General features: G+C 35.7%; 2 protein-coding genes and 2 pseudogenes across 2 annotated transcripts; 3 read left to right on the top strand and 1 right to left on the bottom strand.

The window, feature by feature from the left end:
• Window positions 1-24,974: 24,974 nt before the first annotated feature.
• Window positions 24,975-26,134, bottom strand: LOC133188727 (uncharacterized; annotated as a pseudogene).
• A 9,038-nt stretch (window positions 26,135-35,172) lies between these two features.
• Window positions 35,173-38,775, top strand: LOC133188726 (uncharacterized). The gene has a single exon (XM_061324221.1). The coding sequence runs from the start codon at window positions 35,173-35,175 to the stop codon at window positions 38,773-38,775; it is 3,603 nt and encodes a 1,200-aa protein (XP_061180205.1).
• A 14,005-nt stretch (window positions 38,776-52,780) lies between these two features.
• On the top strand, window positions 52,781-56,418 carry LOC133188337 (uncharacterized; annotated as a pseudogene).
• Window positions 56,419-62,003: 5,585 nt separating this feature from the next.
• LOC133188806 (uncharacterized) lies at window positions 62,004-63,071 on the top strand. Its single transcript, XM_061324290.1, has 2 exons — window positions 62,004-62,535; window positions 62,882-63,071. Exons 1-2 carry the CDS (start codon window positions 62,153-62,155, stop codon window positions 63,069-63,071), a joined length of 573 nt encoding a protein of 190 aa, XP_061180274.1. The 5' UTR covers window positions 62,004-62,152.
• The last annotated feature ends 9,018 nt before the right edge of the window (window positions 63,072-72,089 follow it).

Here is a 72,089-nt window from a genome sequence, read left to right as displayed (position 1 = left end):
TATAATGAAAAATGGGGTGAAATTTCTATGAAAGATAGGACTTAATAGCACTAGGCAATCCCTGATATCCCTATACAGGCAGATCAACATTTTCGATTCCAACAGAACTTGGATCCAAAATAAAGTATAATGTCGAACACACAGCCTCAAAAAGTTCGAAAAGGGTATCAAAGCAAAGGTATCGCTCGACCCATCGTCTTTTACACAACCTTTTCGGTTTCTTCACGTTTGATGACGGTGCGCTATGCTCAATTAATGTTTTTAATACTCTCTGTCTTTTGGGTGAATTGCCGAAAAACAAACTTATTTCTTATGCATGGCAATTTACAAGATAAGGCTAGTGTACTTAAGTTCAGCACATGACTATTGCAGTGTGTATATAGTGCTATAGCGCTGTGCTCCTTAATTCGACTCTAAACTCCTACTTTTTCCGAGGACATAGCTGTTGCACCATCATAACATTTACTAGTGGGATTTCGGTAATGGCACCTATGCGAGTAGGTCACGCTTAGTGACAAAGAGGTAGAGTGGTCCTTATTGGATAAAGTGTATGATAGTCAAGGGCGTCCAGAGATTCAGGACTGTAATTTTTGGAGACCTAATGTGTAAAACGACGTTTTTGTATGCGACTTCAATCCAAAATTTGACGTGAGTAGTCATTGCTAAGTCACTGGTGACTTTAATCTGGTCCAGGACACAAAATTGGACTACTATAATTATACTAATATAAATAACAAAAAAGAAACAGATATCGTCATAAATATGAAAGATATTCATGGTCTGACTGATCCTTGGAGAGAAAAACATGAACAGAGAAAAAGGTACACATGGTTTAAGATTAGCCCTACAAAAAAAAAGAAAGACTTGATTTTTTTTTCTTACTTTCCAATGAATTGATGGCATTGGTAGATAATTTGGATTTGATTGATTGTTTGTTGTTTAACAACTCATTTGGAGACGTCACCACTTGCCGGTGGAGGGCTACAAATTCTGACCCATACTCGGCACTTACGGCCATTGAGCAGTGAGGGATCTTTTTCGTACCAGCACATACTGCGACACGGGACCTCGGTTTATACGGTCTCATCCGAAGGACCGGTCTCCACGTCCCATAGTGGGATTCGAACCCGCGACGTAAGGATCAACTCCTTACTTTGTGACTCTAGAGCAGACGCTCTAACCACTGCGCCACGCGGGCGACTAGATAAGGTGGATGTAAAGCCAGGGTACAGGTCTGACCACTCCTTGATTAAACTCTAGAGACATAATTAATTCTCACGAATTTTGCTTTTTGTTCTAAATTTAATTTAGTGATGTAAATATACGCGAGAGTAAAATTTTCGCCAGTACGCGGTCGAGCGTGAATAAAGTTCTTGGGAATAAAAAAGTGATTTTCACCATCATAACATTACCCCCTACATTTTGTTATATCAATTCGATGTTTCCTTAAAGTTTCTAGTAATGCCTTTGCAATTGAAGTCCCAGTAATTCCATCTAACTAAACATATACAGTAAAATTTCGAAGATTTGGATAGTTGGTGACATAGACACGTGTCTAAGACAGAGTGAAAGAACTTTATTTGAAATATCTTTAACTTCGTCTGCAATCAAACTAAACACAGAGTCATTTCTCGTTTACTTTGACCATTCATGGTAGGTCAGTCGGTAGAGCGCTCGCTCCGTGACCAGGAGGTCGTGAGTTCGAATTTCGGCCGCGACTTACGTAAGTCGATAAAAAATGTGTAGCAACTGTTCCTTCGCCATGCGCTCGACACTTTGAAGTGAAAGTTGCGGGTTCTTCGGATGAGACCTGAAAAACCTAGGCCCCGTGTCACGTCTGGCGTTGGCACGATAAAGATCCCTCACTGCTCAATGGCCCTGAGTACCGAGTAAAGTTCAAAATTTGAAGCCCTTCACCGGTATATGGTGACGGCTCTATATGAGTGAAAAATTCTTGAATGGGACGTTAAACAACGTACAATCAATCCCGTATGCTTTGCAAAACGTTGTCACGAATGAAATTCTCTTATTAAAACATCTGAATTATCTCAATTTGAATAGTGTGGATGTGTACTTAGAGGTGTTTTCTCAGAATGTCATCATTTTCTGCGATAATTATATAAAGGAGAGCATTGTCATCAGATTGCCTTTATATTTTGATTCGCTTGTATAATCGTATCTATGCCCTCTTTGGCTAAAGACTAACCATGAATGTTTTTAAAACGAACAGGTTTGAAATTTAAGGTAGATCGCGGATTTGCTGACGTCACAATAGGATTCGACGTAGAAAACCTACCGCGTTTACCATATCAAACTACAAACAAGCAAAAAATATCTTCAGCGGTATAAATTGAAACATACAGTAAAGCATGTCTGTAAAATATTTATTCATTTATAATTAAAAATAAAGGATAGATCAATAATTAAATGGAGAGTTTTCTTTCTGTTGGTAAATGTAAGGGTTAAAACTAATTCTGTTTATCAAAGTAAAACGCATTGAATAATTCATCTTCTTTGCAATATAATTGTCATTCAATTTATTTTGGCGGAATTTAAAAATTACGTCATTTTTAAAAAGAAAATTGCATCACAATCAACAAACCATCAAAACCTTTAATGAATATAAAGGAAAGTTTGTGTAACAGAAAAGATAGCGAGCTTGAATAACTTGCTTTTTTAAAACAGAACACAACAAAAAGAAAAGACGGAAGATGCCCCAGCACTTGCAAAACACTGCACGGAAGAAAATTCATGGGAGGCAGGGAGGCGAGTAGTTGCAGAAGGATTGAAAGAGTGTGTATTTTGCAATGAATTCTAACATCTCTATTCTTGCACTAGTGAAAAAAAAATACGGCTTGTCATGCATTTTCTATATAGAATGTCAGGAGTGCGGCAATGCGAATTCCGTGCCCACAACACAAATGGCAAAGGACTGTTGCTTTGACACATCAAACTAGCAGTGGTTTCGTGAATTATATTATTTGATTTAGTTTTTTCAGTTTAATACAGATTAAAATTCCCAAAATGGAAGCCTTAACAACAAAACCCACCTCACCCCCGGAATGACGTGCCAGCGATGTTGAGGTCAAGGCAGTCTTTTACATGTAGTCTTTTTCACATGATATACGTATGTGTACCCTTCTAGGATACGGATCCAGCACTGGAGTGTCAAGAACCTGCCCTCCAATTTAATGTTTTGTGTCATGGTGCGGTACTTTTTCTTTTATGTTAGCCATACTTTAAATCAGATAGAAAACCTTTGGCTGAATTCCAACGTACTATAACTTCTAGGGGGCGGAGCTTAGCCGTACAATAACTTCCAATGTACTGTACAATAACTTCCAAAGGAACTCTATACTTTTGAAATTTTTTTTCTTCAATTTCTGTAAGCATATACAACCTATCCAGAGGAAAAATAAGAAACCTCACAAAATCCCCCCCCCTTTTCGATCTGAAAATGCATACGTGAAAACCATTTTCATGAGGATTACATGTAAACTCATTAGTTAACTAATTTAAACAAATATTTTAAAAATACACACACTTTCTTGAAATACATGTATTCAACTAAAACAGATAACTGAAATCTAACAATATTGAAAATGCGCAGTTCGATGATTCCCTTAATAGCAACTGTTTTCTGAGTTCTTTGAGTTAGATGCAAACTGATACATGTTCGTATATAATTATATCTGGACTATTTCACACTACATTCCATAATTTTGATACCTGTGGCTACAGTACTTGACTCGGATTTCCTCGGGACATGCAAGCGTATCCCTAGTAACAATGTAGCGGGTCAAAGTGCGGGCGGATCCAGGTTTCCAGTATTGTGCCTGTATTTGTTATGGTTTTTGAAATACTCATACTGCTTAAATTAATCCATCAAATACAATTTCACACTCGTTTAACATTGCTCGATTTTACAATGCAACCATCTCCTTCGTTCTTTATGCTTTGTTTGAACACCGGGCCTGTTCACTTACGATGGACCTAGGCCTATGACGTAATGTCGCGTGCAGTTTGGTGCTGAAGGAGTGACTATGCAAATGACCATGACACAAAACATTTACAGACACTCTCTTTCGTTTGTAAGGGATTTATTGTACAGAGAGGCGTGACAGTCTCGTCGCTGCGCGACTCGACTACAACGCCTCTCTGTACAATAAATCCCTTACAAACGAAAGAAAGTACTGTAAATATAACTTATTCTGTACTTTTGTAAAATTTATTTTGTTTCATTTTAGTCTACATGCTACTTTACGTGACTAAATAATAATTTGTTTTACACATAAGGTTACACATCTCTAAATCATTATTACAAAGTACATGTATTTATTATCTTGATTAAAATTGCACCCCTCGAATTTGTTTTATTTGGAAATTTGATTTTTTTTTTTTTAAGATCGACACTGTTGTCTGAACCATGTACAGGTAGGGGGAAAAATTAGTATGATCATATCTACATGTACTTCCTTCCGTTTTTTTTTTGGGGGGGGGGGGGTCAATGATGAATTGGATAATTCTCAAAAAGGAAGACGTTCATCAATATAGATCTGAGGTGATATATTTTTTTAAATTATATGTACTAATCGATTCTAAAAAAGAAATAAAAGTAGTTACTAGTTACATCATGAAATAAAATATGTGTACGTTCTAAATCGCCAACTACAACCCCACCCTTCTATCCTTTCCGTTATCCAATAGTGATTCGCCTTAGACCTGCTGATAGTGTTGTGGGGGGGGGGGGGGAGTCAAGGCAAGAGTTTCTCCCTCTCATTCTGTACTGTAATTTCCGGATCCGCCACTGTAATACTTGATTTAGTCAGAAGTCATAAGCTGAAAACAAACATGCTAAACTGATCAAAATTTGGCAAAGTTTATCCTTGGATAAGACGTCCTTTTTTGTAGAAATTTTCCGCATTGCTTGAGTTTATTGAGGAAAAAAGTCGTATGACTTCGAATTATCTCCTCTGTTTCATTGAAATAGTGCCACACTGTGGCTAAACTATGGCAACGTTTACATGGACATTATCATCAATCAATAAATAATTGAATTTACGGACTACATGTTTTATTTTGAGTGAATTGTTGATTAATTCATTTTTTGGGTCATACAGGCATACGAAAATAATGACGTCGCACTAATGTAATATAACATCGTGATGAAAATATAATGCATTTGATGGAAAATTGTAAAACTTTAAAAAAGATTCTGCGAGAAATTGAGTTAGAATACATTTTTTTTTCTTAATTGTTCGATTCTAAATCTACTTCACATTCATTGTGTTAAGTAATATAAAGTTTCATTTTAATATTATGAGCATGTTTTTGAAATGCATATAACGGCGTGAAAGGCGCATTTTACTATATATTTCATTGAAACAGCGTCACCTGTTCTCATCAACATTAGTGCATTTGAAATACAATTACGACATAAACACGGACGAATCTCAAAAAAAAAAAAAATTCAGAAAGAAAATCTTTAACGAAAGGATTTCAGACAAACAGTAAACCTGCCATCTACCTTAAGAGTGTAAGTCTGTTTCTTTTTACCCTTTGTCAGTGTTTCAGTTGATAAATGAGCGTAGTTTTGATTTGGAACAAAGTGGTCTTTTAGATGAGTAACCTTTCCTGATCAGTCGATACTCGACCTGGTGTAGAACCCCCAGCAACAAGCTCTCCGACATCAACAACAGGGTGATGTGTGAATAATGTCTGGAGAGCTCTGCTTCCTTGAGGTACTGTCCTTTTCTACAACTAATGGTCTATTTGTATGTCGATTCCGTCACTCCACTGGCACATGTAGCTGACAACTCTTTATTTCGTAAGGCCTTACATGATCCAATTTTTTTTTATATATATTTTATCAAACTCTTCAAGTAATTTCTCTTTGTCAAGTTCCATAGAAACAAATATTGGGGATTCTGAGAGCGTGTCTGCACGGTCGCTGATACGGTAAACATGCGATGAGGCTTAGAATGGCCCGATAACAACAGAGCAAAATGTTTATGCTCATAGAAAAATCCTGTCCAATTATCCAGAGTTTAATTTCTTGACCAGAATATTCCTATTCCTATCCGGGTTATTCTTAAAAACTGGTGATAGCAAAGGAATTTTTTTCTGTGAAATAGTAGGCGTATATCATGATTTACATTCGGATAGACAGAGTCGATGGAAATTTGCAGAACATTGCTCAAGGCTATAATGTGAATTATATATGACCAACGAAAGTCATTGCAGGTCAATTCTGCCTCTATAAAAAGCAGAACAACGATCTCTACATTCATCAGAATGAGCTGAAGATTCTTCGGTCAGGAAAAGTGAAAAAACATATCTTCAAGATCAGTAAACATGACACCTTCTTCAAGGGTTTCTGACAAAACTGGGTGCTGAACATACTTTTCAGCCTCTTTATGTAACTCAGCGCTGCCACGTCCTCAGGATATTGCTACAAGAAATGTCACTGAAACAAAAATAAAATATATTCATGTTAATGACAAATTTACAAGCCTTTACTGCAAAATACATTAATTTTTTAAATATCGATCCATAAAAGTAGTCAAGATCAATAGCTGTCAATATGAAACATATACCCAGTATAATGTCGCTTGATTTCGTGTTTTTCTTTCTACTGATCATAAAGTTAAGGAGAGATTCTTCTCATATTTCTTGTATTTAAAAATTAATGAAATTTTTATAGATTCAAGAAGACATTATCATTAAGTGATGGTATCAGTTAGATTAAATTTGACCGTTTTATTTTAAAAGCAAGGTCAGGTCAAGGTCATTATGTATTTCCTTGACGTTAAGAATAAAAAAAAATACTGTTGCTAATCATGCGATGCCTACTTCTATTTCAAAAGAGTAAATGTTTTTTTTTCTTTTTGCATAAAAAGATATTACATATAGGGTCTATTAGATGATACTACCAAATTGACATAAATAATTTAACTAAAATAGATATTGGCTAATCCTAATTTCCTCTATTTCCCCTAGATGTTTACGAGAAATTAGTTATTTTTATATGCTTTGTATATTTCAATTTTTCTTATTTTTTACATATGGTAAGCAGTCACATAAAGTTACAAATTGATACAAAACACAAAGTTTTGACCGTTTACTAAGAGAGAAAAAACACTTCTTACGGATTCTCTGCTCAAATCTGTACTTGGATTGGAAGCGTTTAAAAGCTAACAAAATTGTAGCTTGTTTGGAAAATCATGTTTATTTGCTCTATTTTTTAACTTCAGTCCATTATTATTGACTTTACTTACATTTTAAATTTTCTTTAAGTCTTTGATTGTTTAAAATTTTTAACTAAATTCATTGTTCCATATTAATTTGAGAAGCAGAAAAGGAGATATTTTCATACGCCGCTGTTCCGCCAAAAATATAGTCCCTGCTAGACTTCAAACTCAGTTTACCAATTCTATTTAAAGTTGTACAATTATGATGAGGAAAGAAAAATATGATCTTTTAAACCCCTGATATCTAAGTATATAAGACGTAAAAGCAAATATACTTTGAATATTTCATCTAATCAGAAACCAGACAAGAATCCCTCCTTAACAAAAAGTTTCAAAAGTATTAAAAGCAATAAACCCCTATAACATTCACTACATAATTTGAATTTCTAAATTCAAACTTGGATTAATGTTATATTGTAAAATTACCAGAAGTAGATCTGTCACTCTTGATTTTAAAACAAATCCCGTTTTAAAATACATAACAATTTCCTTTTTTCAAAATAAAACGAAACATTACAGATACAAACTATATAAAATCTAATTTAAATCAATTTATGAATACCTGGCGGAAATGTAGACGAACTATGTATAAACAATTTCGAACGCCTGTGATATAATTACTTAAAACCGGAAAAGCTTCGATCCACGGAAAAGTATGTGGTAAAACTAGACAAAACCAAAAATGTTTCCGGAAAAATTAAACAAACATTCAGTGCTATGAACGAGGGGTAATCAAGATTTGCACATGATGTATTTTTACTCTTAATGAAAAAGTTACGTCTATATAGCCAGACTAGGTGCAAGCTGACTTTTACATATGAGTAATTTACTTCTGGTGTATTTTCAGACATGTAACGCATAGCAAAATCAACACAAGACTAGAAATGTTGAAACTAGCATCATCGATTTCATTAAAAAATGCATCTTTTTCTTAACAGTGTTACATTCAAAGTTTAAATCTAAAGTTTAAACTTATCTATTAGTTACAGAAACTATCTAGATAGTAATAGATAAGCTTAAACTTTTATTGTAATAGTAGAGTTAACATTGACCTTCTGTTGTATTAAGAATAATTATTATTTTAAGTAGCATTTAATCAAGAAATGGCAAATGGGAAAAATATTGAGTCGAGGAGCAACTAGAAAACCCAAACAAGTACTAACAAAATATTTTGAAATTGACAACTTAATTCTAATTTACATACAGTTTGAGAATGCATGTAAACGCATCGCAATAATTACGTGTACACGGAGCATGTCAAAGAGCAAGGTTCACTTTATGCATAAAATGGCCCTGTCCTTATATCAATTAATTGACTATTACCCTCTGTCCCATTTCTTATATCAAAATAAAGGAGACTTAGTCCTTTCATTTCCAATAACAAAATTCCTTTTTGAGCATCTGGATATTGGAAAACAGGATTTGAGAAAATGCAATGTTCTTGAATTTTGAAGAAAACATACGTATTTGACTACCTTCAGCAAAGAATTAAAATATGAGCACAGCCCACGATCCAAAAATTAAAACATGTTTTGTGGTCTTCAGAAACAGATCTTTCATTATGCGATTACATATTTTGAAGTCGCCCGCGTAGCGCCGTGGTTATAGCGTCTGCTCTAGAGTCGCAGTCCTCGCCAAATCTTTTTTTTCAGTGCATGCCCTTCGGGCAGGTTTAACCACTTATTATGCTAGCCCGAACAAATATTTACATGCCCAGAATTTTATCAAGTAATTTTATTCTTATTTGCCTTTTCATGCCAAGGAAATGATCCGAAATCCATTTTTATCGATCTATTGTCTCGCCATTAATATTGTTTTCAACCTGTACACTTTTTGTGTCTCCTTTGCTAAAGAGTTCCTTGGAAGTCACGGATTTTTTTTCAACGTGTATACTTTTTGTGTCTCCTTTGCAAAAGAGTTCCTTGGAAATCGCGGTAGAATAAACTATCGTTAAAATTTTATTTGGTGCTCAACTTTAGATGAAAAATCAGACTTTTAAGTACATTTTATGTTATTGGTATTATTTAATTTGATAATACGGAGGCTTAGGCCTCAGAATTTACATGCCCTTCGGGCTTGTAAGTATGCAATTTCCACATGCCCCTTCCAATTTTACCAGGTCCCGGGCTTCGGACTCCCGGGATTTGTCGAAGACTGGAGTCGCGGAGTCAGGAGTTGATCCTCACGTCGTGGGTTTGAATCCCACTGTGGGACGTGGAGACCAGTCCTTCGGATGAGACCGTATACACCGAGGTCCCGTGTCGCAGTATGTGCTGGCACGAAAAAGATCCCTCACTGCTCAATGGCCGTAAGTGCCGAGTATAGGACAAATTTGCAGCTCTCCACCGGCAAATGGTGGCGTCTCCATATGACTGAAAAAATCTCGAGGGGTCGTTAAACAACATACAAACAAACAAATTTTGGATGAGAGGTTGTGCTCTATAAGAAAAATTTAAAAAATACCTCAACTTTTGGCCATTTTTAAGGGAATTTACAGGATAGGGGAAAAAATGACGCATTTTATGACGTCACAATGCATTGACTAGAGATAAAATTACGTCATGGTCAATAGATACCGGTCACCAAGGGTCCAATGAAATATATGGAGAAAACGAACAGTATTCAAGCTCAAAAGTCCGTTAAACAATACAAAATAGGAGCAGAGCAAACACGGACCTCCAAACATCAGAGGTGGGGTTAGGTGTCATGGAGGAGTGAGCATCCCCTGCCGACCGGTCACACCCGCCGTGTGCTCCTTGTCATGATCGGGAAATAACCGAAAAATCCGTCGACAATTCAGTGTGTAAATAATGGCCTAACAATTAGTTTGAAAAACGTCAGTCAGCATTTGACTCGATGATAAATTGTATTTGCTGACAAGGTCATTCTATCGACCATAGAACCTAAGAAATAATGACTTTAAACCAGACAGCTGATATTATTGTTTCATCAACTTGTTTGTCAATAATTTACCTCGTTTTAGAAATTGTGCAAACGTAAAGCATGCTCTTGCTTGTATCGAATCAACTGAGAGATATATACCCCGTATGCAGGTGATGAAGGTACATGTATATTGCTGCACAAGTAAGGGAAGTTTACGATTGAAAAGTTAGTCATCACGTTTATCATAAAGCTTGGTTGTTAGATTACCATTAACGTCTTTTTCAAGTAAAATATCCAAATATGAAACAGATGTGTCAGACTCTGTGGTATCTTTTATCTCAAGCTCACCAGGATATATCTTATCGACGTAAGAATGTAAATAGCCATTGTTAATTGACAATACGTCGTCCATGTATCTATATGTCGAGTTGAGGGCTACTGCAAGTGTTTTCTTCTTTTCACGTACAAGATTGTGGACAAATTCTGCTTCATATGAATACAAAAAAGGTCTGCTAATAACGGGGCGCAATTGGTACCAATGGGAATTCCAATAGGTTGTTGGAAGACCTGGTCTCCAAAAACCACATAGATATTGTCAAGCAGAAACTCAAGTATCTTTTTAATATCAACTTCATAGGACTTGTGTGTACAATCAGAATGTTTTTAACAAAATAATTTTACAAATGACAAGGTGAGTAAATTTACTAGTTCCATTTTTATTGAAAAAGCAGCTGTCAAAAAGTCTGGACTTTAATTGATCGTGGGGAATGGTTGTGTATAAAGTTGAAAAGTCGTAAGTTTTTAAGCTGTTGATTTTGGTAAAGTCTTGTGATTTCAAATATTCCAAAAGTTCCTTGAAATTTTTAAGTATCCACATCTGATTTACACCACTTCTCAAATATATTGTTGTCCAAGTTATAAATATTGCATTTTCAACCAAAATTGAGCAAATTCTCGGGGCCAAAAAAGGCCCCAAGTGGCTCCTGCTCTTTACACCCATAACAATAAATGAACGTATGTGAATGGGGCTTAAGTGAAGTTAATAAAACAAATAAATGAAAGTCTCAATACCTCAACAGCTTTCCACCTAGCACAGAATTCCTTCTTCGGGTACCGAGGACAGTCCTTCCCGTGGGTGGCTTTAGGGTCGATGTGTAGAGTTGTCAAAGATTCAAGTACGGTTGACTGTAAAGAAATGTTTCATAATGACTGATAATGAACTTCAAGAATTTAAACAAACATCTCATAGACGAAGGGGCATGCTTTCAGACTAGAAAATAGATTACTTACGCACTTTTTTTCCTCTCTCTCTCTCGTTTTAGCAAATCCAAATGATGGGGGGGGGGGGGTTGCAACCCATGTAACCCCCCTCCTCTAGATCCGCCATTGGCATTATTTAAAAGATATAAAATATCATTTTTTTAGAATTTTATTGGGATATGACAGGAAATTTAGGTCATATGGTCAATGTTTGATAACATACCAACTTTATATCAGATCCAAATAAAACTCTAAAAAAATGATATATTATTTCCTTTATTTTATTTTTATTGTTCAATAAATTAACAGAAAAATACTATTTAGACTTTGTTATGGAAATGCAACATAACGTACATGTACGACGTATTGTGACGTCACAGCTAGATTTTTTTTTTAGAATTTTTTTTCAAATTGCTTTCCTTGCGCATTAAAGTCTGATTGACCAACTTCATGTCATTGAAAATTAAATGTCAATTTAATTTTTATTGTCATATAAGGAAAGAATTTGGCAAATGTCAATATTTGCATATAATGTTCTAATGTTATTAATTAAATAAGTAACAACACAGAATTGCATTCACCAATACTATGGTGTCTTGGATCATTTTTCCTGGAGGTTATATGGCAAGTACTCCATGTTGAAAGTGAAGTAGATAAACAGTTAAAACTTAGTATGTACACCTGTATATGATGCTTTTTTTCGGAGACAAAAAAAATTAGAAGCGTTTAGAGTTTCATTAATATTTCAAAAACACACAAGTAAATTACGAAGAGATTTTTTAGGTCACCTGAGTTTACTCACCTATAAACTCAGGTGACCTATTGCTATCTGTTTTCGTCCGTCGTTGTGCGATGTGCGTTAACATTTTAAGCTTCTTCTCTGAAACCGCTCAACCAATTTCAATCAATTTTACAAATTAGCATCTATGGGTAAAGGGGAACAAAAATTGTGAATTTCATGGTCCCTGCCCCCCTGGGGCCTGAGGGGTGGGGCCAAAACCAATAAAATTAGTGCATTCTTTAAAAAATCTTCTTCTTTTCTACTGGACATCAAACTGTTGACATGATTGTAATGAGAATTGAGCCCTCTACCAAATTTATGAAATTCATGGCCCAAGGGTCAGGGGTTCTGGTGTTAGGGCGGGGCTCTAATGATTATATAGTGAAAATGCATTAATCTTCGAAAATCTTCTCCTCTGTTCCTAGGTATTAAACCTCCTCTGTTCCTAGGTATTAAACCTATGAACTAAGTACATAGTTATGATAATGAAGAGTGCGTCTTCCAAAATTGTGAATTTCATGACCCCTGGGTCAGGGGCTCTGGTGTTAGGACGAGACTCGAATGTTGTATAGTGAAAATGCAGTAATTCTTTGAAAATCTTCTCCTCTGCTCTTAGGTATTAAGCCCATAAACTAAGTACATAGTTATGATGTGGAGGGGGGCCTCTTCTAAAATTGTGAATTTCATGGCCCCAGGGTCTGGGATTCTACTGTTAGGGTGAAGCTCCATTGATCATATAGTGAAAATGCATTAATTCTTTAAAAAATCTTCTCCTCTCCCCCTTTATATAAAGAAAACAACTTACATGTAGGTGCATGAATGATGATCAAGGGTGCCTCCTTCAAAATTTCTGGTCCCAGAGTGAGGGGTTCTGTGGGAGGGGGCTCTATTGATTATATAGTGAAATTGCATTATTTGTGTGAAATTCTTCTCTGCTCCTTGGTATTATGAAGATAAACCAAGTATATAGTCATGATGATCAAGGGCGCTTCTTCCAAAATTGTGATGAGCTTGACCTATGGGTCAGGGGTTTTGATGTTAGGGTGTAGCTCTATTGATCATGTAGTGAAAATGCACGAATTCTTAAAAATTCTTCTTCTCTCTCACTGTATATAAAGCAGATAAACTAGAAACATTGTTATGATGATCAAGGTGCCTCTTCCCAATTTGTGGTCCCAGGGTGAGGGGGTTCTGTGGGAGGGGGGTCTATTGATTACATAGTAAAAATGCATTATTTCTTTAAAAATCTTCTTCTATCCACCATTGTATTATGAGAAAGGGCGCCTCTTCCAAAATTATGAATATCTTGGCCCCTTGGTCAAGGATTCTGGTGTTAGGGTTGGGGCTCAACTGATCATATAATGAAATGCATTACTTCTTTAAAAATCTTCTTCTATCCACCATTATATAATAAAGATAAACTAATTGCATGGTTATGATGATCATCAGTGGCGCCTCTTACAAAGATTGTGAAATCTTTTACCCCAGGGTGAGGCCACTGAGGGGTTCTCCGGGAAACAGGGGTGGGGGGATCTATTGATTTTATAGTGAAAGTACATTATTTTTGTGAAAGTCTTCATCTGTGCTCCAAGGTATTGAGCAGATAAAACAAAATATATAGTTATGATGAGCAAGGGTGCTACTTCCAAAATTGGGAAATTTGTGGCCCCAGGGTCAGGGGCTCTGGTGTTACATTGTATGGGTTATATAGCGAAAGTGCATTTATTTATTTCTTTGAAATCTACTTCTCTGTCCCTGGCCATTTAGCAGATAAACCAAAAATATAGTTATGATGAGCAATGGTAACTCTTTCAAAATTTTGATTAGCTTGGCCCCTGGGTCAGGGGCTTTGGTTTAAGGGTGGGGCTAAATTGATTATTAATTTTCCTTGAATATCTTCTCTGCTCCTGGGCATCTAGGAGGTTAAAAAGAGTACAAAAAGATGTAATAATCAGGGATGTTTCTATCAGATTTTGAAATTCTGTACCTTTTGGTCAATTAATTAATTTCTTAAAGAAACTTATTCCCATTTACTATTCACCTATTACACTTAATCACTGTAAATAATGTCACTTAAAAGGTCAATTGAATAACAGAATTGTACAAGAAATTTTCATAATATTTAATACAAAAGTACTTTCATAGTTTGTAATGGTCAGAAAAAAAGGTTTTAAATAATAGATAAATGAAAATGGTACAAAATACCATATCTTTGTATAAAACACGATCTTTAAAGAGCAAGAGAGGCCAATGTGAGGGGCAATGAAATGTGTTAACTGATAGTGTTTTATCTAGTCCGCATAAGGATAGTGACAAATGGGGGGAAATACAGGCAAATAAATAGATCAACATTTCATTAAGTTTTGTTATTCAGTACTAAATTTATAATTTGCTGATCCCTGATTATCCTATTTTTTTGCTTTTGGGCAACATAACTTTATTTATCAGCTTATTCTGTTTTAATCTATGGATTGTTACATTATGCTCAGGTGACCATTGAGGCCCTTGGGCCTCTTGTTGTTTGCTAGCTGTTTTTGTTTTCAAGTGTAAATTTTCCATCATGTCTGCATTTCGTGTGGCATCTGATTTTGCGATAAAGAGACAAAACTGTTAAGAACAATTTCTCTAGCTGCAATAATGTAGCCCTCTCCGAATTTTTAAATTTTTTCATGATTTCTTCTGCTGTTTTAAGAGAATTGAAGACTGACAGTTAGCGATGAAGATTTCATCCATAAGTGGAGGCTGCAAAAGGTGATAATTGTGCCATACTTTTTCCTTGGCTGAAGAGAAGAATTCAGTCTTGATAATGGAGTTGAATAGTTTCAAGATGAATTCGACTGGTCAGCTGTAAAAATGTGTTATGTATTATTTAAAACAGTTGTTAAGAAATTGTTTGCATTATTCTCTTTATATTAACAGTAAATAAAATACAATTTTCGAAGCTACATGTAAGATTGACATGAATACTTTATTTTTATACCCGCACTTTCTAAAGAAAGTTCGGGTATATTGTTGTTACTCATGTCTGTCCGTCTGTCACACTCTTCTTTCTCAAACTCCTCTTACATTTTACACAGTAGCCTAATCATCTTTTGGGAGATGTTTGGTGGTGCCACGTAGATGTGCAGTAAAGTTTCGGAATTTCATTTTCACCCTGGGGGTCGAAAAATGACGTTTTTTTATGCAAAAAGCCCCTGGTTCCCTGAACTCCTCTTACATTTTACACAGTAGCCTAATCATCTTTTGGGGGATGGTTAGTGGTGTCCTGCAGATGTGCAGTTAGGTTTCGGAATTTTCATTTTCACCCTGGGGGTCGAAAAATGACGTTTTTTATGCAAAAAACCCCTGGTTCCCTGAACTCCTCTTACATTTTACACAGTAGCCTAATCATCTTTTGGGAGATGGTTTGTGGTATCCTGTAGATGTGCAGTAAGGTTTCGGAATTTTCATTTTCACCCTGGGGGTCAAATGGGGGTGGAAAAATGACGTTTTTTATGCAAAAAGCCCCTGGTTCCCTGAACTCCTCTTACATTTTACACAGTAGCCTAATCATCTTTTGGGAGATGGTTTGTGGTATCCTGTAGATGTGCAGTAAAGTTTCAGAATTTTCATTTTCACCCTGGGGGTCAAAAAATGACGTTTTTTATGAAAAAAGCCCCTTGTTCCCAGAACTCCTCTTCAGTTTACACAGTAGCCTAATCATCTTTTGGGAGATGGTTGGTGGTGTCCTATAGATGTGCAGTAAGGTTTCGGAATTCTTATTTTCCCCCTGGGGGTCAAATTTTTAAAAAAAAATATTTAACGTTTAACATCCTGGTTCCCAGAACTTCCCTTATATTTTACGCACTAGCCTTAAATCATGATCATTTGGAAGATGATTGATTTTGTCCTGTGGATGTGTAAAATGGTTTTAAAATTTGCATTTCCATGTGGATAGCAAATAGGGGCAGGAAAAAAATGGCCCCTCCCTAACCCATGGGGTCATGATTTGTACAAACTTGAATCTACACTTCTTGGGAATGTTTCCATATTAATCATGCTTTTGTTGTTCTTAAAAAGAAGAATTTTGAAGATTTTTTTTCCTTTTATTCCTCTATAAAACTTTGATCCCTTATTGTGGCCTGACCCTATACTCGGAGGTCATGATTTGAAAACTAGAAATATGTCCATAGGACATATTAAATGCCTCACCGAATGTATATTATTAATGCAACATGAAAATTTGTATGAGTGTATGAAGTTTGATGAGAATATCTTGAACAGTTTCTTTAAAATTGAAACTAAAATCTAAAAAAAAAAATGGATATAGATGATAAATTCTCACAAAATTATGCATAAGTGCTTGCTTACATAAATATATCTTAGATTGTTTCTTTAAAACTAAGCAAAAAACAAATTAAAGAGAAGGGAGGTCAAGGTCACAGGAAAGTGCAAGGTGAAAAGTTTTTGATGCTCTCACTAATACATATCAGCATATTAGGTTTGATAAAAATATCTTGAATGGTTTATTTGAAACTGAGCTTAACACTTATTTGAGAAAAGAGAGGCCAAGGTCAAAGGGAAGGTTGAGGTCAACATGCTGATGCAGTTGAAAGGCTTATATCAGTATGTATTTACTTTTAGCATATGAAGTTTGATAAAAATATCATAAATGGTTTATTTAAGATGTAGATAAACACTAATTTAAAATATCATAAATGGTTTATTTAAGATGTAGATAAACACTAATTTAAAAAAGTGAGGTCAAGGTCAAAGGAAAAGTCAAGGTCAAAAAGTTGATGCAATTGATAGCTCTCAGCAGTATATATCAGCATATGAAGTTTTATTGAAGTCGGACATGACAAACACTATATGCCTCGGCCATATTCATGGCAGGGCATAAAAAACTTGAATCTACACTGTATGAGGATGTTTCCATATCAAAATGACTAACAAGCAAATTCAAAGAATTGTGGTCCCCTGCTTTCCATGTCCTAGTGGATGGGATGCCATTATTTATGACATATTGTTTCAAATATGCACGCCCTATCATATGTCATTCAAAAGTAATCACCAAAGTTAAAATTTTTAAAAATTAGGTAAAACATCAAGGTCAAGGGGTAAAAAAATCATAGCATGCTCTGAAACATATTGTTACAGGTAATGTACATGTCAAATATAAAAGTACTATCTCTTCTCAATCAAAAGTTATAAGAAAATATAACATTTTTGAAAAGTAGGTTAAACTTCAAGGTCAAAGTCACAGAGTCAAAAGTCATGATACATTTAGAAAGGTCTTGTCACAGGTAATATACATGTATAATATGAATTCAACGCCCTATCTTTTCTCTTTCAAAATGATCAATTTAAAATAATGTTAAATATTTTGAAAAGTAGGTCAAACTTCAAGGTCAAGGTCATGGGTTCAAAAATCATGGTATGTTTAGAAAGTTCTTGTAGGTAATGTACATGTGATATATGAAAGCCCTATCTCATTATTCAGAAGTTATGACCAAGGTTAAATTTATTGTGACAGACGGACAGACTGACAAACGGACAGACTGACAGACAAATGAGATTTAATGTCCCCTAGGTCCCTTTTGCCAAAACGGATGACAATAATGCCCTTGCTGTTCATGAGAAGAAGATTTATGATGGAAAAAATCCCCTGCATTTTTCTATGGAAATCATTGGATCCCCATATGTATGTGGCCCCACCCTACCCCAGTGGGTCATAATTTGAACAAATTTGAAGCTACACTAAGCCTATGTAAAGAAAGTTTCAACTCTTTGAGCCCAGTCAGTGGTTCTTGATAAGACTTTTTTAAAATGATACCACCAAATTTTCACTAATTCTTGATTATCCCCCCTTGAAAGAGGGTGTAACCCTTCACTTGAACAAACTTGAATCCCCTTTATCCGAAGATGCTTTGTGGCAGGGTTGGTTGAAATTGGCCCAGCGGTTCTAGTGAAGAAGACAAAAATGTGAAAAGTTTACAGGCGGAGAGATGGATGACAAACAAAATGTGATCAGAAAACCAGAAAAACTCAAGTGAGCTAAAAACTGATGATCACAAGTACTTGGAAAGAGTTACAGTATTTGAAAAGCAGTTTTTTTCATGCATTGTTTTCAGAAGCTGAAAAGGTATGACTTGTATCCATGTTGAAAAAACTTCACATTTCAGAAAACAGTATGATTAAAAATAGTTAATCAAGGTGCTTTGAGTAGCAAAATAAGCTAAACTGGTATAGCTAATTCAACCACAGAGGTTAGTCAATTTTCAAATGCACAACCTTAATTTTCAACTCTTAATCATTCTTAAAATATTTATATCATCATTTCTGATTCAAGGGAGAACTAGAGATATGATCAGAAGTATATCCGTTGACTAATAAACATCTACATGTATATTGTGTTTTTTAAGTCATTAATGTTTGTTTGTTGTTAAATGTCCCTCTTGGGAATTTTTCACTCATACGGAGACAACACCACTTAAAAATAATAAAGACGTACAAGTCGGATTTGAGGTTAACATTCATTTTAGGAGTTTTCAACAATTAAGACGTAAAGAGATAACTCCTTCCCCTCGCCCCTTCCCTTCCCAGACCCCTGTTTGTTCATGTATGCAAACTAGTCTAATACTTTGGTTTGCCATAAAAAAATGTGAATATATACAAATAGTTTAATGGTTCATCTCTTTGAATGATTTTCATTCCTAATTCTAGGAGGGTACATGGGTTGACCCAAATTCATGAATGAAATGTCAAGTAATCTTAGCATTGTTGCACTTTTATTTAATTTGATGTAGCCATATTATGAACATTTCCAGTTTATTATGAGAGTGGGGATGACCTCCAGGGGTTCATAACCTTAAACCATTAAATGTACATAACATAATAACACAAGAAACAAAATTATGTATAGTCAAATGGAAAAGTTTTCTACTATTTAGGAGTCACATGATCATTTGTCATTTCAGGGACAGGGAGTGGCTAGGGAGATTGGAACCCCCCCCCCCCCCTCTGGAATTTGCAGACTTATTTAAATAGGACTATATACTGATTTACAGAAGCAAATAAAAAATGACAGATGCCCTTCCCCCTTTAAAAACATGGACCCCACCATCATTGTTTTTATTTTGTTTGTTTGTTTGTTTTCTTTTTTTGCTCCTCGGGAAATTCTGGGCTGGAATTTTTTTTTACTGGGGTGTGGACCCCCCTCCCCCCCCCTTCCCCCGGAAAAAAATTCCTGGATCTGTGCCTGTAACTGAATGTAATGTCGACAACGGGAGATAACTCTTCAGAATGTGAAATTCGTCTATTGTGGCATCCGATGATCCACTCTTACATTCAGTGTCTGAGAGAGAAACGAACGACAACTCTGCATAGGAGATTGCAGATGATCTTTGATCCTTTTTAAACTTTAACCTAACCATTTGCATTTCAGTTTATTTTACCCCAATCTATACTTAAGCTTGTACTTACCGACTGTCATAGGTCCTGTCAACTTCATGAAATATAATCCAATTTAAACACAAAATGAATTAATTTCCACTGATATACATGTAACAATGCACCATGTGCAATCTAAAGATGATAATGGTAAAACTAGTACTAGTACTGGTAGGGTGACGCAAGCCCAATGTGATGTAGAAATTTTCAAAAAGGTGTTCACATACAGGTACAAATTTTAAATTATCATAATAAACGATGTTTTAATATAACTTTGCCATCTAGGCCTATTTCCAAAAACAGGCAAATTGTGTGTGTGTGTTGGGGGGGGGGGGCAAAATTGATTGGGTATGGCTTTTCAAGGAGGTTTTTGCCTAATCAAATACTAAAAAAAAGTTTGCACATTTTGATAAATTCATCAAAAACGCTTTGTACTAAAATAATATTATGTGTTGTTGAGAATATAAATTTAAAAAGTTCCACTATGGGCCAAAAATTTATATCCCCCCCCCTTTTTTATCAAAACCTAATTTACATCATTAATTAAATTCTGTTATTTCAGACTGGTAATGAGTTAAGTATATGAAATGCGTATAAGAGGTTCATGGGTCACATGGTCACCTGAGCATTTTATGCTCGATTTGACGAATACATGTACTGTGTAAATTATAGAATTATTTGGACTTTTTCCTTGGTAAGCCCAATATGAAGGAGTGCGCATTTAGAAGCAAACACCTTAGTGCGGGTATTACTGTCTCATGACAGCATCTAGTTTCTTTAGTTTTTAACATGAAAACAAAAAACACACACACACACAGATTATATATATATATATATATATATATATATATATATATATATATATATATATATATATATATATATATATATAAAGCACTAAAAATGACCAACGACACGAACAATAATAATTGTCAAATTTTCGGGACAACCTGTCCCTTCCTCAGGACAAAGAAAAAAGTTAAGAAGTCATAAAACAAAGGAAATAGAGAAGCAAAAACAACTAGCACTACTACTAAACTACCAAACACTAAATATTGACAATGTTACATGTTTAATTTTGAGTTTATAAACAGTTGTGAACAAAGAAATCCGGAGCGCTATGAATTGCGTCCGGTCTATCGGGTGTAGTCTGGTGAAGTGTGATTTACATAATTGAACGAATTAATTATCGCTAATTAATTACGGCCATCAGTAAATCGTACATTGTCTTATTCTCTCAAAATAGCGTAACTCTACATGATAAAAAGAAATTAAAGAAAGATAATATGGAAGGACAATTTAGAAATATGAATTTGGATATATTATAAATTTGGAAATCGGAAAAAAAGAAATAAACAAAAATGTGAGCTGTAAATATTTGGGTAGGTTGTTCCAGGATTACTAATACGAATTAACGGTAAAGTTTACACTATATAGAGAGAATGAACTTGTTTGTTACAATCCGGGATTGGGTCTAGTTCACGTTCATCCTGGTGAAGTCATTAAGTTTGTTAATACCATTAGGGCGGAATGACTTCAGCCTGTGCATCCAGAACTTTTCCTTGCCTTTTCTCTGCGCGTCTGTCCATCTTGGATTATGGTCAATAACCACTACTGTCATGTCCTCCCATTTGTGACCTTCAAGGTTGAAATGTTCCCCAACGGGTTCATTGAGTTTTTTGGTCCTAATGGTAGAACGGTGATTATTGACTCTCCTGCGGAGATCTCCTGTTTCACCAACATACTGTTTGGAGCCAACTTTGCAACTGATGAGATAAATGCAGTTGTCTGTTTGACAGGACAAATTCCCTAGTATTTTGTAGCTGCGGCCTGTAACGGGGCTGTTAAAACTGTCTGTGTCAGAGCTGTACTTACAGAGAAGACATCTTCTGTCAGAGCAAGTTTTAAAGCCCCCGTTAGGTAATGGATTGTCCAATCTGGTTCTTACTACCATGTCCTTCAGGTTCCTCGGGCGTCTGTATGCAGCCAATGGGGGCTCCTTAAAGACCTCTGCCATTCGTTTATTTGAGTGGAGAATTGGCAGATTCTTTTGAAGGATACCGCTGAGGTTCTTAAGGACGGGATGGTATGTGGTTACCAGAGGGACCCTGTCGCTATTGTCTTTTTCCTTGTAGCGTAATAGGTTTTGCCTGTTATGTCCCGCCATCTCATCAATAGCAGTTTGTACGGTGCGGGCATTGTAGCCTCTCTTGCATAAGTGGGACTTAAGGAGACCGCTTTGTTCTTGATATAAGGCAGGGGATGAACAGATGCGCCAAATTCTGGTGGCTAGACCCTTAGGCACCCCCTTAAATGTGTGTGGGGGATGACAGCTAGTTGGCATAAGATACAGATGGGAATCTGTGGGTTTCGTGTGGAGACTGAACTCGATTTCACCATCAAGGCTCCCGACAATTTGAGTAAGGAAGAGAGATCCGCCTTACAATCATTAAAGAATCGGGATGACATTGTAATCAAGAAAGCAGACAAAGGCTCTACAGTAGTAGTGCTTGACAAAGAGACGTACATGGCGGAGGCCCATAGACAACTCTCAGACGAACGTTTCTATAAGAAACTGGACTCTGACCCCACTAAAGAATTCTCCACCGCCATCACCAAAACTCTTGACGAAATGTTTGAGAAAAACGAGATTGGTATCAACGTCTATGAGACACTCAATCCTATTGACTGTAGACCAGGACAATTTTATCTGCTTCCTAAGATACACAAAGAAGGTATGCCAGGTCGCCCTATGGTTAGCGCTATTGGACACCCCACAGAGAAAATTTCTGAATACATCGATTTACATCTCCGTCCACACGTAGAGAATTTGCCATCCTATCTCAAGGACACCACGGACTACATTAACAAGACGCCCTCTACTGGCCTTCCAGATCATACCCTTCTCGTGACTATGGACGTCACATCTTTGTACACCAATATTCCGCACGATGAGAGTATCGAAGCCTGTAGAGAAGTCTGGGATAGTAGATCCATACAAATTCCTTCTACCGAGTCCCTTGCCAAGCTCCTTGAACATGTTCTCAAGTATAACAACTTCATGTTTAATGGAGAACATTACCTGCAGGTTAATGGCACTGCTATGGGAACGAAAATGGCACCATCTTATGCCAATATTTTCATGGGCAGACTGGAACGCAACTTGCTACTTCAAGCACCATTTAGGCCCCTTAGCTGGTTGCGTTTCATTGACGATATAGAGATGAAGTGGGTGGAATGTCGCGAGAGCCTCGAGGCATTCATTTCGTTTGCCAACACCTTTCATCAGTCTATCAAATTTACAGTAGACGTATCTAATTCGAAAAACATATTCCTAGATACTACATCTACCCTGACTGATGGTGAAATCGAGTTCAGTCTCCACACGAAACCCACAGATTCCCATCTGTATCTTATGCCAACTAGCTGTCATCCCCCACACACATTTAAGGGGGTGCCTAAGGGTGTAGCCACCAGAATTCGGCGCATCTGTTCATCCCCTGCCTTATATCAAGAACAAAGCGGTCTCCTTAAGTCCCACTTATGCAAGAGAGGCTACAATGCCCGCACCGTACAAACTGCTATTGATGAGATGGCGGGACATGACAGGCAAAACCTATTACGCTACAAGGAAAAAGACAATAGCGACAGGGTCCCTCTGGTAACCACATACCATCCCGTCCTTAAGAACCTCAGCGGTATCCTTCAAAAGAATCTGCCAATTCTCCACTCAAATAAACGAATGGCAGAGGTCTTTAAGGAGCCCCCATTGGCGGCATACAGACGCCCGAGGAACCTGAAGGACATGGTAGTAAGAACCAGATTGGACAATCCATTACCTAACGGGGGCTTTAAAACTTGCTCTGACAGAAGATGTCTTCTCTGTAAGTACAGCTCTGACACAGACAGTTTTAACAGCCCCGTTACAGGCCGCAGCTACAAAATACTAGGGAATTTGTCCTGTCAAACAGACAACTGCATTTATCTCATCAGTTGCAAAGTTGGCTCCAAACAGTATGTTGGTGAAACAGGAGATCTCCGCAGGAGAGTCAATAATCACCGTTCTACCATTAGGACCAAAAAACTCAATGAACCCGTAGGGGAACATTTCAACCTTGAAGGTCACAAATGGGAGGACATGACAGTAGTGGTTATTGACCATAATCCAAGATGGACAGACGCGCAGAGAAAAGGCAAGGAAAAGTTCTGGATGCACAGGCTGAAGTCATTCCGCCCTAATGGTATTAACAAACTTAATGACTTCACCAGGATGAACGTGAACTAGACCCAATCCCGGATTGTAACAAACAAGTTCATTCTCTCTATATAGTGTAAACTTTACCGTTAATTCGTATTAGTAATCCTGGAACAACCTACCCAAATATTTACAGCTCACATTTTTGTTTATTTCTTTTTTTCCGATTTCCAAATTTATAATATATCCAAATTCATATTTCTAAATTGTCCTTCCATATTATCTTTCTTTAATTTCTTTTTATCATGTAGAGTTACGCTATTTTGAGAGAATAAGACAATGTACGATTTACTGATGGCCGTAATTAATTAGCGATAATTAATTCGTTCAATTATGTAAATCACACTTCACCAGACTACACCCGATAGACCGGACGCAATTCATAGCGCTCCGGATTTCTTTGTTCACAACTGTTTATAAACTCAAAATTAAACATGTAACATTGTAAATATTTAGTGTTTGGTAGTTTAGTAGTAGTAGTGCTAGTTGTTTTTGCTTCTCTATTTCCTTTGTTTTATGACTTCTTAACTTTTTTCTTTGTCCTGAGGAAGGGACAGGTTGTCCCGAAAATTTGACAATTATTATTGTTCGTGTCGTTGGTCATTTTTAGTGCTTTATATAAATTTCCATCCGTGACCTTGTATCTACTTAGTAGATCCGACACTTAGGATATACAGTGTTGTTGGTTTTTAGTGCTTTATATATATATATATATATATATATATATATATATATATATATATATATATATACACCTTGTTGTTTTGTAGCACTAGGAACATTCTCTATTCCCACAGAAGAGGGAAAAGTATCCACTTTAACTGTTGAAAACAGATATGGAATAGTTATTTATATTTGAAAACATGCATTATTTAATTTCACAAAAAAATTAATATCATTTGATAAGTATTAAGAAATGTTAATGTAAAACCACAAGTATTATGTTTTTGGAAAAGTACTGCATATAACTATATTTTCTTATTTCAGAATAATTACCAGCTTCACCTTCTCTAGTTTTATCCCCTGCGTCGTTGGACTCCTCTGTTCCAGAAAATAGTTCATGCTTAAGAACATCAAAGCTATCGGATTGTCATGCATGTCTCTCCCTTAGTTCTTAAGAAGGCAACTCCCTGTTGGCTGGTATGAAGTACGAGGAGGAAGAACTTTCAACAAAAACGGCAGAGGACACCTCTTCCTCCTGAAATGCAAAAGTGTCCGTCTCTGCATCTATGTTCACTAAAAAGAAAAGAAAACACTGTAAGGATTTACGGAGAAGGAATTCAACTGCGTTTTAGAAATACGGAAGTTTGCCAATTGAAAACACTGCAAAACATACCAGGCTTGATTTCAAAAGATTTTACTTGGGACTCTGATGCCTCTACTAACCCTGCCCATCTATCAAAGAGTGGAGTTGTATAATGGTACTTGGATGGCGTATTTAAGATGTAAATGGATTTCAAGTGGTCAAAGAAGCCGTTGTAAATATTCGACTTAACATTTGCCCTCCACATGATCTCGGCAAGATGACCCTTATCTTCAGTTGGTTCCTGCCATCCGTCTAAAATGGACTTTCGCAGGCTTCCAAGCCCTATCTATCCTGTTTGTATGGACGTCTTCGTTTGTTTCTTTGTTTAAGACTTCTTAAAAGCGTACTTGTATAGAACTTTAAAGTGTTGGTAACCGAGATCATTCAGAGGGCAGTATGCAGACCAACCATCGCTATAAATTGATCATATGTGTCTTTCTATGCTGTTCGTGTCCCTCTCTATCATACCAAATATCCATATCTAAAATAAAATCCTGCTTAAGCAAAGTTGGCCTATAAATGACAATGCATACATAAATAAAATTTGTACTCACCAGAACTGAAAAAGAATGTGTTGGAAATTAATGTGTGAAAGGGAGGTAACTTACCTTCAAACCACGATTTTGGTTGCCTTTGTGGAATTTGCTCGCCTTCCAATGAGAGACTCGTCAATTTCAACTGTGCCCTGAAATTTGCGGTGGCGGAGGGTGATGTGAAAATGTTCTTTAAACACTTCTCTTATAAAACATGCCCAATTTACCGCTGTTGTAGTGTATGACATTCCCGAAAAGCGGGAACACTCAGCAAGACTATTTCTTTCCTAATAACACTTAATGAACAATATAAAGTCCTGCAATACCAAGTTGCTTCTGTCAAAAAACGAACATTGAAGACTTTGTGTGAAGTCTGTTTAAGGAACAATGGAAAATGACCCCACCGGGAGCACGCAATAAATTTGCTAATGTCATGTCCCCACCACAATTTTTAACAGGGCAAGCAAAAGACGTGGTCAGCAGATTATTTTGCTTATAACATTGGTAAACCTCATTCTCAGACCTTGGAAAAAGTTCCATGGGTTGACGAAATCTGCGGGTGTTATGTCCAGAATGTCTTTGTACGTCTCTAGCGGTAGATCCCGCCACTCTTCCTTGTTTCCGACATTTTATAACAAGAAGGGGGGTTGCCAGTTACAATGGAATTAAAAAAAACTGAATATGAATAATTTGGGGCGGGGTATTGACGTCATGCCAGAAATTGCACGAAATACAGCTAATTTGAAATCCCTTACAAACGAGCTGAGAGAGAAATAGAGAAAAAATAATTGTTCAAATATACAGATTTTAATGTAAGTGTCTGGTACATCTTCTAACCCGTCCGTCTACGTACACATATCGCCTTGCACTGACTTTCCATGCGTAGAGATTGTAATTTCTCCCATTGGAGAATGATCTACAAATGAGCAATTAAATGTTTAAATAATGTTTTGGAAGTAATGTGGAAATGGGTTTTTTTTAATTGCAATTGCATTTCTTTTTAAATTGCATTTAACCTTACATGAAAAGTGCATTAAAGTGTTTAATACATGTAGCTCAGCAATCTCTGGCCAGTCCCATTAACGCAACCCATTCCATAAAAATACATGGATTTAATCCGTTGATAAAAACGAAAGCACATTTAATAATTCTCTGAAAGTGCTTTAAACATGGAGTCCAAAACGATCATCTAGTGGACAATGGCCATTCCTTCTCTGGTCCTACGAAATCTTGCATTATCATCCATTTTTAGCTCTACTGGTCAGAGATCAGCAGAGCTTGTGCGATAATAAGGTGTCCGTTCGTCTGTCTGTCCTTGTGTAAATAATTTTTCAAAATGCTACTCCTCCTACAGTTTTGGTCTGATTTCAATATAACTTGGCACACAAGTACACTACACTGAGGTACATAACTCGGGGTATCAGTTTTTGATTTTATTGAACGATAATGGCTTGGTTTCTAAAAAAGAAATTTCTCGAAATTCTCTTAAAACGCTACTCCTCCTACAGTTTCGGTTTGATTTCAATATAACTTGGCACAAGTAGACTTTACTTTGATGCACAAGTTTTAAGAAATATCATATAAACATTACTTTCCAAACAAAACATAATCTTGTTAGCTTTTGAAAACTTTCAATCTAAGAACAGATTAGAGCAAAAAAATGTGTAAAAACATTTTTCTTTCTCAGTAAATAGTCAAACGTTTTGTTTTTGTATCTCTGAAAGATCCCCTTTACCATATGTGAAAATAAGAAAAATGTAAATATACAAAGCATTTAATAATAACTAATATTCCCTAAATATTCAAGGAAAGTAGAGTAAATTCGGATTAGTCAATAATTACTTTAGTTAAATTTTGAATATCTGTTTGATAACATCATCTGAAAGATTCTATTTGGTTACATTTTTTTATGCAAAAAGAAAAAAAAATAGCTTTTGAAAAAGATGTAGACATCAAATGAATGGCCACAGTAATTTTATTCTTAATGGCAAAAATAAAACGATCAAATTGATACCATCGCGTAGTGATATTGTCTTCTTTAATCTTTGAAAACAGTGCTCCAAGTCACACTTACTATCAGGTCGCTAAATGACGACCAGCAATTTTTTTGGTCGCCATTTCAGAATTTTTGGTCACCATCAAGAAATATTTCACTCGCCATAATAAAAATTTTTGTAAATAACACAGGTATATCAGAAACAAGGAATAACGACTCATAAGGGTATTTTTTATTATTAAAACAGGATCATTTATTAAATTTGAACCTGCTTTAGTATGCAGGAGGGCCATGACTCCACATTATATCTGATTACTCTTGTAACAGCTGGTTATCATAAGGCCATCCTGCATATTTTACAGTACGTTTCTGCGAAAAACATCTTTCAACACAAGGATTTGTTTTGAAATCCTCTATAGGAGGAACTACTAATTCTTGTGAAAGCCTCCACAGTTGTGGGATCTAAACAGCTACGGACATCATTCTTTATGCGATTGACAGCACTGAGAGCCCCCTCACGTTGGGAACTGCTGACTGGAATCACCATAAGTATTCTCATTAAATACAATACATCCTGTAATAAATTTTAAAAAAGATTCATTGGCATAAATTTCTTGCACGTTTTGCATCAGAAATCGGCAATTGTTTTCTGTATAAACGTGTTAGATGATAACCTTCCGGAGACTTCATTCTTCGCCTTCCTTAGTTGATGTTCAGGCTCCTGTAGTCCTCATTTATTGATTGATTGATTGTACGTTGTTTAACGTCCCATTCGAGAATTTTTCACTCATACACTTTACCATATACCGGTGACGAGCTTCAAATTTTGACCTTTGCTCGGCACTCAGGGCCATTGAGCAGTGAGGCATCTTTACCGTGCCAACGCCTGCCATGACACGGGGCCTCGGTTTTTAAGGTCTTATCCGAAGAACCTGCAACTTTCACTTCAAAGTGGCAAAGGAACAGTTGCTACCCATTTTTTATCGACTTAGGTCAGACGCGGCTGAGATTCGAACTCACGACCGTTCTAACGACTGAGCTACCGTAAATGGTCTAGTCCTCATTGAAAACATACTTAAAAAAGATAATGTTTGGACTATCTTTCCAATGAACAAGATCTCCATTGGGGTCCTTTTTTCTGTTTGAAACTACAGCTGAAACACACTCTTTAAGGAGGAAAAGGACCTTGAGCTAAAAAAAAATACTTGTCATTCAATTTTTTTTCATATTTTGTATATTTCTAATTATTAATAAGTATGTCCCACATATCTTATAGCAGTTATATCATTAGGTTTCTTACCTTATTTTGGAGATATTGATGACAAATACTATGCCCTACCGTATCTAATTGGAGTTTTTATTCTCCATGTTTCCGGTCTCATTATTCTCTCCATAATAGGATTTTTTAAGCATATATAAAAAATATCAAAGTGGACATGTGACTTTTAAATTATTTCAGAGTATAACTTGGATTTAAAATTCGAAAAAGCACGTTTTGTCTATCACACTGCATCTAGATAGGGAAAATTACGCACTTTTTAAGACAAGTTAAACAATAAAAAACGTAATTTACAAAAAAAAAACTCCATCATTCATTTTTTTATTAATTTACGTTGAAATGCAAATCCTTCAAATTATTGATTAATTGTACAAAATTTCGAATGATGAAGCTGACCTCATTATTTCACAGGACATCGTTAAAGAGGACATAAGCATGACAAAAACGTGTATGTTACATTTCTCGAGTACGAGAAAAACCAACTATGACGTCACACGTAAGCGAAATAAGATATACCTACAAATGATTTCCGTCATCAGCCATGCAAAAATAATTTTTGTGTTCCCCGTTTCTCAAAATATTTCATCATATACTGATTACGACCTGTTTAGATAACAATACCGACCCTGTGTTCACCGAGTCTGATCTTGCTGTACTAACAGATCGTGTATGACGTCACCGACTTGTTGGACGCGCAGTTTAGGGAAACAGAGGAGTGGATCAATCTTTTTCATAATTTGTTAATGTTTACAAGAATGTTAAAACTTTTTAATTTTTTTTTTATATAAGATGGTAATTAAAGTTAAAAAAATTGTCAAAAAATTATACAAGAATTGATGCTTTACACGTTTTGCATTTACATAACCGGACCGGAGACCATGACGTAGTTAAACAGAGTCATGTGACCATGTGTCCTTCATCTCCTTAAAATCTAAAATCCTTGAGTGTTCTATTTCGTGTACAACATATTTTGGAGACGTCTGCTTTGCTTTTTTTTATCCACGAAATCCAATCATTTGGACTATACATTTCTAATCTCTTTGTAGAGTTTTCAACTGTCGCATGTACTGAATCGCCTTCCATTTGCGAATGTCCTCTCTCAAAATTGTTGTGCGTTATAACTTTAGTTAATTACATTAAGCAAGCACATGACGCAGAATTGTCTGAGTAATATATTATTTCATTTTTTTCTCCAGCCTCTCTGTTATGGATTTATAGGCAGGTTGAAGTCTCACAACTACCACGCTTAGCTTCAGTTTCATCCCAAACATAACAGTGAATATTTGTCAATGCAAGATTGTACGTGGTGAAGATGTGAGTAAATAATTCTCTACTATTACATGTAATATGCGTCACTGACGAACATTTTCTGGAGGTCAAAGTTTATAGCCATAATATTTTCATCTTTTTTCTTTCTCTTTTGAGCTGCTTTCTTTCCAAATGTTTGTTATGTTCATTTTTCCTATCTTCTTTTTCTTCTTATGTCAATTTGTCATAAGCATCGCACAAAGTGCAAACATCTTTTTTTGGGGTCGATGAAATCCGGATCCAATATTGTACTCAGTGCTAAAAAACATTATGATCATATAACCAGTACTTTACAGGCTCTCTATCTTCTGACAAACATTTTTCTTTCAATTGTATAAATCATATATTTTTCTAATTGACAGGTGCTTTTCAAGATATTATCTGCTTGTAGTTTTCCGACAATAGTGAGATTCAACTGTTGAGAAAGACTCAATGTGCTGTCGTACAATATTTTTATCTTCCTCTGACACTCTCCGACTCCCAGTTTTCCTGCCTTTTATCTTTGCACCGCACTAAATCACTTCTGCTTAGCGTAAACGACACCGTTTTTAGGTCTACTGGTCAGAGACCAGAAGAGCTTATGCGATTGTAAGGTGTCCGTCTTTCTGTCTGTCTGTCCGTCTGTAAACAATTTTTCAAAATGCTACTCCTCCTATAGTTTTGGTCTGATTTCCATATAACTCGGCACAAAAGTAGACTACACAAAGGTACATAATTCTGTTTATCGAATTTTGATTTCAATGAACGGTGTTGCCATGGTAACTGAAAATAGAGATTTCTGGGAAATACATTTAAAATGCTACTCCTCCTACAATTTTGGTCTGATATCAATATTACTTAGCACACAAGTAGACTATACTAAGATAAATAATTCTGTGTGTCGGTTTTTAATTTAAATGAACGGTGTTGCCATGGTTACTAAAAATAGAAATTTCTGTGAAAAACTTTCAAAACGCTACTTGTCCAACAGTTTTGATCTGATTTCAGTATAACTTGGAACACAAGTACACTACACTAAGATACATAATTCTGCGTATCGTTTTTTGATTTCAATGAACGGTGTTGCCATGATTATTAAGGGTGCAAAGATAAACCGTTTGACGGTATATCGCGGTATATTTTTCCACGGTTCAATTCACGATACGCTAAACTGATATCGCGGTTCGTTCAATCGGTCCAGAATTATCCGAATCGTCCGTTTTGCTTCCTTTTTTACAATTTCAAAATGGCTTCCACGCAAAACGTGTGGTCGCCGATAACGCATTACCGGAAGTTAATCTCATCTCCAGCATATTACAGACCTCAGATTTAACACGGAGAAAGAACTTAATGTGATTATGAGTTATAGATGTTAAGACAAATGATAAACTCTTTAGATCTAAACATATTCTTTGGTAATACACGATATTTCATCACGTGTGTATTTCGATGAAAATTCATTGTCTTGTTGAGTAAAACGTGTTAACACAAGAAATATGACAACTGGTTTTCTACGTAAATTGAAGGAATAAAAGAATGAATGTATCCCTTTTTCATTCCAATTTAAAAGGAAGATTATTAGGAAAGATCCCCGTAGTTCCCTGTTAATACATCATTGGTTTAGAATATTGTCAAAACTCAAAGATCTACCTAACAATCCAATTCAAGTTAACAAAATTTTATTTTAATTATTATTAAAAAATATGAACATTTTATATAACCCTGTCAAGTTTAAAAAAATATGGTGACAAACTTGAAAGACTTTTTAACCTAGTCATGTATCGTGATACGTATCGTATCGTGAACTGAATACCGTTATACGTATCGTATCGTGAGGTTAGTGTATCGTTGCACCCCTAAATTATTGAAAATAGAAATTTCTGTGAAAAACTTTCAAAGCGCTTCTCCTCCTACAGTTTTGGTCCAATTTCAGTATAACTTGGCACACAATAGACTATACTAAGAAACATAATTCTTTAAATCGATTTTTGATTTCGATGCATGGTGTTGCCAGAGTAACTAAAAATAGAAATTTCCTTGAAATACCTTCAAAATGCAGCTCCTCCTACAGTTTTAGTCTGACTTTCGTATCACTCAGCACACAAATAGACTACACAAAGATACATAATTCTCTGTACCAGCTTTGGATTTCGATGAACAGTGTTGGCATGGTTACAAAAAATAGAAATTTTCTTGAAATACTTTCAAAATGCTACTCCGACGACACTTTTTGTCTGTTTTTAGTATAACATGGCATACAAGTAGACTACACTGAGATACATAATTGATGTTATTGTTTTTTAAAGTTGTTATATGATGTTGCCATGCATGGTTACTTAAATTGAAATTTCTGTAAAATTGTTTAAAAAGGCTACTCCTTCTATAGTTTTAGTCTGATTGCAATAAATCTTGCCACAAAAAGAGACTAAACCAAAGATCATTATTCTATTTATTGCTGTTGCAAAGTTTCAAGTCCAAGTGCTACTTTTATCTTCCTTTATAAGTACAACCAGTAGAGCAACAGTCTCGTCAGAGACTTCTGGTTTCTCCAATATTGTGAGTATTTAAGAAAAATATCTTGCACATACTCTCTCTCTACAATCATCTTTATCACGGAAATATTGATATGAATATTTCCTTCTTGACTTTCTTCTTCTTGTGCGTTTAGCCTTAGTTTCCTTTTTCACATTTTTCTAATGTAATCTCGTTGTCCACCATAGTTTAAACTCCAATATTGCCTAGAAATCTTCTGCTGATCTTCTTTAACTTTCTGAAAGCATTTGAATCTACATTTACAATCTTCTCGATTTAAGCGTCGTCGCATAACCATTCCACCCTTGCAGGAGGTATATTCTTCCCCCGCATTTCTCCTTTTTCGCATGTTTTGTTTCCACATTTCAGGATTTTTCACTGGAAGTAGGGGAAAAACCAGGGTTCTGGACCAGTGTCCTCCCATAGAGTTACTATGGAGGATCCTCCTGGTATCCTCCCAGCGTGTGAGGATACCCATGACGTCATCTAATGAATTTAATTAACAAATTAATTATGAATTTAATTAAAAAATTAATTATGAATCATCAATTAAAAGTTAACCAAGTGTCAATTATTAGTAAATACATATATCCCCTCTTGACTGTGGACTACCCCCCCCCCCTGACTGTAGACTCCACCTTAGCTGTGAACTACCCCCTGACTGTAGACTCCACCTTGACTGTGACCTCTTATCACTTGGGTATTTGAGGTAAATTGAAATGTTTTATTTATTTATCAAAATGTCGCTGTGTAATATGGATTTTACATAAAACTAAACAAAACATTAGAAAAGGTCGATGCATTTATTTTATTGTTTTGATCAAGTTGCAGTCAAGCGAAACACAGGTGAACGCAATGTGTGTTGTATTGGTTAATAACGCCACTTCTATTTATAGAATACAGGTAAACATGTCACGACAAGCATTATGGACAAGATTAAACTGGTTTAAAATCAAAAATTAGACGCCATATTGGTTTTTTAGAACGTGCTTATTTTGACATTTTATTTGTAAAACTATCTAGCTGTTTGCATCAGTGTCAGAACTTGAACTTTATAATGATCAAGAATCCTCACAGCGGATCTTTAACCCTTAACAACATTTCAATCATTTTAAAACAGTGACAAATTGACAATAAATGAAAAGTAAAATGAAAATGAAAAGTAAAATGAGCAATGTGTCAATAGTTTTCGACATAAATTTCATAAGTTTGATATGGCATACCGGTCAAAAGGTTAATCCAAATTAAAGTTACAAAGTTTTATTCATGATTGTCCTTAATATTCATAAAATGTGTGTCACACAAAAGAAACATACACGCTTATCCATGACCCCTGTATATAGCAACGTGAAGCAAGAGAATTCAAGCGAGACACCGGAAAAGCGTCTTCTCGCGGAAGCGGTCATCACCATCTAATGCATCAAATCAGTTTTGGGGTTAACATTTTTTTTAAATATCCAATCAAATTAAAGAATTTTCACAGTCAGTATAACGGGTATATAAAGACCGATGATTATCAAATTCATCACTTTGTGGTGGACCAGACGGTCAGGTAAGTCACTCTTTCTAAAGAATAATCTAAAATAAAAGTTAATCGTATTTTAATGGAAAATGTTAAGATTGATTTTTCTAAGTTGTGGTTATTAATGATAAACTTTTTAATTATACTGATATGTGTTTTTCTTTAGGTTGTGATTATCTCAGAAAAAAGTTTAATTAATTTTAATCTATTAAATTGTTATTTATTTGATTTTTTTTTAATTTGTAGAAACAGCCTTAAAGAGGGTTTACTGTATTCAACTGAAGAGGCATCGCTAATTAGTCTAAGTATTACAATAAAATATGAATACAAGCAATTTAGACATGATTAACAATATGAAATAAATTATGAATTCTGAGACATTGCTGCACATGAACAAGGTGTACCGATATAGGGCGATGTTACTAGCTCACAACGGACAGGAGAGCGTTAACGTAACATGTCCCCGTCATTATCGGGAAGACCTGTCCGACTCAAGTTCATGTGAGCCTACTTCGGTGGGCGGAGCTCCGTCCCTGGTGACAGGGATGTTGATGGCCGTGCAATGGTCTTGAAACTGTGGTTTCTTAATCAGAGTTCAGTACTATCTTAATAAAATTATATAAACATATATATATATATATCTCCTAATGCAAAATTTTCTGTTAATTACTTGTTTATTTTAATTATTTTCAGATTAGCTGTCTACAATGAAGTCTGTCATATGTAATGTGTGTGGAGCATCATTTACACATTCATCAAATATGTATCGCCACTTAAGGTCAGCTCATAAAAGTTCTGGGCACAAATGCACTACCTGTGGCATGCAATTTAAAAGAAAAGATAACTTTCAACGCCACATGAGAATACAGCATCCAATGACACGTGTTCCAAATTCCGGTGCTGAGAATCAAAACATTTCAGTAGACGAGAACGACATTGAGATGTCAACAGAACCTCAAGAAAACAATCAAATTGGAGGAGGCCTTACAAGCAATGAAACCAATGATTGCATTACAGAAGAAGAATCAATAAATGGAAATCTCAAGGTTTACAATTTACCCGCTTTAAATAAGACGAAATTTGACCCCCTTCAATTCTTACATTCCAACTTTGACAAAATTAAGAAAATTCTGAGGACTGCCTTGTTGAAAAGACAAAGTATCAAATGGTATTTAACAATGCAAGTCCGATTCAAAAAGGAAACGAAAGGTCAGACGGAAATGGTGGAGCCTCATTTTCATGGACGTTGTCATATTGCATTAAAAGTCGTTGATTTGGAACAAAGCCTACAAGATAGCATCAAAAAGATAATGACTTCATTTTTAGAGTATCAGAGACAGGGTAGCAATTGGACACTCGATAAAATTATAGGATTGACCTTAAATGTCGCTAAATACAAACCTTTACGAGGATCAAGTTTTATCCCACTGCCAATCAGACTGAGAGTCAAAAAAGCCATTGTGAACGTACAAAATACAGATCAGAAATGCTTCCAATGGGCTATCTTATCTGCGCTACACCCAGCAGCACACCATGCCCAAAGGGTTTCAAATTACGTTCCATATGTTGATGAACTGGACTTTACTGGAATAGAATTTCCAATGCAGATGAAGGACATTATTAAGTTCGAAATCCAGAATGGCATATCTGTCAATGTTTTTGGTTATGAAAAAGGACATGTTTATCCCATTCATTTGACAAAGCAGCGTTTCGAGCGTCACGTAGATCTTTTAGTGATAACAAACGGACAACGATCACATTACTGCTGGATTAAAAACTTTAATCGACTTCTAGCAGATCAAAACAGCGATCGCAACCAGTATTTCTACTGCTGCTATTGTTTACATGGCTTTACAAAAGCAAAACTGTTGGAAAAGCACAGACCTTATTGCAAAGTGCATGGAGCTCAAAGGATAGAAATGCCTTCAGAGGAAAATAAGTGGCTGAGCTATTCTGACGTTTCCAAGCAACAGAAAGTTAGTTTTGTCATATATGCAGATTTTGAGTGCATATCCTCCAAAATTTCAACATGCCAACCCAACTTGTCTAAGCCAAGTACAACTAAGCTAGCAAAACACACTCCTTCAGGGTTTACATATAAGATTGTTGGACCTGATGACAATCTTACGGAAGATCACGTGACATACCGAGGAGAGAATGTTGCCGAAACGTTTGTTGACCACATGGTGCAAGTGGAAGAAAGGTTGATGAAAATTCTCCGGAACCCTTTGCCTCTTGAGATGTCAACAAACGATGAAAACTTGTTTCAAACTGCTGAAAAATGCCATATATGTATGCAAGAATTGGGTGCAGATCGTGTTCGCGACCATTGCCACGTAACTGGGAAGTTCCGAGGTGCTGCACATAATACATGCAACCTTAACCTGAAACAACGGGAACGCATACCTGTATTATTTCACAATTTAAGGGGATACGACTCCCACATAATCATGCAAGCAATTGGAAAAATGAAAAACAAAACACTGAGCTGCATTCCACAGAACCATGAAAAGTACATATCTTTTTCAATGGGAAAACTGGATTTCATTGATTCCTTTCAATTTCTGTCAACATCTCTAGAAAAACTTGTGAAAAACCTTTCAAAGGAAGGTGTAGAGAAGTTTAAGCACCTTCATCACTATATTGAAAAGCAGCATCCAGGTCAAATTAACGAAAAGATGAATTTACTCATGCGCAAAGGGGTGTATCCCTACGAGTACATGGATAGTATAGATAAATTTCGAGAAAAATGTCTTCCAGAGAGATCAGCTTTTCATAGTAGTATTGATGATCAGGATTTGTCAGAAGCTGATTTTTATCATGCACAGTCTGTTTGGAAAACATTTGAGATGTCCGACTTAGGAGACTATCACGATCTCTATATGGAAACTGACGTCATTCTTTTAGCCGATGTATTTGAAAACTTTAGAAATCTTTGTCTTCGTATTTATGGACTAGACCCAGCACATTTTTACACTGCCCCGGGACTGGCATGGCAAGCGGCTCTAAAAATGACAGACGTTCATTTAGAACTTTTTACAGACCCTGACATGCATCTATTCATTGAAAGGGGTCTGAGGGGAGGCATTTCTATGATATCACAAAGATACGCCAAAGCTAACAATCCATATGTAGAAGATTACAATCATAGCCAACCAAACAATTACCTCATGTATCTAGATGCAAACAACTTATATGGATGGTCAATGAGTCAAGCTCTTCCAACACACGGATTCCGATGGCTTTCCAAGGAGGAAATAAATTCTTTTGATATTCAAAATATCAGTGAAGATTTTAAAGAAGGCTACATTTTATCAGTGGATCTTGATTATCCAGCAGAATTACATGACCTTCACAGTGATTATCCGTTAGCACCAGAACCATTTGAAGTGAAACCAAATATGCTATCATCCTACCAGAAAGAACTACTCAAAGAGCTGAATCTTCTTGAAACATCAACTCGAAAATTAGTTCCGAATCTCCACAACAAAACCGATTACGTAATTCACTATAGGAATTTGCAGCTATACTTATCACTCGGTATGAAGGTCTCTAAAGTTCATCAAGTGCTTGCGTTTCAACAGGAGCCATGGTTGAAAAAGTACATTGACTTTAATACAAACATGCGAAAAGCAGCTAAGAATGACTTTGAAAAAGACTTCTACAAATTAATGAATAACAGTGTGTTTGGAAAGACAATGGAAAATCTCAGAAAACGAGTAGATATTCAGCTTATTCACCGGGAGCAAAGGCTTCTTAAGGTTACAGCAAAACCAGGGTTCAAATCATTTAAGATATTCAACAAAGATCTGGCATCGGTGGAACTTACAAAACAGAATCTTGTCTTGAATCGCCCTATATACGTTGGATTTTCCATATTAGAAATGTCAAAGGTACTGATGTACGATTTTCACTACAACCATGTCAAATACACATATGGAGGAAATGCGGAGTTACTGTTCACAGACACAGATTCCTTATGTTACAATATATTTACAGAAGACTTGTACAAGGATCTGGAGAAAGTAAAGCACCATTTTGATTTCAGCGATTACCCAAGTGATCATTTTCTATATGATGACACCAACAAAAAGGTCTTGGGTAAAATGAAAGATGAAACCATGTCAGAGCCTATGACAGAATTTGTAGGTTTGAGACCAAAAATGTATAGTCTTACCTATGGACCAAGTGAAAAACGCACAGCTAAAGGTGTCAGCAAATCGGTGATTAGATCGAAAATGCGCCATTCGTCGTACAAAGAATGTTTATTTCAAAGAGAATCTCACATGGAAACCATGATTACATTTAGATCAGAAAAACATCAGATACATACCATTGCCTTGAACAAAACATCTCTTTCCCCCTTTGATGACAAACGTTATATATTGAACGATGGAATTCACACATTAGCTCATGGACATTGGAGAATTTCCCATAATGCAATGGCTTTGAGTATTTAAGAAGTGACATGAGAGAGACTGGTCATTTGATGTTCTGTAGTCGAGGAGTCAGCGTCGATCATCATGAATCAATGTAAATTCTGCCCAAAAACTTACGTGTGGCCTCATGATTTACAGCGTCACTTGAAACTGAAACACCCGAGGAAAGATAAAGGATATACCGTAAGTTTCAACCAACAGCAGGAATATACAGTGTTAACCCAGCAGCAGCAGCAGCAGCAAAAGTTATACAGCACTTTAAACAATCAACTGCAAGAAGAAACCTTTTTAACGCAACAAAAGATAAATGACGCTTCAAAGAAACAATACCAGGAAACACATCTTAAGCAGCAGCAGCAGCAGCAGATTTTTCAATTCAAGCATCCATTTACTGCAAACGTATCGGGACCAACCTCATGTGGAAAAACATACTTTGTCAAATTACTATTACAAAACTGTCTAACCAAAATTGCTCCCCCGCCAGAACGGATAATTTGGCTTTATAAACGGTGGCAACCTTTGTATGACGTCATAAAGGACACGGTTTTCCCCAGCGTGGAATTCATTCGAGGAATACCAATGGATTTGGAAGAGGATTCTTTTTTAAATCCTCAAACAAGAAATGTGTTGATTTTAGATGATATGATGTCAAGCACCTCCAAGGATTCCCGGATCAATGAATTGTTTACTGAAGGAAGCCATCATAGAAACCTTTCAGTCATCGCTATTAACCAAAACTTGTTCTACAACAAAGATCCAACCCAAAGACGAAACTGTCATTATCTCGTTCTGTTTAAAAATCCAATAGACAAACAACAAGTGATGACATTGGCTCGACAGATGTATCCTGGAAATACCCAACAATTGATGAGGCATTTCAAAGAAGCAACAGAAAAACCCTTTGGATATCTTTTAATAGATTTAAAACCGACAACGCCTGAATCAATGCGCATGCGCACTGAAATTTTCACAGACATGCCTATAAAAGAACACAAACCAGAAACAACAAGTCATTTGCAAAGATTTTCCGAAGAAGAAAGGACGCATCTAAATAGCTCTGGTAAAGTAAAGAGTCAGACTTTTGAATCCACTGATACATCTTTGCGTTCTATGATGGCATCTTGTGATGATTGTGGACTCGTATTTGATTGTACGCATGACCTCCAACGACATGTCAAGAGATGGTGCCCGGAAAATGATAATCGTAAACGACAACTCCCTCTGGATGATTATGAGGAACCACTTAAAAAGAAGCAGCATATCTTTCAGTCAGATGGATACGCAATGGACTATGACGATGATTCTCCTAATGCATCAACAGAAGAAGACTACTTCAAAAGAATGAAAAAAAGATCAAAGGTTAAAAATGAGGATACGTGGTCTGAAAAGTTCAAAAAATATCGAAAAGAGGGATTGTCTAAAATGGAAGCAGAAAATAAAGCAAATAACAAAATGCAGGAAACCAATTTTATTGCATTTTTAGACCTATATGGAAGAACTATTCTGGACATTTTAGACTTGAAAGGTGGACAGATCCACGGAAAAATAATGAATAGTATTGAAAAGTTCCTTAAAAAGGGATATGAAAACTTACCGGCTGTTCGTATGGCTCTCAGGAAGTACAAACATCTCCTTGAGGAGATGATGTATTTAACAGACGATGAACAAACAGATGATGAAGATGATGACACAGATTCTGAAGATGAAACCGAGGATGAAAATGGTGAATAAATTGTCCTCCATAAATTTATGTAATATAGAACTTTTATTTCATTTTACCGCTGGAGATTGACGAGGAAACATGTCTTGGGAGAACTATTTACGTGACATTTATTACAATCCAAATAATGCTGGTAGTTTTCTGGGACCAGACAAATTATTCCGGTATGTGAGAAAAGACGGTAAATATGTAATTAGCAAATACAAAATTAGGAAATGGTTGCAAAGACAAGAAGCTTACAGCTTACAAAGACCACTACGGAGACGTTTTCAACGAAACAAAATAATGGTGACGGGTATTGATGACCAGTGGTCTGCAGATCTCATGGATATGGCCAAGTTTGCCAAGTACAACGAAGGATTCATGTATGTACTGGTCGTGATCGATGTTCTATCAAAGTACCTGTGGATGCGTCCTTTGGAAAACAAAAAGGGGGTTACAGTAGCCATTGCTTTAGAGGACATTTTCAAGGAGGGTAGAGTACCTAAAAGAATACGAACAGATAAAGGACAGGAATTTCGAGCGAAGGAAGTTCAGAGACTCTTCAAAGATCATGATGTTCAACATCTTTATGCTCAGAATGAAACCAAAGCAGCAATTGCCGAGCGGGTCATCAAAACTATGAAGACGAGGATATATCGTTTTATGACTTACCAAAAGTCGTATGCATATATTGAAAAACTTCAAACTTTTGTCAAAAGCTACAATAGCACATATCACCGAACTATCGGTATGACTCCTAAAATTGTCAACAGTGGAAATGAAACAGCTGTGTGGTGGAAAATGTATTGGCCAAAGGATCACACAGTTATTAAAAAGACGAAGACTGTAAGAAAACCTTTTAGATTTAAAATCGGTGACCACGTTCGACTTACCCATCTCAGGAATCCATTTTCTCGCGAATATGACGAAAGGTGGACGGGTGAAATATTTATCATTTCTCAGAGGATTTTACGTGGTGGTTTACCTGTCTACAGAGTAGAGGATTTTGACGGAGATGAAATCAAAGGATCTTTTTATCAATCAGAACTTCAAAGAGTGGATGTGAAAGACGATGATCTATGGAAAGTTGAAAAAATATTAAAGACTAGAGGAAAGGGAAATAACAAACAATATTTCGTCAAATGGTTTTATTATCCAAAGAAATTTAATTCTTGGATCAATGCGTCTGATGTTTCAAATCTATGATATAGGAGAGTGCACTACCCTGGACAGGTCAAACATCAGATTCCATCTTTTCAGAAAGAGCGTACATAAACACAGATCGCTTAAGTATGATATGATGGATGGTAGACGACTCTCATAGTGTAAATAAATGTATTGTACATTATAGACTAGGCTGTAGGTCATTGTAAAATGGACATGGGATGGCTCTCCAACCCATGCTTCATAATTGTAACGGGGAAAATAAAAATCTAATTAAAAAATAAATGTTGTCTCTTGTCACTGATTCAAATTTTGTTAGTGCAACTCATGATTGTGTTTGAATCAATTATTGTTGTAAGCGAGGACTATCTATAACACCTTTGTTGGCGAGGACTATCTATAACACCTTTGTTGGCTACTCTATGATATAGGGAGACTAATTCAAATGATTCTTTTTGGAAAAATAATATCATTAATGAAAATGGTTACATAATGTCATAAAAGCCTTAACTCTTTGAAAGTTACTCTAAACTTAGTTGAATTGAATCTGTGTTAGAATCGAATGCGTTTGAAACATTTTGAGATTACTAGTGTGTATAATTATATAATTAATTTAATTGACACTCCGACTACACATGACAGAATCATATCGTTTCAAAAATTATGTAATTAATAATCAAAATATAATTAATTTTAATTAATATTTCATAATTAATTTGTTAATTTAATTCATAAGATGACGTCATGGGTATCCTCACACGCTGGGAGGATACCAGGAGGATCCTCCATAGTAACTCTATGGGAGGACACTGGTCCAGAACCCTGGTTTTTCCCCTACTACTGGACGCCTAGATCTATTTATTTCCTCTTGTTCACTTCCTGATTCAGATGAATTTTCATTTTCAGTGCTGGAATGCGGGTAAATTATACTGTCCCCAGACACCTTATCCTGTTCTGTTTCGTTTTCTAATTGCACAGAAGCAATTTCTGAGGTTTCAACTTCATTTGTTTTGTGTTCAATAATAACATGTACAGTTTCCGCATTTGGTTGGGCATTTTCTTTAAACAATGGCATTAAAATATTCAAATTCTCAAGTTCTAATTAATCATTTTGATTGTTGACGACAAAGGTTTCGTTGAGATAAAGAAAACCATCACACTCCATGCAAAGATGTTTTCATTACATGTAGCATCTGTGATTGTTGAAAATAGAGATTCTACTACATGTAAGTTTAAATCTCCTGGGCCCGGTTTTTCAAAAGGTGGTTAACTCTAACCTGGTGTTAACCTGTTGTTAACTTTGACCACATGGTTAAGTGTTTTTCAAAAGTTTGTTAGCGTTTAACCATGTGTTAACAATGCGTTGACTTTAATCCACCCTTAGTACATGTGTTAAAATTTAACACAGTGATTCAAAATGGCCGTCCGACTGGCACTTCAGCTTCCTCAGAGGAAGAAAAGATGCTTTAGAGCTGCTGCTGACCCCTTACAAGGCTAGTCAGATGATGGGTTGCGAAAACGGTACCGTTTTAGTCGACGAGGGATTTGATTTATAGTAGAGTTGTTGTCGGAAGACTTGGAAAGGGCCACAAAACGAAGCCATGTTCTGTCTGTGAAGCAACAGATTTTAATGGCCCTTCGCTTTTACGCTAGCGGCAAGTTTTCTGCAAGCTATTGGTGACACAATAGGCAAGTATATTAAATAATTCTAAAATTATGATAAATGAACATAAAACTTGCAATCTTTGTGTGGTTTTCATCTCCGTTCGTCAAGTATATCTAATTTGCCTACTTTCCTGTAAATCGGGCACTTACACTGACTAGCTAACAGGCTAAGGGAAATTTAATGTTTCGGTGACTTTATCAACGCTTCCACTTTCTTACCTTAAACATACTCTGTAGGTTTTGAAAAGAGTACAGTATCTAAGGCTGTTAAAGACGTCACCAATGCAATTGATGACAAGGCAGGGCAATTTATCAAATGGCCGGTTACTCAGAGTGCAAGGGCAACGAGAAAGACTGCATTTTACCAACAAGCCAGATTTCCCAATGTCATAGGTTGTATAGATGGCACACATGTCAGAATTGTAGCACCCTTCACTGACGAGAACGCCTGTCAACAGGAAAGGATATCATAGTCTCAACATCCAAGCTGTCTGCGATCATGCAGGTAAATAACGAGAGGCCTTGACCTTGTACTCCTTGCATCATTTAAACTATTAAACGTTTTCAGTGTTCTAAGACTTAATTCTTAATTTTTGTGACAGATTAATTAGTTTCATGAGTAAAACCTGTAAAATATAGATAAAATTGATTGATAAATATTTTGATCATTATTTGTGATATTTTTATCAATGATATTATGATGAAATAGATTTATGTCCCTTCGTGAAAATGAAGTGGTGGATTTAATAGAAATTTTACGTCTCGGTGCTTTAAGGACATACGCAACGTACCTTACCTACTGATAATTTTTCAAGATATTCTTAATTTAAGATTGTAGTAATATCAGATGTTCATAGACAAAAAATTAGCATGCATTACCAGGAGTTTTGAAAAGATATCAATTGATGAAAATTCTTGTATACTTCAAAGAAAAATATTCAAAAATTACTAAACATATATTCTAGATGTTTTGTTTATCCAGACTTGTTTTAGAAGAAATGTACAACAGCATATATAGACATTAAAATGTAGCACACAGTTCCTTTAAGTATTGGAACTCTTCAACTCCAGGGGAAAAGACAATCAAGTTCAAACTGCGTTGCGTATGTCCTTAACATCTGTTTTAAAAGACAAGTTAAGTTGAAGTTACAACTTCATAAACACTAAACAACAGAATAAATTTACTCCAAGTTTTTTATAGTACATCTACCTTTTCAATTTTTAAAGTAATTTTTAAAGTGATATAGTTAGTTTGTAATATTATATTTCTATTTATTTTCATTGAAAATATACATATAATAACGGTAACAGTCTTGTGAGCTGTGCCCACAGCATTGATTTTTTATGCCCCCGGATCGAAAGATCCCGGGGGTATATTGTTTTTGTCCTGTCTGTCTGTTTATCTGTTTGTCTGTCTGTCTGTTGTCAACTTTAACCTTGCCCATAACTTTTGATTGGTTGGAGCTATGACTTTCATATTTCACATGTGTATTCCTTGTGACAAGACCTTTCTTTGGGTACCATCATTTTGACCTTTTGACCTTGAAGTTTGACCCACTTTTGCAAAATTTTATGAGACTTTAACCTTGGCCATCACTTTTGAACAGTTGGTGATTGGGGTTTCAAACTTCACATGTGTATTCTTTGTGAACAAGGCCTTCCTTTGGATACCAATAACTTTGACCTTGACCTTGGAGTTTGATCTACTTTTGAAAAACTTTAACCTTGGCCATAACTTTTGAACAGTTGGTGCTTGGGGTTTTAAACTTCACATGTGTATTCCTTGTGACAAGACCTTCCTCTGGATGTCAACCTCTTTGACCTTGACATAGGAAATTGACCTACTTTTGAAAAACTTTAACCTTGGCCGAAACTTTTGAACGGTTGGAGCTAGGGCTTTCATACTTCACGTATGTAGTCCTTGTGACAAGACCTTCCTTTGGATACCAACCACTTTGACCCTTTGACCTTGACATAGGAGTTTGACCTACTTTTGAAAACTTTAACCTTGGCCATAACTTTTGAATGGTCGGTCCTAGGGCTTTCATTCTTCACATATGTAATCCTTGTGAAAAAACATTTCTTTGGATACTAACAACTTTGACCTTGACATTTTACTTACTTTTAAAAAACTTTGGGTACCAACATTTTTATCTTTTGGCCTGGATTTTGACTTGCATTTGAGAAACTTTAACCTTCGCCATAAGCTGCCATACGGGGGCATCAGTGTTTCACAAACACATCTTGTTCGGTTATGTTTTTCCACACGCTTGTTTCTTCTGATTAGTAACCGTGTTAGAGTGTTTACTTTCCAATATAGGATTTTGTTTAACTTCATTATGAATGGTGCTAATCTCCATAATGCTGAAATTCTGGCTTCTAGCCCGCTTAGGTTTAGAGCAGAAGTCAGTGCTCTCCATGTTCAGATAGGAAGTAGAAGTGGTTATGGATAACCAAGTGATAACCAAGTGATTAACTCAGTTAACACAGTGTTAATTAACCATTGCGTTCAATTTCTTTTGATCAACACAATTTAACCCCTGTGTTAGCTAATCACTTGATTAGGATTTAACACATTGTTAACCTTACCACTGTGTTAAATTTAACCACCTTTTGAAAAACCGGGCCCTGTTGTATTTCCTACATGCTTTTCATCATCACAACTCTCTCCTATTGTTTTGATCAACCTCATGAAATATGTTCTTTGCTTTTGGTTATTTTGATAATCTTTTTTTATTCTGGTTCTTTTATCTCATTTTGTTCTAGTTCATTTACAACACTAAATGTAGAATTCTCTTGCCTCACTTTATTTGATTCTTTAATCGTCTTTGCTAAAATATTGAGAGGAATTTCATCTTCATTTGTTTTATTCGATTGTAATTTTTCTTTTATTTGAGTGAAATTTCCTCATCGTAAGATTCATTTTCTATAAACGATGCCATTTTGAGCCGTGATTTTGGATTAGGTGATCTTTAATCTCTTTGTGCAGTACCTTTTCCCTGTGTTTTAAGAGATCAATACGATTGACATCGTTCTGCAGGTTACAAATCCAGAGATTGTATACATGTATATAAGGGTGTACATCTCTTTCCTGTATAGCAGTGTATGATCTGTTATAGTTATCTTGTAACAGTAATTCTTTTTCGACTGTTTTAAGGGTTTCTTTCACTGAAGAGCAAAATTCACAGACATTATCTGAAATACATGTATTTCAAAATATGAAAGGTCGTAAGTAATTTTTCTACATTGAAGGATTCATTTGTTTTGTGTTTAAAATAAAGCATAACTTTGTAATTTATATTTTATACTATGCTATTTTTTACAAAACAATTATCATTTAAAATGCCTAACCTCACTTTACATTGAAATACTAATTGTAATAAAATTATGATTTTCTTTAACGACGTGATTACCTTACTTTTCAGATTTTACATTGAACGATTATTTAACTTTTCTTTGAAGTAATATAAAAACCTGACAAAAAGCATAAAAATAAGGAATGTAATATAATAGGATATTAATTCGTCATTTTCTAGTAAGTTTTCACTGACCATTCATCACGTTTTATTGTTTTTTCTGCATGCAGCATCATCACTATGTATTCGCGCATGCAATAAGTTATGAAAAGTCGTAAGTGTCACATACGATGTTTTTAGATATTGTTTAATGTGTTTATAATGTCGTATGTGATACTTCCAACATTTCATATCTCACCACTTTAGATACGACCAAATATTTTTTTAAAGTTAACATGAAAATAAATAAAATACGAAGTTGATTTTTTAAGATCATTCATATAAAAATAATTGTTTATTTTTAAATTTACAAAAAAGCTTAAATAGTCGTATCTAACACTTACGACCCTTTAATTCTACAACGTCTTCATATTTTTTTTTTTTGGTCATACAGGCATACGAAACGTATGACGTCGCACTAACGTAATATAACATCGTGATGAAAATATAATGCATTTGATGGAAAATTGTATACATACATTTTTCACGATAAACATGTCAAGAAAATGACGTCAGTAATCAGGGGACACAACTTTTTTCAAGGGAAATAATTTTATACACCTCCAAGTACCCCATTTTTTGAACTAAGAATTTGGATAACTCCATTGGAAAAAATCTTATGAATCGCCAATTGTTCAAATCTAAATGAAATATAAACTGATACCGTCTATGACAATGAGAGAGAGAGAGAGAGATTCGTTGGTTGGCTGGCAATATTTGGCTTACAAGACCTTCACTCCGACGTCTTTGACAGTGATACGAATGCATTTCAATTTTTTCTTAATAAGACACGTTTTGAGCTAAATAAATCTCGTTTTATTTTTCAAACTTTAATGTCTAGAATTGTTAACTTGTAATTTTTAATGTTTTACTAAAACATGACTGTTAGAATTCAAATTACAAAGAGAGCTCAGAATTCTTTATGCAAGCTCCTGTCATGTTTTAGTTAACAAATGTGAAAAAATTACTACTTACGACTTAAGCTTTGTTTTTATGACAAGAATTCTGCATCTTGTTTTGATTATGACTAATGAGGTCATAATTTTTATCCCGGTAGTTAGAAAATGAAAAAAAAATGTAAAGGGCATTTTTATTTCTATGGATATGGAAAATGATATATCAAGTGAAAACTCCTCATGTGAAATATTTTAAAAATTTATATTAAAAAAATGACGTACATGTAAATCCTACTGAGAACTTCTTTCTGGCTTAGAAACATTGAACATCATTTAATGCATGTGCGGATCCAGGATTTTTCTGTAGAAGGGGGGGGGGAGGGGCACCCCAGTCAAAAAAAAAATCCAACTCAGAAATTTCTTGACAAAAAGCAAAAAAAAACAAAAAAACAAAAACAAAAACAAAAAAAAAGAAAAAAAAGAAAACGTTAAGTCGCGGCCCAAACGTGAAAAACCTATGTGTGTGTATGTGTGGCGGGGGGGGGGGGGGGAGTATTAGTCCTTGACTTTTGACTTCTTACCTTTGACTTTTTATACCAACACAGGCCCGCGTTTTCGAGGCGAGGGGGGTCTGCATTTTCTAGGGGGGTACAAGGTAACTTTTTACTTGGTTTAGTATATAAATTTAATTAACTCTGCAAACCCCCCTTCTAGATCCGCGCACGTAATGTATTTGACTTCTGACTTGACTCTGTTTCCAAGCCCATTTCTCATCCAACTTTTAATTTATGTAAGTTGACTTAATGTATCTGAAGGTAAAATTAGCAGCCTTGTTTGTCAACTTACCTCAACAGCGATGTTTTTTTCTACTTTCGGTTTTAACAAGCACCTCCAATTTTGAAAATTATTTTAAATTAATTTAATTATAAGTTTTTACAAATTATGCTCAAATTCTCGATCGGTCATCATTTTCTATCCCCTATTGCTACTTTTGTCAGCTTTGTGAGTTCAAGCAAGAAGTGATTTCCTGTACATTTAATACCCTGAATTCACACCTTTATGTGCATTTAATATCTAAGGCGATATTGCTACATGCACTGAATAAACAAAATAGCTTTTCTAGAATTAGCACATATTTCACCAATTACATTTTATTTTTAACGCTACTTGTACTAACCAAAACATATAAATGATGTTTTTAGCAAGATTAAAAGTTTTTAACAAGATTAGTACGAACTGGTTTGAAATTATTTAAATAAAAACAAGAGGCCCATGGTCCACAAGGCTCACCAGAGTATCTTTGGCCCTGCTGTTCATCACCAGATTTTCTCCCTTGTAATAAGTGTTGTGTCCCACCCTACCCCTGGAGGTCATGAGCTGAACAATTTAGAATCTACACTATCACAGGGTGCTTCCATATAAGTTTCAGCTTCTCTGGCCCAGTGGTTCTTGAGAAGAAGAGTTATATATTTCAATGTAAAAATTGAATCCCTACTGTGGCCCCACCCTACCCCAGGGGGTCAATATTTGAACAATTTAGAATCTACACTACCCAAGGATGCTTTCATATACGGTTTCAGCTTTTCTGGCCCAGTGTTTCTTGAGAAGAAGATTTTTAAAGATTTTTCCTTTATATTTCAATGTAAAACTTTGATTCCCATTTGTGGCCCCACCCTACCTACGGGTGGTCAAGATTTGAACAATAAGGAATCTACACTACCCCATGATGCTTCCATATAAGTTTCATATTTTCTAGCCCAGTGGTTCTTGAGAAGAAGATTTTTAACGGTTTTTACTACAGTCCCTGAAACGTTCTACTTTCCCACTTGAACGGTGAGCGAACGCTGAACGAACGCTGAACGAACGGTGAACGAACGCAGAGCGAACGGTGAGTGAACGATGTGTGAACGCTGAACGCAACTTGGTGAACGATGTGTGAACGGTGAACGGTGAGCGAATGCAGAACGCGAACGGAGCGCAAACGCGAACGCAAAGTGAACGGTGAACGAACGGTGAACGCAAGATGAACGATATATTCGGAATACCTCTGATCTTTTCCTTGCATTGAAACTATTTTATTGTATTATAATGTCAGGTGCCAAAATAAAAAAAAAAAATAAGTAAACCAATAAATGAATGAATAAATAAGTAAATAAAATAAATTCTCCAAAATTGTCCTAAGAAAGACGATTCATGCACATTACGTTTTTAATCACACGATTTTTAACGCATTAAAACATTGCAATTGTTACCGAACGCTGAAGTATAAAAGATATTTTTTTAGTTGGAAAATAAAAATGTTTATTCTTATTTGATAACAAATCAGAGAAAACTTCTGACTTATAGAATGAATTAAAGCGATTGTAACATCCATTCATATATGTATCTCCGTGTCAAGGCGATTTCATGTAAAGTAATTAAAAAAAAATAATTACAAAGGTCAGTGGACGTTTTGCATTTATACGCTCGTATTTTAAATTTTTAATACAATAATATATTATATGTCATTTCTATTTTTCATGATGATTTATTGAGCAGACTTCTACATGTATCTGTAGATGGCCGTGATTATACTCAGACAAGATAATACAAAGATACATCAATTTTCAGAACTTGATATTTAAGTAATATGCTGTTATAATTTTTATCAAACAGACAAATGAGAGAGAGAGAGATATTCCGTTTTAGCCCCCCCCCCCCTTCCTTTCAGGCTTCACTAAATGTTTGCACCTATATCAAACAATAACTCTGATATTTTTTTCTAAATATATTAGACAGTGAAAGTAACTTTTTTTTTTATCAACAAATCATATCCATCTGTTTGACAGTATTACTCGTTTTTATTTTCCTGCTTCAAGTTCACACGAAGTCCACGTGCTTCTCCTGTCAATCAAAATCATTCGACACTGTGCAGGTGTGAAAGTTTCGTCACATCGAAGACGAAGTGCGAGTATTTCCAACAAGTTATAACATTTATTTTTATCATTTCTAGATTTGATACCAACATTTGAATAATTAGTGAATAAAATATGTTGGGCATTAACACTTGAATTTGAAACATACTCTCTGCCAATTTCAAATACCACCGCCGACACGTGTACATTTTGAACTACTATTGTTTTGTGACTTTTTTAGATGCATGTTTGTTTTGAGACTGAAATTTTTGTTCTAAAAAAGACCTTAACTTTTTTTTAACAGGTTAATTAAAATTTTCTGGAAATACAGTACTGACTACGTAACCGATTTAGGGGAAAAGGGGGGGGTATTAATCATATCGAATAGCAATCATATAAAGTTACGGTGAAGAAAGATTTTTTCTCTATAACTATAGACTTTACATACATGTATTATAGTAGCGAATATTCTGTAGTGCATTACATTTTAAATAAATATTTCCTTTAAACACACTATCAATTTAATTCGCTCCAAAGAGGATATCCGCAGTACTATGTATAAGTCTCAGAACTAGTTCTATCATATTTTCTGTAGTAATTGAATAAAAAAACGCGTTAGAAATAAATATTTTCGTAATTTTGCTGCGTAATTATTTGACTTGGATAATTATATCTCCATTAACGATTTGTCGTCTTTAACAAAACATCAGAATGTTGCAGTGCTTGAAGTATTTGCACATTGGCCTTAGTTAAATTTAATATATCAGTATCGTTCTACATAGGTACAGGATGTGCTTATAACAACATTTTTTTTCCAGAGTAATTTAATAAATAACCTAATAGCTAAGTTAGAATAATAAAAATATATATCTTAGATATTTTCCCCCATGAAATAATGATTCTTCAAACACGATTTGTTAGTATTAAATTAAAAAATCTGTAACTCTTTACCTACAAAAAGATAAGTCCTTTCACTTGGGAGTTCCGAATGGCAATGACAACTGAACGATAGGTGAACGCTGAACGCAAGGTGAACGCAAAGTGAACGGAACGAAGAGCGAACGCTGAACGCTTTGTGAACGGTGAACGCGAGCGCACGGTGAACGGTGAACGCAAAACTGTGAACGGAGAGCGAACGGTGAACGCACGCTGAACGAACGGTGAACGCACGCTGAACGAACGGTGAACGAACGGTGAGCGAACGGAAAAATGGGAAAGTAGAACGTTTCAGGGACTGTACATGTATATATTTCAATGTAAACTTTGACTCCCTACTGTGGCCCCACCCTACCCCTGGGGGTCACGATTTGAATAATTTAGAATCTACACAACCCCAGGATGCTTCCATATCAGTTGCAGCTTTTCTGGCCCAGTGTTTCTTGAGGAGAAGATTTTTTAATGATCCCACTCTATTTTTGTCTTTTCTTGATTATCTCCCCTTGGAAGGAGGCTTGACCAATTTAAAACCCCCTCCACCCAAGGATGCTTTGCACCAACTTTGGTTAAAATTGGCCCTGTGTTTCTTGAGGAGAAGTTGAAAATGTGAAAAGTTTACAGACGGACGAACGACAGAGACTAGGTGATCAGAAAAGCTCACCTGAGCTTTCAGCTCAGGTAAACTAAAAAATTGTAAAGGAAAAGAGCAATAAAATATTTCGAGTCGAACTAATTTTCGTGGGTCAGTCGGTTAATGACAAACATTTTTTTAATTTAGGCCCAATATGGAGTTGCTTCCCATCAATTTGATTGGCTAGACAGTCTTGAATGTCTTTTCTGTGGTATATTTTATATCATTGACTTTAATGAACACAGATCAAAATTCAACATATAATACATAGCCCTCTACTTATATTAAGAATTGTGAAAAGGGAAAGAGGGGTGTCATGGACACCTAAGCAATACATTCGTTGTTGTTTTTCTTATTATCGAAAAGGCCCAAGAAGTTGCGATTGCAAATTTCAATCACCTAGCTCTCTCTCTCCCCCTCCCTTTTTAGGACAGTATTTATGAATCCTTAGTGTTCTAAGTACTTATAAAAGAATTCCCTCATGCATAACTATCAAGAACAATTTAGTAAGTATGGGCAGGAGCAATTCTTCCAAACTGTCAAAATGATATCCACATAACCCTCCTTCTCCTTTTGTCAGCTAAAACTTTTTATGTAGGCCATCTTTAATGGTTTGTAGCTAAATGTCTTGCATTTTTCTCTCAGGCATGATCGATTCTGGTATGGGACAAGCCATGTAAATTCATTTTAACAGCCTGCAATATCCCACCAATCAATCAGAAAACCATTGCAAAAAAGGAGAATATAATAGGAGAGATCATAGAAAAAGAGGCCCAGAAATCCTACGCAAGGTCGCTCCAAAAAGAAGTAAAAATGTCGGAGACATTGGAGTGCAGCTATGATGCTGGTTGGCAGACTCGTGGAACAGGATGGAATTATAACAGCATTTCAGGCAAATTAAAATTTACCCTCATCAGTTTGAGATCGAACAGTTATCTGAAATGTTAATAGATCAATGTGTGAAATTATCACTGAACAAGAATGCCCAATTGCAATCAAAGATGTCAACAACTGCAAGCATCTTTACTTTATCATTATGTTTTCAAGTAAATCGAACGGTATGAGAGGAGTAGGGGCCACATCACTTATCTGAGCAACAATGGTCAACTGACATAACTCATACTCAAGCTGCTTTACCAAGTCAAATACAATAAAAAAAATATCTGGTATAAAAGTTAAAATATTACAAACAAGAGGCCCAGGGACCACATCACTCACCTGAGCACTCTGGCTAGGAAAAAGCAGAAATTAGTTCAGTCTTGGTTTAAATATAAAATTCAGAGGTGGGGGTGGGGATGGGGGTGTTAATTTGAACTATAAACTTGAATCTATATACTTCATAGGGATGCTTTTGAATTCGTGTGACAAATAATGGCTTTGCTGTTCTTAAAAAGAAAATTTTGATTGATATATCCTTTGTATTCCTTTGTTTAACTATGATCCCCGTCGCCCGCGTGGCACAGTGGTTAGAGCGTCTGCTCTAGAGTCGCCAAGTAAGGAGTTGATCCTTACGTCATGGGTTCGAATCCCACTGTGGGACGTGGAGACCAGTCCTTATAAAACGAGGTCCTGTGTCGCAGTAGGTGCTGGCATGAAAAAGATCCCTCACTGCTCAATGGCCATAAGTGCCGAGTATAGGACAAAATTTGCAGCTCTCCACCGGCAAGTGGTGGCGACTCCATGAGTGAAAAAATCTCGAGAGGGATGTTAAACAACATACAAACAAACAACTATGATCCCCTGTTATGGACCCTCTATTCTCCTGGGGGGGGGGGGGGTCATGATTTGTACAAATTTGAATCTACATTACCTGATGATGCTTCCACTTAACTAATCATGGCTTTGATCGCCCATTGTGGCCCCACCCTACCTCCGGAGGTCATGATTTGAACAAACTTGAATCTACACGACCTGAGGATGCTTCCATATAAAAATGATCAATCATGGCTTTGCTGTTCTTAAGAGGAAGATTTTCAAAGATTTTTCCTATATATTCCTATGTAAAACTTTGATCACCCATTGAGGCCCCGCCCTACCCCCGGGGGTCATGATTGGAACAAATTTAAATCTACACTACCCGAGGATGCTTCCATATAAATATGACCAATCATTTGAACAAACTTGAATCCCCTTTACCCAAGGATACTTTGTGGCAAGTTTGGTTGAAATTGGCCCAGTGGTTCTTGAGAAGATAAAAATGTGAAAAGTTAACAACGACAGACAACGGACAAATTTCCATCAGAAAAGCTCACTTGAGCCTTCAGCTCAGGTGAGCTAAAAACTATTTGGTTATTGAAAAGATTTGAAAACAACCTACCCTATTTCCAATCTTTATCAATTATCTCCTGGTATGCTTCTGACGCTGTGAAATGTCTGCCTACTGGTGACCCAACTATTGATGAGGAATATAAAAAAATATTTGGTATAGTTTAAAAATTCAAAACACTTACAACACTACACAAGAGGCCCAACGGCCTTAACGGTCACCTCAGTACAATACAACAATTTAGAAATTATTGGTCTAGTATCAATCTGCGCCCCCCCCCCTTATCACTATTACCATGCAGACTATTAACAAAATATCTATTTTTTAACCCCATATTATTACTTCTCGCATTGGCCTCTCTTGGCCTTCGAAGAACATTTAAAAAGATAAGTTATTTTTATCTCATTTTTATTCATCTATTATATCACTATATTATTAAATAAATAAAGCCCCATCCTTACACCAGAACATCTGACCCATTGGCCATGAACTCACAATTCTGGAAGAAGCACCCCTGCTCATCATAACTATACACTTGTTTCTTTACTTTATAACCAGTAGTAGAAAAATATTTTGAAAGAAATTATGCATTCTCACTATATAATCAATCGAGCCCCCCCCCCCCCCCTCAGAACCCCTGACTCATTCACAATTTTGGAAGAGGCAACCATGCTCTTTATAACTATGTACTTAGTTTATTTAATACCCAGGAGTAGAGAAGAAGATTTTCAAAAAAATAATGCACTTTCACTATATGATCTACATAGCCCCACCCTAGCACCAGAACCCCTGCCACTTGGGCCATGAATCTGTGTTTAAGATTTTTTAAACCAGTATTTAAATCATGTGACAGATGACATAATACATGTAATCACTTACATCATCTGTTAGCATGTCAGCTAAATTTCTCAATCTTCAACATGAAATCAATTTTTCATGATACAGGGCACGGACACTGATTGGGAAGCAAACAGGTAAAATCCTTCAATATGAAACCAGAAGCAAAAGTTGCAGTGTCTGTGACCACCATGGAGAGGGTCCAATACCAGCCCACCAGTGTTCCAAAAATTGGGATGGATCCAGCAAGGCAATGGAGCCAGATATGGCCATGTCTATGTTACACAAAATGAAAGACTGCGGCCATCCAGTGCAGGTTATCCACGCTGATAATGATTCCACCACTTCATCTACTTTGAAATTGGACTTCCCTGGAATTCAAAAGAAAGATGACAAAAACCACATAAAAAAGGGAATTTCTAAAAAGCTCTACGCATTAGCTGCAAAATGGAAGGAACTCAGGTCTCAGTCATCTGTCATTCCATACCTGGTTAGATGTTTTATGTATACCCTGTCCAGGGCTAAAACAAGTGATGATGTGCAAGAAAGCCTGTCACAGATTGTACCCCATGTTTTTGGAGAACACGAGATGTGCACTGACTGGTGTTCCTTTAAAAGAGATACTCCAAATTTCAGGTATATAAAATGAAATTTATATTGCATTCATATAAGATATTAAACTCTCTAGGGCAGTCTCTTGGAATTAAATTAAATCCTTGGATTTCAATCTACAAAGATTTTGATCAATATGAATCTGCACAACTTCTGTATTGCTCAGAGCAAACAATTCCAAAAACTTGCATTATGCACCTGATTTGTTGCAACATATATATATATATATATATATATATATATATATATATATATATATATATATATATATGTTTGCCAAGTTAAAATGTATCCTACTTTTACATGCATGCAATTTTCATCACAACAAAATATGTTAAGCACAAAACATTTTTCAGGTTTAAACACCTAACAAATGGGCAGCCACTCAAGGAAGACGGCGTAAGACGTGCCCTTGAAGAAATGGTTGAAACCTACAAAAAGAGAGCGGGTCAACTTGTTACACTGGGGTCAACCCAACCAAATGAAAATTTCAACTTCATTGTTTCAAGCAAAGCTCCAAAAAATCGGTTTGTATATTTTTTATAATATAATATACATCGACAATAAAAGATCCATGGGTTTTGACAGTCACCAGTTTAAAACAAAATCACAAGAGGCCCATGGGCCACAACGCTCGTCTGAGTAATTTTGGCCTTGCTGTTTTTATTCTGATTCCCCCCTTGTAGTACTTATTGTGGCCCCGCTCTACCCCAAGGGGTCAATATTTGAACAATTTAGAATCAACACTACTCCAGAATGCTTCCACATAAGTTTCAGCTTTTCCAGCCCAGTGGTTCTTGAGAAGATTTTTACTACATATTTCAATGTAAAACTTGGATTTCCTATTGTGGCCCCGCCCTACCCTACTGCTCTATTGAATGAAGTAAAAAAGTTTTCTTTAAAAAAAGAAAAATAGGCAGAAAGAGGAATGATCAAATACTTATTAGCTTCTAATGAAAAAATTAAAATGATTCAGGTTACAGCTAAAATACAAATGTACAGTATACGATTCAGAAATGTTCCATAGCAGACAAAATTGAACTTTCTTCCTCTGATAATTGTTTCATTATTAACTGTAGTATAACGGTGAAGTGTTAAATCTGACATGTTGTTGGCAACCTTATACCTATTGAAATCCCTCATGCATATTGCTTAGCACGTGGACATGATGCAATCGGCGAAGTTTTGATGCAGATTATATTGAAATAATTTAAAATAATACCTTTCATTTTATAAATTTAATACGTCCATTGGGATGCACATTTATTGAAATAATGCGTCCTGAGCAAAATTCATGCGTAATTTACGCAGGACACACCAAAATGAATCACTGCCCTTCACCCAAGGAAGCTTTGTGACAAGTTTGGTTGAAATTGGCTCAGTGGTTCTGGAGAAGAAGTTGAAAACATAAAACAGTTTACAGAAGGACAGAAAGTCAGACAGATGACAGACAAAATGTGATCAGAAAAGTTCACTCGAGCTTTCAGCTCAGGTGAGCTAAAAATGATAACTTAATGCAAAGATAGAAATAGTTCACTAAATAACTTCATAATTGTTAATCTGAGTAAAATTACACTGTGTAAAATATCGATTATACCTTCCAAAAATATTTTTCAGATGTTATGGCCGATCACGATCATTAATGCATCGGGTATCTGCTGCAGTTCTACAAAAAAATGAAGGGCATACTTGGATTAATAAGGTATTAGCTGTTAATATACAAACTTCTCTTTTAAAATCATCAATAATTATATCCCCTTAATTTTTTTTAATTTTCAAAAAATACATTTGTAATCATAATTAGGGCCCCGCTCTGCGGGCGCCCTATAGTGATCAGTCTGTCCGTCCGTCTGTCCGTCCGAGATCTCTTGTCCGGAGCATATCTTCTCTCTCCTTGGCCCAATCTGGCTCATACTTCACCAACAGAGTGTCTTTGGGTAAAGGGTGTGCAGTGACCTTGAACCATGTTTCTAGGTCTAAGGTCAAGGTCATAACAGAATTATATGAAAAATCCTTGTCCGGAGCATATCTTCTCTCCTCTTGGTCCAATGTGACTCATACTTCACTCACAGAGTGCCACTGGTCAATGGATGTGCAGTGACCTTGAACGAAGTTTCGAGGTCAAGGGTCAAGGTCAAAAATAGCCTCTCTGTTTAAATTCTTGTCCGGAGCATATCTTTTCTCTCTCCTTGGCCCAATCTGGCTCATACTTCACCCACAGAGTGTCTTTGGGTAAAGGGTGTGCAGTGACCTTGAACCATGTTTCTAGGTCTAAGGTCAAGGTCATAACAGAATTATATGAAAAATCCTTATCCGGAGCATATCTTCTCTCCTCTTGGTCCAGTGTGTCTCATACTTCACTCACAGAGTGCCACTGGTCAATGGATGTGCAGTGACCTTGAACAAAGTTTCTAGGTCAAGGTCAAAAAAGCCTCTCTGGTTAAATTCTTGTTCGGAGCATATTTTCTCTCTCCTTGGCCCAATCTGGTTCATAGTTCACCCACAGAGTGTCTTTGGGTAAAGGGCATGCAGTGACCTTGAACCATGTTTCTAGGTCTAAGGTCAAGGTCATAGAAGAATTATATATATGAAAAATCCTTGTCCGGAGCATATCTTCTCTCCTCTTGGTCCAGTGTGGCTCATACTTCACAGAGTGCCACTGGTCAATGGATGTGCAGTGACCTTGAACGAAGTTTCTAGGTCAAGGGTCAAGGTCGAAAATAGCCTCTCTGTTTAAAATCTTTGTTCGGTGCATGGTTTCTTTCTCTTATTAGTCTAGTCAGCCTCAAACTTTACCAATTGACGTAGGGTACAGAACATTTGTGAATTTCCTTCCATATTTTGATACATATGCAACAGTTTTCATAGAGGATATGCAACATTTGTGATTTTTGTGCTGCTTTTTGATAGAGGGTATGGAGCACTCGTGATTTTCATGGCATTTTTTATTATAACAAGGTTGACATAGATGCCCTTTAGACTCAAACAACACATCCCTTAATAGTACACAAGTGTTCCTCTTCAAAATAAACCCTTTTCAGCTCCTTTACTTTTGAGATGGCCACCATCTCAATGATATCTAGTTTAAGGTTGTTTTTTTTTTTTTATTGTATTTGACTTGGTAAAGCAGCTTGAGTATGAGTTATGTCAGTTGACCATTGTTGCTCAGATAAGTGATGTGGCCCCTACTCCTCTCATACCGTTCGATTTACTTGAAAACATAATGATAAAGTAAAGATGCTTGCAGTTGACATCTTTGATTGCAATTGGGCATTCTTGTTCAGTGATAATTTCACACATTGATCTATTAACATTTCAGATAACTGTTCGATCTCAAACTGATGAGGGTAAATTTTAATTTGCCTGAAATGCTGTTATAATTCCATCCTGTTCCACGAGTCTGCCAACCAGCACATAGCTGCACTCCAATGTCTCCGACATTTTTACTTCTTTTTGGAGCGACCTTGCGTAGGATTTCTGGGCCTCTTTTTCTATGATCTCTCCTATTATATTCTCCTTTTTTGCAATGGTTTTCTGATTGATTGGTGGGATATTGCAGGCTGTTAAAATGAATTTACATGGCTTGTCCCATACCAGAATCGATCATGCCTGAGAGAAAAATGCAAGATATTTAGCTACAAACCATTAAAGATGGCCTACATAAAAAGTTTTAGCTGACAAAAGGAGAAGGAGGGTTATGTGGATATCATTTTGACAGTTTGGAAGAATTGCTCCTGCCCATACTTACTAAATTGTTCTTGATAGTTATGCATGAGGGAATTCTTTTATAAGTACTTAAAACACTAAGGATTCATAAATACTGTCCTAAAAAGGGAGGGGGAGAGAGAGAGCTAGGTGATTGAAATTTGCAATCGCAACTTCTTGGGCCTTTTCGATAATAAGAAAAACAACAACGAATGTATTGCTTAGGTGTCCATGACACCCCTCTTTCCCTTTTCACAATTCTTAATATAAGTAGAGGGCTATGTATTATATGTTGAATTTTGATCTGTGTTCATTAAAGTCAATGATATAAAATATACCACAGAAAAGACATTCAAGACTGTCTAGCCAATCAAATTGATGGGAAGCAACTCCATATTGGGCCTAAATTAAAAAAATGTTTGTCAAAAACAACCTTAAAGGTCAAGGTCATAACAGAATTATATGAAAAATCCTTATCCGGAGCATATCTTCTCTCCTCTTGGTCCAGTGTGTCTCATACTTCACTGTATGAGTTGAATCTATATACTTCATAGGGATGCTTTTGAATTCGTGTGAAAAATAATGGCTTTGCTGTTCTTAAAAAGAAAATTTTGATTGATATATCCTTTGTATTCCTTTGTTTAACTATGATCCCCGTCGCCCGCGTGGCACAGTGGTTAGAGCGTCTGCTCTAGAGTCGCCAAGTAAGGAGTTGATCCTTACGTCATGGGTTCGAATCCCACTGTGGGACGTGGAGACCAGTCCTTATAAAACGAGGTCCTGTGTCGCAGTAGGTGCTGGCATGAAAAAGATCCCTCACTGCTCAATGGCCATAAGTGCCGAGTATAGGACAAAATTTGCAGCTCTCCACCGGCAAGTGGTGGCGACTCCATGAGTGAAAAAATCTCGAGAGGGATGTTAAACAACATACAAACAAACAACTATGATCCCCTGTTATGGACCCTCTATTCTCCTGGGGGGGGGGGGGGGGTCATGATTTGTACAAATTTGAATCTACATTACCTGATGATGCTTCCACTTAACTAATCATGGCTTTGATCGCCCATTGTGGCCCCACCCTACCTCCGGAGGTCATGATTTGAACAAACTTGAATCTACACGACCTGAGGATGCTTCCATATAAAAATGATCAATCATGGCTTTGCTGTTCTTAAGAGGAAGATTTTCAAAGATTTTTCCTATATATTCCTATGTAAAACTTTGATCACCCATTGAGGCCCCGCCCTACCCCCGGGGGTCATGATTGGAACAAATTTAAATCTACACTACCCGAGGATGCTTCCATATAAATATGACCAATCATTTGAACAAACTTGAATCCCCTTTACCCAAGGATACTTTGTGGCAAGTTTGGTTGAAATTGGCCCAGTGGTTCTTGAGAAGATAAAAATGTGAAAAGTTAACAACGACAGACAACGGACAAATTTCCATCAGAAAAGCTCACTTGAGCCTTCAGCTCAGGTGAGCTAAAAACTATTTGGTTATTGAAAAGATTTGAAAACAACCTACCCTATTTCCAATCTTTATCAATTATCTCCTGGTATGCTTCTGACGCTGTGAAATGTCTGCCTACTGGTGACCCAACTATTGATGAGGAATATAAAAAAATATTTGGTATAGTTTAAAAATTCAAAACACTTACAACACTACACAAGAGGCCCAACGGCCTTAACGGTCACCTCAGTACAATACAACAATTTAGAAATTATTGGTCTAGTATCAATCTGCCCCCCCCCCCCCTTATCACTATTACCATGCAGACTATTAACAAAATATCTATTTTTTAACCCCATATTATTACTTCTCGCATTGGCCTCTCTTGGCCTTCGAAGAACATTTAAAAAGATAATTTATTTTTATCTCATTTTTATTCATCTATTATATCACTATATTATTAAATAAATAAAGCCCCATCCTTACACCAGAACATCTGACCCATTGGCCATGAACTCACAATTCTGGAAGAAGCACCCCTGCTCATCATAACTATACACTTGTTTCTTTACTTTATAACCAGTAGTAGAAAAATATTTTGAAAGAAATTATGCATTCTCACTATATAATCAATCGAGCCCCCCCCCCCCCTCAGAACCCCTGACTCATTCACAATTTTGGAAGAGGCAACCATGCTCTTTATAACTATGTACTTAGTTTATTTAATACCCAGGAGTAGAGAAGAAGATTTTCAAAAAAATAATGCACTTTCACTATATGATCTACATAGCCCCACCCTAGCACCAGAACCCCTGCCACTTGGGCCATGAATCTGTGTTTAAGATTTTTTAAACCAGTATTTAAATCATGTCCTGTGTGACAGATGACATAATACATGTAATCACTTACATCATCTGTTAGCATGTCAGCTAAATTTCTCAATCTTCAACATGAAATCAATTTTTCATGATACAGGGCACGGACACTGATTGGGAAGCAAACAGGTAAAATCCTTCAATATGAAACCAGAAGCAAAAGTTGCAGTGTCTGTGACCACCATGGAGAGGGTTCAATACCAGCCCACCAGTGTTCCAAAAATTGGGATGGATCCAGCAAGGCAATGGAGCCAGATATGGCCATGTCTATGTTACACAAAATGAAAGACTGCGGCCATCCAGTGCAGGTTATCCACGCTGATAATGATTCCACCACTTCATCTACTTTGAAATTGGACTTCCCTGGAATTCAAAAGAAAGATGACAAAAACCACATAAAAAAGGGAATTTCTAAAAAGCTCTACGCATTAGCTGCAAAATGGAAGGAACTCAGGTCTCAGTCATCTGTCATTCCATACCTGGTTAGATGTTTTATGTATACCCTGTCCAGGGCTAAAACAAGTGATGATGTGCAAGAAGGCCTGTCACAGATTGTACCCCATGTTTTTGGAGAACACGAGATGTGCACTGACTGGTGTTCCTTTAAAAGAGATACTCCAAATTTCAGGTATATAAAATGAAATTTATATTGCATTCATATAAGATATTAAACTCTCTAGGGCAGTCTCTTGGAATTAAATTACATCCTTGGATTTCAATCTACAAAGATTTTGATCAATATGAATCTGCACAACTTCTGTATTGCTCAGAGCAAACAATTCCAAAAACTTGCATTATGCACCTGATTTGTTGCAACATATATATATATATATATATATATATATATATATATATATATATATATATATATATATATATATATATATATGTTTGCCAAGTTAAAATGTATCCTACTTTTACATGCATGCAATTTTCATCACAACAAAATATGTTAAGCACAAAACATTTTTCAGGTTTAAACACCTAACAAATGGGCAGCCACTCAAGGAAGACGGCGTAAGACGTGCCCTTGAAGAAATGGTTGAAACCTACAAAAAGAGAGCGGGTCAACTTGTTACACTGGGGTCAACCCAACCAAATGAAAATTTCAACTTCATTGTTTCAAGCAAAGCTCCAAAAAATCGGTTTGTATATTTTTTATAATATAATATACATCGACAATAAAAGATCCATGGGTTTTGACAGTCACCAGTTTAAAACAAAATCACAAGAGGCCCATGGGCCACAACGCTCGCCTGAGTAATTTTGGCCTTGCTGTTTTTATTCTGATTCCCCCCTTGTAGTACTTATTGTGGCCCCGCTCTACCCCAAGGGGTCAATATTTGAACAATTTAGAATCAACACTACTCCAGAATGCTTCCACATAAGTTTCAGCTTTTCCAGCCCAGTGGTTCTTGAGAAGATTTTTACTACATATTTCAATGTAAAACTTGGATTTCCTATTGTGGCCCCGCCCTACCCTACTGCTCTATTGAATGAAGTAAAAAAGTTTTCTTTAAAAAAAGAAAAATAGGCAGAAAGAGGAATGATCAAATACTTATTAGCTTCTAATGAAAAAATTAAAATGATTCAGGTTACAGCTAAAATACAAATGTACAGTATACGATTCAGAAATGTTCCATAGCAGACAAAATTGAACTTTCTTCCTCTGATAATTGTTTCATTATTAACTGTAGTATAACGGTGAAGTGTTAAATCTGACATGTTGTTGGCAACCTTATACCTATTGAAATCCCTCATGCATATTGCTTAGCACGTGGACATGATGCAATCGGCGAAGTTTTGATGCAGATTATATTGAAATAATTTAAAATAATACCTTTCATTTTATAAATTTAATACGTCCATTGGGATGCACATTTATTGAAATAATGCGTCCTGAGCAAAATTCATGCGTAATTTACGCAGGACACACCAAAATGAATCACTGCCCTTCACCCAAGGAAGCTTTGTGACAAGTTTGGTTGAAATTGGCTCAGTGGTTCTGGAGAAGAAGTTGAAAACATAAAACAGTTTACAGAAGGACAGAAAGTCAGACAGATGACAGACAAAATGTGATCAGAAAAGTTCACTCGAGCTTTCAGCTCAGGTGAGCTAAAAATGATAACTTAATGCAAAGATAGAAATAGTTCACTAAATAACTTCATAATTGTTAATCTGAGTAAAATTACACTGTGTAAAATATCGATTATACCTTCCAAAAATATTTTTCAGATGTTATGGCCGATCACGATCATTAATGCATCGGGTATCTGCTGCAGTTCTACAAAAAAATGAAGGGCATACTTGGATTAATAAGGTATTAGCTGTTAATATACAAACTTCTCTTTTAAAATCATCAATAATTATATCCCCTTAATTTTTTTTTAATTTTCAAAAAATACATTTGTAATCATAATTAGGGCCCCGCTCTGCGGGCGCCCTATAGTGATCAGTCTGTCCGTCTGTCCGTCCGTCCGTCTGTCCGTCCGAGATCTCTTGTCCGGAGCATATCTTCTCTCTCCTTGGCCCAATCTGGCTCATACTTCACCAACAGAGTGTCTTTGGGTAAAGGGTGTGCAGTGACCTTGAACCATGTTTCTAGGTCTAAGGTCAAGGTCATAACAGAATTATATGAAAAATCCTTGTCCGGAGCATATCTTCTCTCCTCTTGGTCCAATGTGACTCATACTTCACTCACAGAGTGCCACTGGTCAATGGATGTGCAGTGACCTTGAACGAAGTTTCGAGGTCAAGGGTCAAGGTCAAAAATAGCCTCTCTGTTTAAATTCTTGTCCGGAGCATATCTTTTCTCTCTCCTTGGCCCAATCTGGCTCATACTTCACCCACAGAGTGTCTTTGGGTAAAGGGTGTGCAGTGACCTTGAACCATGTTTCTAGGTCTAAGGTCAAGGTCATAACGGAATTATATGAAAAATCCTTATCCGGAGCATATCTTCTCTCCTCTTGGTCCAGTGTGTCTCATACTTCACTCACAGAGTGCCACTGGTCAATGGATGTGCAGTGACCTTGAACAAAGTTTCTAGGTCAAGGTCAAAAAAGCCTCTCTGGTTAAATTCTTGTTCGGAGCATATTTTCTCTCTCCTTGGCCCAATCTGGTTCATAGTTCACCCACAGAGTGTCTTTGGGTAAAGGGCATGCAGTGACCTTGAACCATGTTTCTAGGTCTAAGGTCAAGGTCATAGAAGAATTATATATATGAAAAATCCTTGTCCGGAGCATATCTTCTCTCCTCTTGGTCCAGTGTGGCTCATACTTCACAGAGTGCCACTGGTCAATGGATGTGCAGTGACCTTGAACGAAGTTTCTAGGTCAAGGGTCAAGGTCGAAAATAGCCTCTCTGTTTAAAATCTTTGTTCGGTGCATGGTTTCTTTCTCTTATTAGTCTAGTCAGCCTCAAACTTTACCAATTGACGTAGGGTACAGAACATTTGTGAATTTCCTTCCATATTTTGATACATATGCAACAGTTTTCATAGAGGATATGCAACATTTGTGATTTTTGTGCTGCTTTTTGATAGAGGGTATGGAGCACTCGTGATTTTCATGGCATTTTTTATTATAACAAGGTTGACATAGATGCCCTTTAGACACAAACAACACATCCCTTAATAGTACACAAGTGTTCCTCTTCAAAATAAACCCTTTTCAGCTCCTTTACTTTTGAGATGGCCACCATCTCAATGATATCTAGTTTAAGGTTGTTTTTTTTTTCTTTTTACATTTTTCTTAAAGGTATGTCAAACTTTTCTTAAAGGTATGTCAAATTCATCCCTTTCTCCTGGACACTATTCGAATATTCTTGGCAAACGTTTGGACAAAAATCGTCCCTGGCAAAACACACGTCAAAAGCTTAGAAAAGCTAAAAAGAGACGACTGGAACTAAAGAAAAAAAAATCCTCAGCAGCTTCTCTGAACACAGTGAGAGAGGGCACAATCTACTCTGAAAATATTGAATTGAGTTCATCAGAGGTAAATACCTGCATCATTCCATCTAGACCAAATCTCAAAGGAACAGAGATCTTTGTTCATTTTGATTTAGAAACCACTGGACTGGTAAGGACCTCCGATATTGTTCAATTATCTGCTGTGTGTGGAACAACCGTCATGTAATGCCCAGAAAGAAAATGTCACTTGCTGCTAGTAAAATTACCGGAATCAGATTTTCTCTCAATGACAACCAAATGTTCTGCAAAGGTGAAAAAGTTGAAATTGTAACCATTCAGACAGCTCTCCTTGACTTTACTGAGTTTTTAAAAAGCTTTGAAAATCCTGTGTTAGTTGGCCATAACATTTTGAGTTTTGACATTCCTGTCCTACTTCACAAACTTTCAGAATTTCATCTCCAAAAAGAATTTCTTTCAATAGTCCATCTCTGCATTGACACACTGAAATTATCAAGAAGATTATTTAAAAAAGAAGTTGTTGGAAATTACAAACAGCAAACCCTTGTTTCCGTCCTTTTGAACAAGGAATATTCAGCTCATGATGCAAAGGAAGATGTAATGCTCTTACAAGAACTTTTTTTTTTGGAGTATTCAAAGAAAAACTGTCTATAAATGATTTGTACAATGTCAATTTCAAAGACCTGTTTTCAACATTAACGCCATTACTGGAAAACAAGTGTGTATCTTCAACAAGTGCCAGAAAACTTGCACAGCAAGGTATTGGTTTTTTTTCCATTTGCAAACTGCACAGAAGAGAGATTCATCTTCAGGCATTGAAACTATTCTTCGAGGGGCATCTCTGAGCAAAAAAGCAGCATCGAACATCTGTCAGTATCTGAAAAGTAAATGATGTGTTAAAAATGACTGGAGCTAATGTGCATGTTTTTACAGCTCAATCTTTTTCAATTAAAACAAGTTCTGCTTTACTAAACATACTTGATAGGAAAGTTGACAATGTAGGATTTTTTCCTTTGATGAAGTATTTCTTGGTAAATCTCTAAAAAAAAAAAAGACAGCATATATTTATAGGTTTGATGTAACCAACAAAACAAAATTGCATTCAGCACAACAGATTAATTATTACCTTAACTAGAAATATGTCCATAGGACATGAATGCCTTGCCGAGGGTATATTAGTAATGCAACATTTTAACACAATTGAGAAAAGTGAGGTCAAGGTCAAAGGAAAGGTCAAGGTGAAAAAATATTGATGCAGTTGAATAGCTTACATCAGTATGTATCGGCATATGAAGTTTGACACTAATTTAGTGAGGTCAAAGGAAAGGTCAAGGTAAAAAATATTGATGCAGTTGAATAGCTTACATCAGTATGTATCAGCATATGAAGTTTGTTAAAAATATCTTGAATGGTATCTTTAAAACTGAGCTAAAAAAAAAAAGTGAGGTCAAGGTCAAAAGAAAGGTCAAGGTCAAAAAATGTTGATGCAGTTGAATAGCTCTCATCAATAACTATCAGCATATGAAGTTTGATAAAAATATCATGGATAGTTTTTTTGAAACTGAGCTTTGAACAGGGCTAAACGCAAAGTGTGACGGAAGGACGGAAGACGGACATGACAAGCACTATATGCCCCGGCCATATTCATGGCGTGGCATAAAAATTATCTTTTTCATTATTATGAAGTATATGTAAAAACCTGGTCATTCTTTTCTTTGAGAATGTTATCTTAATATTTATGGCTTGAAATTAATGCTTGTCATTTCATTTGTGTCAAGAATGACATAATGTATAACACTGCATGTGATTATGGTTGTTTTTTCACAATCAAAATATAAATTTTATCAGTTTCAATGACCTACTTGTATTCAATTCTGTGCAACAATTAACATTTTATAATCCATCTAATATTGTTGTTATAGATTATTGTTTTAGGAATATGCTCTGGATGTCCCCATTTTAGTACATGTCTTGTCACTTGTAAAATTGCACTTTGAAATCCATCCTACATGTGATAAAAATGGAACTAATGTATGAATCTCCATATTACTTGTTTTTATACAAGTGTGTACTGCGAAAAGTTTTGTAAATCAAGCATATTTTTACTTAGAGTTTGAATGCCAGTGACCCACTATGAAGTGTCTATGGAGAGGGAGAGGAGAGAGAAAGAAAGAGTTGTGTAAGCTACATGTTATACTTCATAGGTTAAAAAGTTTTTTTTTATTATAATATTTTTTCAGGTTTCTGTTACTTAGGTCATTTATTCACTCTTAATGAAATAAGCTTAATATTATTACATGACAATTTTTTTTTTGGAAATTGTATACCAGCTTTCTAATACTCTAATAGGGTTAATTTTAAGAGCATTTGTGTGTGAACAATAATAGTTAGAAATTTTGTTTTATATATTTTGTAGTTGTTTTACAGTGGAAATATCTGTAATTGAGTCAGTCAAATATATTGATGTCAAAATAATTCTATAAATTGAATTTTCAATAGTTCTATCATTCACAATTGTAAAATATTAACTAAGTAGTAAAAATGCTCCCATCATTCGTATTTTCATATTTTTCTGATTTATATTTAGTTTAATATTAATCAGGTCATTTTCGTAATGATTAGGGCTCCCCCTATTTTAGTCAATAAATGTGTTATTTGTCAGTTATTTCTGAAAATTTTTTGCCACCTTCTGATTACTATAATTTACTTGTCAACTCAATTTATTATATATGTAATAACATGTAAATCTGTTCTGATAAATCACATTTCTTGAATAAATATATTTATTACATTTTCAACAGTAAAATACTGAGATTTATTTATTGGATAAAAGTGATTTTCTCTCACAGTGTGAAAGGATATCAAAGTCAGTAAAAAAAAAATTTCTGACTAGTCATAAGATATAGTAACTAAATCGTCTTGAAAAAGACTAAAACTTCCAAATTCTTCCCAAAGATGTTGCTAAAATTCATGTTACAATGTTTTCATTTTCACAACTGCTGAGCTGTATGACATCTCAACCGCTCAACTATGACTTCACAGCCTATGACACTGTGCATGTTAAGAAAAGACAGAAGCAAAGGGAAAATTAAAGAAAATGTAATAAACAGAAAATTCAATGTTTTGTAGATGAATATAGAATTTATTTCACTTCCCACTCGTGAAATAAATTCCATATCCAACTACAAAACACTGAATATCCTCTATGTAGATTTTAAATAAAGCTTATCTTTAATTTTCTTGAAAATTAAGAATTTATACACATGATTTTGTGTCTATTAGAGAGTATATGTTTTTATATTTAAACAGGGACCAACTTAGGGGTCAACTATGCCAAACGGTCAACATTACCACTAAACTGCGAAAAATTTCAACTCATTACAGAGATTTATCAGCCTATTTTGGGAAACGCCATTTTGGGGAATTGGGAAAAAATTATTGGCTATTTGATGAAATTGGGAAAAATTAAAAATGTTGCTTAAAACATGTATTCAGGTGTAATTAATAACATGAACTCTAATTTGGGCAATTAAACAGACAATTAAATATGATCCAACTTCAGCGTACAAGTTCAATTATGAATAATACACTAATAAAAGTAAAATTGACTTTAATGAGTATAAAGTATTTAAACAACTTGGGTAGTATATGTGTGTATGAGATTGCAATTTAGGTCATTATAGAATCTGTTTCTGGAGATTATAAACCTCCTGCAGGGACCTATATACTAACGGGATAGGCAACACTCGCAAGTCTCGCGATAGGTCGTAAGTTGCGGGATTTCGTTAGTCACTTTTAATTAAATATATTTCTTTTGCTATCAAATATTTCAGAATAAAATCTTAATTTATCTATCAAAAAATTATTCAAGATTTGTTATTAGCACTGTTTTTATTCCTTATCTTAGTAGTAATTACGTTTATTTAAAAATCAGTACGTGCCCCTGATCGGCCGTATTTCCGAGAAATCGCCGATTTTGGTAGTTGTTTACTTAATATCTAATTTATTTTATAATATGTGCTTTAATATTTATTAAATATCCATTCTGATACACAAAAAGATCAGATTACATTAATCAGAAAACAAGCTCTTTACTGGAAAAAACGTAGTTTGAAAAACTTGCATTGTTGTGTGTGCTGTTTTGGGTAAATAAACATGGCACTGAAGGAGTTGCCTATCCCGTTAGTATATAGGTCCCTCTCTCCTGCAAAAGATTATACTAAGTACACATTTTCTTTAAGTCATCTTTTAATATTAATTAATGCATTGAAAATATATTTTTCTGTCTGAAATAATACCTTTAGTCCTTACCATTCACTCGTAGATCAATTGAGTAGGTGAAAATAACTAAAATAAATCTTATATAATTACACAATATCAGCATTTCCAGAAAAACTGAGGAAATTCGGATTAAAAGTTGGCGATGTTTATAGTGTTTTTAAACATGCGTTATGACTGTAACATTCCTAAATGAGTTTAATATATGAAAATTACAGACAATCTGACAATTTTACTTTTGTGTTTTTCCAAGATAATTAAATATAAAAGCATTGTTCACCAATTGGGAAAAAAATACTGCCAAATTGGGAAAAACTGAACTCATTTTCATTTGGGAATGGGGCCGAATTTCGGCCCCTGAGAAGGTATTGATAAATCCCTGCATTACCACTACATTCTTCGAAATTTCGGGTGATCATTACTGCTATATTTTATCAATAAGAATATTGCCAATCACAATTCACTTGTAAACGCTTTAAAACAGTACCAGGTAGTGAGGTTGTAACTTCGGACAATGGTGTTGTTACTTCGGACACATGGTGTTACAACTTCGGACAGTGGGTAAATGAGGAATTGTTTCGCTGCTGTGCCGCACTGATTACACGATGGTCGTGCTAATTACAGCAGGGAACTTCAACTTTTGTCGGGACATAAAAAATAAAAAAAAAAATATTTTTCATAAAATATAAACACGTTAGTGTACAAGTATATATTTTTCAGCAAAAAATATTTACCAAAAAACTGAATTAGCGTGAACTATATGTAGGATAAAAACATGTAGCTAGCACATCTATAATTTTCTCAAATCTCAACTCCATATATAATATATTTTTTTAACTAAATACCAGCATCATCTATTGTTTCCTGAGTATTTTAACCTTTTTTTTTAAATTGATTCTATAAAAAAAAATAAGTGGTTTAAATTTTAAATTAAAGAATATCGATGAAGACAGAAATCCTAAAGTGTTTGTATAAATGGGGAAAATGAAAAATAAAACGATAAATCAGTGCTTCAGATGCTAAATATTTTTTTCTCAATGATATGCTCGCAATGACATTGAGGAATTTCAGAAATGACACTGGGATGTTTAAAAAAAAAAAAAAACACTTAAAAATCTTTTGCCAGGTAGCCCTACTAAGTATACATGTATTACATGCACTGATTACATGTACAGCACCTTGTGTTCATGAATCACGTTACGTTCGCCAGTTGTTTTTTTTTTATTATTCATGGTGAGATTTTATTTGGGGGGGGGGGGGGGCATATTTATATTTATGGAATTGTATTATGAAAGAAATATTATGTGCAGTGCCTCTGCAGCCCACTGTAAATGAACATCTAAATGGCATAACATAGTTTACGTTTATTTTTTAATATTAAAGTTTATAGGGACATATATATGGAAATACGACAAAAGACTCTGAATGAGTCAAGAATGGGATAAAGGGTCCCTCAATTTTTTTTCTTTATTAAATGACATGGACTTTGTTTGTAAACTTAAGAGTTCAAAAATTTTAAGCACTCAACACCTGTACAGGTATGTTACAAAGGTCATAGTGGGTCCTTTCTCTCTCTCTCTCTTTATTATGCCCCCCTTTTTTTTATAAAAAAAAAAGAAGATTAATCCTAAAAATAATTAATAAATGTTCTTTTTGTTCATTTTCAATAATTTTTATTAATAAAACAACAAGCATACAATAAGTATTGATAATATATCAAATTTTAAACTTGTGTTGCCTCTCTGAGAGGTGTTGTAATTCCGGAAACCTCAATTTCGGTTGATTATTTCCTTTAACTACGTAATGTGTCATGAAAATTTAAAGAAAAATATTAATAAAGTCGGATTTTATTCAAATTTTGTAATTTTTATAAATAATTTTTAGCAGAAAACGACTTATCTCAACCGCACACTCTGCCTGTCAAACAGAAAGTAGACGGATATTAGCGTCATTCACAGCACTGTCGGTGAAGGTCATTT

Source organism: Saccostrea echinata, unplaced genomic scaffold (genome assembly GCF_033153115.1).
Source record: "Saccostrea echinata isolate AGI-Se365-2 ecotype Australia unplaced genomic scaffold, CSIRO_AGI_Sech_v1 ptg000016l, whole genome shotgun sequence".
In the NCBI taxonomy this organism is placed as follows: Eukaryota; Metazoa; Mollusca; class Bivalvia; order Ostreida; family Ostreidae; genus Saccostrea; species Saccostrea echinata.
The sequence above is the reverse complement of the archived record's forward strand: the minus strand, read 5'-3'. Positions and strand labels throughout refer to the sequence as shown.

Bases quoted from the DNA above. Each gene is read 5' to 3' on its own strand.
- LOC133188726 (XM_061324221.1), top strand. From the start codon at position 35,173: ATGAGAATACAGCATCCAATGACACGTGTTCCAAATTCCGGTGCTGAG.
- LOC133188806 (XM_061324290.1), top strand. From the start codon at position 62,153: ATGGAGCCAGATATGGCCATGTCTATGTTACACAAAATGAAAGACTGC. The intron at 62,536-62,881 runs GTATATAAAATG...AACATTTTTCAG, and splicing joins AGAGATACTCCAAATTTCAG to GTTTAAACACCTAACAAATG.